General features: G+C 32.2%; 4 protein-coding genes across 7 annotated transcripts in view; 2 read left to right on the forward strand and 2 right to left on the reverse strand.

Annotated features, from left to right (window-relative positions):
• Positions 1-8,045: 8,045 nt before the first annotated feature.
• LOC146956882 (uncharacterized) lies at positions 8,046-13,028 on the forward strand. 4 transcript variants are annotated; one of them, XM_085732281.1, is made up of 7 exons: positions 8,046-8,571; positions 8,664-8,817; positions 10,607-10,824; positions 10,906-11,149; positions 11,263-11,348; positions 11,684-11,778; positions 12,305-13,028. In XM_085732281.1, exons 2-7 carry the CDS (start codon positions 8,716-8,718, stop codon positions 12,595-12,597), a joined length of 1,038 nt encoding a protein of 345 aa, XP_085588407.1. In that variant the 5' UTR covers positions 8,046-8,571; positions 8,664-8,715; the 3' UTR covers positions 12,598-13,028. The 4 variants fall into 4 exon arrangements, with proteins under 4 accessions (XP_085588407.1, XP_085588419.1, XP_085588402.1 ...); XM_085732293.1 differs by having other exon boundaries at positions 10,912-11,149; XM_085732276.1 differs by having other exon boundaries at positions 8,046-8,313.
• A 4,691-nt stretch (positions 13,029-17,719) lies between these two features.
• LOC146956883 (uncharacterized) lies at positions 17,720-25,092 on the forward strand. The gene is made up of 7 exons (XM_085732305.1): positions 17,720-17,964; positions 19,623-19,837; positions 20,625-21,264; positions 21,418-21,784; positions 22,463-22,557; positions 23,483-23,677; positions 24,101-25,092. Exons 1-7 carry the CDS (start codon positions 17,755-17,757, stop codon positions 24,776-24,778), a joined length of 2,400 nt encoding a protein of 799 aa, XP_085588431.1. The 5' UTR covers positions 17,720-17,754; the 3' UTR covers positions 24,779-25,092.
• Positions 25,093-25,394: 302 nt separating this feature from the next.
• On the reverse strand, positions 25,395-30,113 carry LOC146956884 (alpha-galactosidase-like). The gene is made up of 15 exons (XM_085732316.1): positions 29,601-30,113; positions 28,212-28,270; positions 28,062-28,118; positions 27,898-27,932; positions 27,607-27,710; positions 27,448-27,523; positions 27,278-27,336; positions 27,115-27,180; positions 26,947-27,030; positions 26,697-26,761; positions 26,502-26,584; positions 26,318-26,408; positions 26,178-26,227; positions 25,805-25,945; positions 25,395-25,714 (listed from the first exon to the last, which is right to left on the reverse strand). Exons 1-15 carry the CDS (start codon positions 29,780-29,782, stop codon positions 25,622-25,624), a joined length of 1,245 nt encoding a protein of 414 aa, XP_085588442.1. The 5' UTR covers positions 29,783-30,113; the 3' UTR covers positions 25,395-25,621.
• Positions 30,114-49,716: 19,603 nt separating this feature from the next.
• Positions 49,717-52,121, reverse strand: part of LOC146956885 (alpha-galactosidase-like) — a 4,652-nt gene continuing 2,247 nt past the window's right edge. The window contains exons 5-15 of the mRNA XM_085732326.1: positions 51,935-52,038; positions 51,776-51,851; positions 51,606-51,664; positions 51,443-51,508; positions 51,275-51,358; positions 51,025-51,089; positions 50,830-50,912; positions 50,646-50,736; positions 50,506-50,555; positions 50,127-50,267; positions 49,717-50,036 (exon numbers count right to left, since the gene is read on the reverse strand). Coding sequence (XP_085588452.1) covers positions 49,944-50,036; positions 50,127-50,267; positions 50,506-50,555; positions 50,646-50,736; positions 50,830-50,912; positions 51,025-51,089; positions 51,275-51,358; positions 51,443-51,508; positions 51,606-51,664; positions 51,776-51,851; positions 51,935-52,038 — 912 coding nt within the window. The 3' untranslated portion in view covers positions 49,717-49,943. The remainder of the gene's footprint in view (positions 50,037-50,126; positions 50,268-50,505; positions 50,556-50,645; positions 50,737-50,829; positions 50,913-51,024; positions 51,090-51,274; positions 51,359-51,442; positions 51,509-51,605; positions 51,665-51,775; positions 51,852-51,934; positions 52,039-52,121) is intronic.

Raw genomic sequence — 52,121 nt, forward strand, 5'->3', positions numbered from 1 at the left:
CGCGAGTGTTTTGAGTTGGGAGAAGAGCAGAATTCCAACAAATAAGGGAAACACCTTATATACTTAAGCCTTCAAATGTTGGATGAAGAAGTGATATCATTCTTACTCCCATTTAAACATTGTAGGATAATGGGAGTGGTTCTTGGTGGTGAATTACAGACACTAAGAGTTTGAAGTTTAATGGAGAAATGTTAATGTATCAAGTGTGAGTTAAAATTCCACAATGTATGAAATAGTATATGTTGAGCAACATATAAGTGAGATGACTTAATGTCTTAAGACTTTGGGTGAAGATGTGATGGCTCACTTGTGTGGTTCCTCTTAGACTAATATTCACGAAAGCCCAAACAATATGATCATTTGGTTTGTTAGTTTTTATGCGTCATTTGTTTAATTTTTTATCTTAAATTTTAGTTTTTGAATGTCATCCACTTTCATGAATTTTTTTATTCAACCTCAGTTATTTTAAATTTATTCACTTTTAGTGTTTAGTGGGATCTGACAACGAAGAAATGTTGATGTGTCATGCTGAGTTGACAAAATATATGATTGTTAGACATGCTGAGTTGACAAAATATATGATTGTTAGACATTTTAAACAATGTGACATTTTTTTAATGAGTCTAATATTTTGGTAGCATAACTACCCTGTAATCTCGAACTTTAACAAATTAAATTCATAAAATTACCAACAACTCGCTCTATTCCACATACCATCGCAGATAAAACACACACTCTTTATTTTTATTCCCTTTTCATTTTTTTCATATTAAAATTCCTTTTTGATCTTCTTTATTTCTCTATTTTATTTTCTCTCTTCTCGTGAAAGAAAATAATTAAATCATTAAATTAAAAACTATCGTTAAGTAGATCTTACTTATAAATATCCATAAAATTTTAAAACTATAAGATATTCCATGATATCATCTTATTTTAATGTATAATATGTTATTCAAGATAAGCTTTTCGCTGCCATGTTCTCCATTGAACTTGTTCACAATACAGGATGAACTAACACTTTGGAAATCTAAAACCAACATAATGTGATTTCCTTTTGCTTTTTGTAGGGATGTCAATGGGTACTTATATGTACATATAACATGATATTCGTTTCCGCCCCGTTAGATAAACATGAACTAGTGTCCGCCCTGTACCCTTGTGGGTACCCGCGGGTATTGAGGTATTCATGGGTATTCAAATGGTACCCATGAATTTTTGAATTTTTTTTTATTACAAATAATAACTTTTTTTTCAATTACCAAAAAAACTTCAACTTTTGAACATTCATACATAATCCACTCAAAATTTCATAAATCATACATAATCCATAGAAAATTCATGGTTCTTACATAATCCATATAATATGTTTTATGATGTGAATGAAGTAGAAACGGTAAACTTAATAAGATGAATTTAAAAAAATTAAAAATAAAAATAGGTTATTAATGAAGAATCTTAGGTGGGCGGTAAAATTTCCTTCAATGAGATAACAACTTTAAGTAATAAGATAAGATATATGATAGGTATTTGGCAAGTCTACCAAAACTATCGAAGTAATAAAATTTATAAGTTCGTATCCACAGGGACTGTTTCAATTCCTACTCGGTAAAAACGTTAAAATTAAGGATGTAGTAAATTTATGGGTTGCCCTAGGCAGTTGGATTTGGTTTTATAAAACTTAAACAAAGTAAATAAAATGGTTTGATAATTGGATTAAAAACAGATGATCAAGCCTTTCGAATCCTCTATTGCTCACTGTGAGTAATTTGCCTCTCTTCTCTCAATGAAATTAACCTAGCTTTACGACGGATTAACTAAGTGGTTTTGATCAATCTCTTGACTCGAAACCCTTTCCTAAGTTATAACCCTATTAATCTCTTAACCAGATTGAATAACCGTGGAAGCAAAGTCAGAACGTTATTCCTTAAGTCATAACTCTCAATTTCCTATCTCTAGGTTCCTAGTGTTGAGTTAAACAGAATTACTATTTCAGGATTAAAAGCTAGGGCTAGTAGTCATTCAATTCCTAAGATCAATTCATGTGATTGCAAGAAGCTAGGGCTAGTAGTCATACAAACAATAATCATGAAAAGCAATAAACACAAATAATTCTGAATAAAGACTAAGTTTTCATTGATGTCAAAGAGAGTTCGTAACAAATTACATGGTTCACAGATCACAAAGATTCATCTCATGGCTTAATCAATCTAAGAGTTTAGCTACTCATAACTAAACAATCAAATACATAGAAAATAGTGAACATACATAAACCAGAACCAACTATGAGTTGGGTGAGATCCACTGCGTGTTCTGCGGTTTCCTGGTTCCGTCTATGCTCTGTTTTGGTCTCCAAAATCGCACACTAAGCTTCTGGTCGCTTCTGGCTTTTATAGACATAAAATTAGGGTTTCAGAAAGCCCACCATCGTGCCACGTTACGATCCAATCGTGGCACGATCACTTCATTAATCCTACGTGGCAGCAGACAAACTTTCATATCGTGGCACGTTCCAGACTTCATCGTGGCACGAAATTTCCAGTGACAAATCCTTTGTCCCACGTTCAACAAACATGCCACGAGATACTCCCATCGTGGCACGATGCTTCACTTTTAGGCATTTTTCAATCTTTTCATCAATTTCTCCTCTCGAGCTCTTATTCCTGTTTTGATCTGATTTCACCATGAATTACAAGTAGTTGACTCTCAAAACATTACAAAAAGGACTCAAATATGACTAAAAAAATAGTAATGACGTACTGTCATCAATATATAAGAATATTTTATTAATTTACTTAACACGTGGGTATAAATACAATCAAATCTGTGTCCGTATCCATATAATAATGAGTAGTCAAATACCCGTTTATTATACCCGTGAAAACTTGTTTAGCTACCCGCCACGTGCCCGTGACGGATTTTACCCACATGTACCCGTGAGCATGGGTATTTTTGCCAGGGGCGGAGCTGGCTATAGGTGAGGGTGTGCACCTGCACACCCTGGATTTTGGTAAATTTCATGTATCACCATAGGTATTTTGCACTCTGCACACCCTGGCTTTTCATCTTTGCACCTTGACAATTGAGTAGCACTCTGACCACTCATATCTCAAACCCAACACTTACTATGTTGTAGTATTAAATGACATTAACCACTCTGTGATGTATACTGACAAAGCTGCTTATATTTTTTTTTTTGCTTTTTGTGCTATCATCATAATTCATAACATTTTTATTAGAAGCATAATTAAAATTTACAATTGAAGGAATCAGACCAGTGTTTCGTAGTTGTAGTAGCTTGCTAAAATTATACATATAACCTGGAAAAACTAAACATAACTTTAGTTTTTTTTTGAAGAAAAAAAAAACTTTAGTTGTGTCTAATGATTTATTTGTTGTTTTTATTTATCTAAGTGTACCCACAATATTTTATTTATCTATATATAGGATTTGTAAACTCTTCAAAACCAAAACAAAAATTAAACTATATAAATATTTAGAGGCTAATAGCAAGGCCGTTCTTTGGGGAGTGCAAAGAGCTCCACCGAGCTGGGCCTCCTAAAGTGATGGGCCTCAATATCTCCACCCCCACTCAAAAAAAAAAAAAAACATGTTTCATGTTTCAATTTCTAAATAAAAAATCATGTTCCATATTTCTATTTCTAAGTTAAAAAACACGTCGTTAGTAAAAATAATTGCTAATTTTGAATTTGGTGGTTAACAATTATTATACGAGTGTTATTTTCAATTTAAATAGAATATTAATCTTTTAAAAAATTTATGGTTTTTTTTTATTAGGGGCCTATTTTTATTATGAGAGTCGAGCCTCCAGTTTCATAGGGACGGCCCTGGCTAATAATATATTTAATTTTTTATTTTTTATTTATTAATTATATTTTTTTAGAGGATATATATATATATATATATATATATATATATATATATATATATATATATATATTGATGATAATAATAATTAATTAAAATTAAATAATTCGCACCCCCTAGTCCAGGGTCCTGGATACGCCACTGATTTCTGCCACCCCTCCTTGTTAGGGATTTTAGTAATGTTAATATTGGTCACGTACTTTCAAAGAATGCAATATTGGTTATGATAAATTGGCCTACGTAGACTTTTACGTTGATGGGACTATTTAATTTGGTCGAATTCTCCCATACAAGTCTTCTTTAAAGATAGATCCGATCTTTCGAATGATCGCGTTTGTTAATTTTTTTTATGAGTTTGATTCATGGTCCTCCTCTTTTGTTTTCTTTTTTAATTATCATTAATATTTTCGGAGGTGTTGCACATGATTACTAGTTTAATTGGAGTGTCAACGTTATGGGAATCCCAGAAAAATTACATGATGCATTTGCACTTCCAATTTTGCTTTCAAAAATATGTAAATATATTTTATTAATCCAACAAGTCAATAAATATCTAAAGGGTTAAATATATTTTTGGTCCCTATAAAATTGCGACCTTCTAAGTTTAGTCCTTACTTAATTTTAATAACTTTTTTAATCCCTACAAAAAAAAATTACTTATAATTTTAGTCCCTGCTAAAATAAATTTTGTTTAATTATCCTTAAACTTTAAAATTTTTTATCGATTCTTTTTATAGAAGTTTAGAACACTATGAAAGGTTCATTTACTAAAATCTATAATTTTTTAACATGGAATAAATTAAATATGAATTTTTTAAAACGACAAAAGTTTAAGATATAAGTAACAAAAATATGGACGTAGAAATCAAATTTTTGCGATTTTTTTTCGGAGGACCTTTTAATAACGTTCTTAACACGCCTGTAAAAAATTGTTGAAAAACTTAAGAGTTTAAGCATAAATTAAACAAATTTGGATTGAGTAAGGACTAATATTGTGTGCAGAAATTTTTTGTAGGGATTAAAAAAGCTATTAAAATTAAGTAAGGACTAAACTTACAAGGTCGCAATTTTGTAGGGACCAAAAACATAATTAACCCATATCTAAATAGGTTACAGCTTTGTATGCACGATAGTCAACATAAGAGTAATGATATTTTGACATCCATTTGATGACAACTTTGTTGACAACCTTGTTTTTCTCGCTTCTTATTGGTCAAAAACAATGGAGAGAGAAAAAGGAAGAGAGAGGATAACAACATCATGTGAGTATGAGAGAGAAAGTTGTCCAAAAATTGTCAAAAAGTGGTTGTCAAAATATCATTTCTCTCAACATAATGTAAGATGATTCAACAATTGGATTGAGTTAATTCTCCTTCTACAAAAGTTATTTTATGTTTGACAACTAGTGTCGATGACTACATACTCTTATCAATTATTATTGGTATTTAAGATATTTTTTTAAAAATAAAAAATAAAAAGATAAGAGGAATCCAACTAAAGATAACCATTAGTTGTAGAGTAGTTCCCTTAAACTCAATGTCGTGTTCAAGAGGGCGAATGAAGGAGGAATATATTAACGATCTTTTCTTGTAATGTGATTTTTTTTGGGTATCATTTGGCCCCATGTTTTGTGGTGGTTCGAAATTTGTATTGTGTTACCTTATGATATTCATATGCATGTTTTGTGATTTGGTGGTTCACATTTATTTCGAAAAGGACATTCGCCATTATATCTAAGTGATGTGGTTTACATGTATTTCGATTATTTAAAATGAGCGTAATTATCGTGTTTTTTTTACCACAAAGAAATGTCTCATGAACAATTACTTGATCATGTCAAACATTTGGTTGTTCACATTTATTTCACTTGATCATGTCAAACATTTGGTTGTTCACATTTATTTCAAAAAGTACATTCGCCATTGCATCCAATTGATATGGTTGGCTTGTATTTTGATTATTTAAAATGAGCGCAATTCTCGTATTTATACAACAAAGAAATGTCTCATGAACATTTACTTGATCCGGTCAGACACTTGGTTGTTCACATTTATTTCAAAAACGACATTCGTCGTTATATACAAGTGATCTGATTGACATGCATTTCGATTATTTAAAATGAACGCAATTCTCTCGTTTTTTGCAACAAAGAAATGTCTCATGAACATTTACTTGATCCTGTCAAACATTTTTCTTTATGGTGGCTAAAAGTCCAGAAACCTAATTCCTTTTTTGATTTTATAATCTCATTCTTTCGACTTTCCCTTATTACACACACCTTATAGAGTTGTTTCATTAAACTCAATGTCGTGTTCAGAACGGTGGAGGAAGGAGGAATATATTAATGATTTTGTTGGTATCATTTGGCCCCATGTTTTACGGTGGTTCGGAATTTGTATTGTGTTACCTTATTATTTGCGTATACTTGCTTTCCAATTTGGTGGTTCACATTTAATTGGAAAAGGACATTCACCAATACATCCAAGTGATCTCGTTGACATGCATTTCGATTATTTAAAATGAACGCAATTCTCGTGTTTTTTTTTGCAACAAAGAAATGTCTCATGAACATTTACTTAATCCTGTCAATCATTTTTCTTGATTGTGGCTAAAAGTCCATAAACCTATTTCCTTTTTTGATTTTATAATGTCATCCTTTCGACTTTCCCATTATTAGGCACACCTTATAGAGTTCTTCCCTTAAACTCAATGTCATGTTCAAGAAGGTAGAGGAAGGAGAGATATATTAATGATTTTGTTGGTATCATTTGATCCCATGTTCTACGGTGGTTCGTAATTTGGTTTGTGTTACCTTATGATATTCATATGCATGTTTTGCGATTTGGCGGTTCACATTTATTTAGAAAAGAACATTCGCCATTACATCCAAGTGATTTGGTTGACATGTATTTCCATTATTTAAAATGAGCGTAATTCTCGTGTTTTTTCACAACAAAGAAATGTTTCATGAACATTCACATGATCCTGTCAAACATTTTTCTTGATGGTGGTTAAAAGTCCAGAAACCTAATTCCTTTTTTGATTTTATAATCTCATTCTTTCGACTTTCCCATTATTACGCACACCTTATAGAGTTGTTCCCTTAAACTCAATGTCGTGTTCATGAGGGTGGAGGAAGGAGGAATATATTAATGACTTTGTTGGTATCATTTGACCCCATGTTCTACGGTGGTTCGGAATTTATATTGTGTTACCTTATGATATTCGTATGCATGTTTTGCGATTTGATGGTTCACATTTATTTCGAAAAGGACATTCGTCATTACATTCATATGATCTGGTTGGCATGCATTTCAATTATTTAAAAGGAGCGGAATTCCCGTATTTTTTTTGCAACAATGGAATGTCTCAGAACATTTACTTGATCCGTTAAACATTTTTCTTGTCGGTGGCTAAAAATCTAAAAACCTAATTCCTTTGTCGATTTTATAACGTCATTCTTTCAACTTTCCCCTTATTTCGCACGCCTTATATTTTAATTGGATCTTTTTGTTTTGAGAAATAATTGAATCTTATTTTTAGTATAATTGATTTTGGCTTCTTAAAAAATAAAATAATGGACCACTAATTTGATAATATTATTATATTTGGATAAAGAAAAAGACGTGTGATAAACATAAGTACATACAAAAATATCAGAAAGGAAGGACCATCGAGGGCAAAAGAAAAGAAGAAGCCACAATTTACACGTGGTGTGTAAAGCAATAAAATAAACTAATTCTATAAAATATTACTCAGTGTCACTTTATCTAAAAAAAATTGTTTCAAAATGAATGTCACTTTACATTTTCAATACAACTTTAATTTTTTTCTTCAAACTTTACCCTCAATAAATACTTCAACTTTTCTTTCACACAATTTTCAATGCAACTTTAATTTTGTCTTTTTCTTATAAAGTAAGGGCAGTTTAGTAAAAACGTTGTATCAATTGATTATTTCATTCTATTTTTTAATCTGTGTGCCAAAGCCTAAAGCGACACTCATTTAAAACGGAGGGAGTACTAAATTTTTTTTCTTCTTGTATCCATAAAAGCCCAAAAACGAGTAATAAAGAAGAAAAATAAACATAGAAAGAAAAGAAAACATAGGCTAAAAGTTGAGTGAGACTTAAAACCTCAATCACTGACAGTGTCTCCCTCACACGCGGCGTAGCGTATTCTCACTTCTTCGCCACCAACACTCAACTCTCTTCTCTCTCTTCAAATCTCAAACTAAAAACATTTCTCTTCCCCCTCTCTAGCGTATTCTCACTTCTTCGCCACCAACACTCAACTCTCTTCTCTCTCTTCAAATCTCAAACTAAAAACATTTCTCTTCCCCCCTCTCTGTCTCTCTCTCTCAAAAAGAAAAAAAAAATAACCAAAACTCCACATTATCACTGATTCTGCTCTCTCAACTAGTAACAAAGTAAGCAAACAAATTTCATTCTTCCTATGTTTGTGTTTTTCTTATGGGTCCTATGTTTATGTTCTTGTTCTCTTCATTATTATGTTTCCTTTTCACTTCAAAAAACTTCCTCTTTTACTTGATTTTGAAAGATATTTACTGTTACTGCTACTAAAAGATTATTAATTGTTATTTATTATTTATTCAAAACCGGATGAGTTGTTCTTGTTCCTTCATCTTCTTCTTCTTCTTTGTTCAGTTATTTTCTGAAAGTACGAGGTGATTTTTATTTTATTTTATTTTTGTTTTGACTGTTTAAAAATAATAATTATAAATTGATTGACTTGTTTGTTTCTATCTGGAAAAAACAGGTGCCATGAGAACTTGAAGCCGTTGATTTTCTATTAGTTTCTGGGGAAAATTATGGCATCATCATCATCTTGTTCTGGAACTTCTATCTCAAATGTGGATCGTTTTGTTCTTAGTGTTACTCCAAATGTTCCTGTTCAAACCCTTGATCTTCAGGTATTTTTTTTATTTATTTTCTTAATGTATCAATTTTTATTTATTTATTTTTAACAAATCTTTGCCTAAAAAGGAATATTTTATCCTGATACTATAGTCTATAATTTTAGGATGATGTAGTTTGTTTATATTTTCTCCGTACAAAGAAGTACTCGAATCTGAATTTTTACGATAATGGCAGATATAATTAGATAAGGAATCGTGAATTATGTACTTGAATTAGTTTAATTTTGATTTGATTTAATTTGATTACTTGCATTTTGGTGAACGTGATTTTCCGCAAGTAACATAGGACTTTGTTGTATGTGCGTCAAGTGTGGTCGTCAATCGTCATGGTCAGACTTTTAGGCACAAGATTGAAAATGTAACAATGAAGGTTTATTGTGGGAGTTAAAGGACCCCTTTTTTTGGGTTTATGGAATATTCCTTGATGCTATTCAGAAATTTCAAATCCTTCATAAAAAATTATTTTGGAGATTTTTTGTTCTTCTTGTTTATGTTAAGAAATTTGAAAGATTTAATGTGTATTTATTGCTTTAAAAACTCTTTTATCTTCATTTAGCTCAAGTGGTAATGAACTCCACCAACGTGGAATGATTAAAAAATGCAATTTTTTTATGAAGACAAAAAACAAAATTTAAATTTTCTTAAAGACTAATTAAAAACACGTTTAACTTTTTTTGGGTTAAGTAATTTTTCTTTTTTACAATAAGGTGTTATTTGTTTTGCTTACGATTTCCGTGAGCTTAGCTCAGTTGATAGGGGGTACGAGGTTTGAATCCCGTATATCACCAAAAAAAGACAGTTTGCCTACGTGTCATTTTATATTCACTTCCAATTTAAATAATAATAAATAATTTATAAAAAAAATGTCACATTTAAGTTCTAGTAACCAAAAAAAATCTTTTTTTTATATTGTAACCAAAAAAAATCTTTTTTTATTACTATCTGCCTTTCTTTTTATCTTGTTTGAATGCTTACAATTTTTTATTACTAGGGGGTTTAATTAACTCCCAGGAGTAATAGTTTTAAACTTTATGAAACTGATTATGTGTGGAAGTTTGTGATATTGTGTGATTTAGAAAAGACAAGAAATTGGTTCCTTTGATTTGTGATTGTGACTTAGGAGTGGGGCCAATGCCTAGCTGGATAGATAAGACTCGGAGTTAAATTAAAATTTTACTTAGAAGTTGAGGCCACGTGATTATCATGCCTTCTTCACCTTGATCCATGTGTGTTGGTGACTGAAATTTAGTCACTACGTGGGTATAGTTGTCTATTAGTAGTTTTAATTAACTTAAGAAAACTAATATAGAAATATTAGTAGTTTTAATTAACTTAAGAAAACTAATATAGAAATATTAGGTTGGAAAGTGGTGAGTTTAACCTTTTAGAAGTTTAAATGGTTCCCCAAGGTGTAGCCCAATTGGTTGAGCTGCTGAAGTAGGTTTAAGGTTTGAACTCTGACTACTAAAATATCCTACTATAATAATCCGTCTCATTTACAATATTTTTCGGCCTAAAATTAATTGTCACTTTAGTTATTGTATCTCAACCCACTTAACTACCTTACTAACTATAATTAATAAGAGTGTTTTCATAAATGAAACTCATTTTATCATTGAAATCAACAAAACTAATCATTTTCTTATGAACTGTGCATAACTCAAATGAAACACTTATAGTGAGACGAAGAAAGTAACAACTAACACTGACGATGATACCTTGTAGATGAATGGGAACTGGCCTAGTTGATTGATTTGTTTACTTGTATCATGTAATTTTGCAGAATTGTTCTCATGAAGTAAATATCCAATGGCTACCTCTTGGCAAGGACAAAGTTGAATGCTTTGAATTGAAAGATCTTTGGGACTGCTATGAAAGATGGAGTGCATTGGGTGCTGGTATACCCATACTGTTGGGAAACGGCGATGCTTTGACACAATATTACGTTCCCTATCTATCTTCCATCCAAATCTACACCAGTAAGTCTGTTGCAGCTTCAAGGTAAGCCGAACACATTACTGCTCGCTTATTTACCAAATATGTGTCAGCAAAAAGGTTTGAGTTTTCTTTATTCCCTTCAAGGAATAGGAGAGAGGATATCGATGCAGCCGAATTTGAATTTGAATCCTCGAGTGAAGATGATAGTGGAAGCGATATCCTATCTAGATCGGTAAGTAACAATTCTAGCAAGGCATGGGATGCTGTCTCCTTGGATTCAAGCTCCGATCAATTGAGTCCGTTGCCAACAAGAGATATGCTTGGATACCTTTACTTACAGTACACCGAAACTGCACAGCCTTGGTTGAGGGTTCCATTTGCTGAGAAGGTAGACTTTAACTGCTAAGTAGTATCCACAACTTTTTAGAGGTAATAAAAAAAGGAATGTATTTGTATATGCCCCCTCACATGATGCCCGTTTGGTGATTTTTCTTGTCTCAGATAACTGAGCTAGCTAAAAGCCATCCGGCATTGATGACTTTGAAAAGTGTGGATATTTCACCTGCAAGTTGGATGGCTGTTGCTTGGTGAGCAGAATTAATTTTTTGTGTTACCCTTAAATCTTCTTGTTCTTGAAGATGAACACCTCAACTTGAAGTGGTTGCATTGCACCTAGTGTTATATTGGCATTTTTTCCCCCTATTATTGAAACTTTTGAGAGTAACTTGTTGTTCAGATCTTCTTCAAAAAAAAAAAAACTTGTTCAGATCATAGTTTTCCTGTGAAGCTAGTAATTTTCTGCAAATTGCCACAAATCTTTTGAAGCTTCTATTTGCATGCTTACTTTTTCTGTATAATATATAGTTTATGTTAGATTCCAAAGGTACAAAGAACTTATACGGAATTGTTTATCTTTGGATAGGTACCCTATTTATTCCATACCATATCATCAGCCAAGTGAAAAGGAGCTCTCAGCATGCTTCCTGACTTACCATACATTGTCATCATCATTTCAAGGTATCCTGATGTAGCGATCAGTCTTTTTCCAATCGACGATTAGTATGTTTTCCAAAAATCCAATAAACATATGAAATCATTTGGATTTTTTGCTTTGACATGAAATGTACTTCCATAGCATCTTTCATTTTCTGTGTTTTGGAGTTTGAACTAATTTCACTTTATTTTTCAACATTTGTGCTTCTTTTCTTGCATTTCACGAAAGATACAACATATATGAGTACTCATTTTCATGTGAACACCTTCGTAACATCTCTTTGAGGTTTGAAGGTAGTACTCGAGTTCTGTTGAGTATGGCTCATAGTTATTGATAAATGGGCAGATCGTAGTATTTAGATGCAAGTTGAAAATGAAAACCTTAAGCTTTCAACTAATAATAGAAAGGATCTACACCAGCTCTACAGTCAGAGACGTAGGCAAATTTGGCCAAACTTCGTTACCAAACATCGTGCGTTTTTTGTCTGCGTTTTCGTTTCTTTATTCTTTTGGACCGGGGTTACTGTTCTAACAATTTCTTATTCTGCAGATTGTAAAAACCAGTACGATGATATTGACATAGGGGAAGACATAAGTTGTTTTGAGGAATGGGAAGGTGTGGGAAAGACAAGCAAGGAAAACAAGAGTGGTTTTATGTCTCTCTCTCCTTTTGGGATGGCTAGTTACAAATTGCAGGAACCTTTTTGGTTTGGCTCATCATCCTCGTCAGATTCTGGTAATGCAAGGATGTCTGAAATGTACAGCGCCGCAGACTCGTGGTTGAAGCAACTCAACGCTCACCACCATGACTTCAACTTTTTCACTCTCCGAGCTCCTTTGTAAATTGGTTTATGCTGTTACTTACCAACTCCTGCCCCCGTCTTACTTTGTTCGGTACTTCATCAGAAGAAGTTTTCCTTTATGTGCAGTTTTGGAAACAACAAGAAGCTGAGGTTATATGTCAAAGGATGTATAGTCCCCATAAGAGCGGAGTTTTGTTTATTTAGCAATGAGCATCCCTCAAAAAAAAAAAAAAAAACTGTTTTTGTTTATGCTAGTTTCTTAGATTTTTTTTTTTTTTGGATAAACAAATGTTAGCGGGTTATGTTAGTTTTCCGGGTTCGAACTCAGGTCCATTTGATTAATACTCATTTGGTGTCCTCAACCCTAAGTTATGTTAGTTTCCTTGATAGATGATAGTAGTTTGGAGGTGACTAAACTATAACATCTTTTGTACAGTTCATTTCTTGAAATAATTTTTTTTTAGTTTAGTATATCCTTCTCCTCTTCTAATATGGATTCAAGGCAAATGCAATCAATAAATGTTGATCAAATAACGAGTTCTTAACAAATCAAGTTGTTAAAAAAACCTTTGTGATTTTGGGGTTTAGAATATACACACTAATTTTTCTTCTAAACATTGTCTATAACTAAGTTAGGGGTAAAATTTCTATGTCAGCACGTTTTTGGATGATTCCATGCCAAATGAAACACATCATAAATAAACCTATTAGAAATACTAGCAATATGTTTTATTAGAAATGGTGGTAACATTTTGTAATGTTGATTGAGATTTGAGGTGGTTCTTTTCGAGTTGGATTACAAAACTATAGTGGACCAAATGCTAAATTCAAAGGAGAATACAGCTAAGACGAGATCTATTAATCTATGCTTGACTAGAGTTTAATTTAATTTACTAGGAAACAAATATAGTTGCTATTAGCTAGATAAGGTGGTACAAGCATAGCTTTTCCTTACAACTTTTTCCAATTATTTCTAATGGTAATGAAAAATGCAATGGTAATGAAAAATGCAGTAATCATGATTCATTAAAAACCAAAATTTAATGATATAGCTAAGAAAGATTATATTTTTACTTTGTACCTTCTTTGTTGCCATACAACATTATGATTCATGTCTTGTTCTTAACATGGTTTTAGTGGGATACATTTTGTCAATCCCATTAAGTTTTAAGATCATTTACAATCTTCTCTAATGGTAAAAAACAACAATAACCTGAAGTAAACTCCAATTACTAGATTTTAACTTCCATTTCATGACTCCATTAGATCCTTTTCGACATGGGTGTTACAAAAAATAATTTTACATCATTAAGAACAATGCGTTGGTCGTTATTATAGCTTGACAAATCTCTAACACATTAGAAACTTTGGTGTGTTCCAATGATGTAAAATGGTTTATGTGCTGTTCCAATATTTTGTCCTTAATTTTTAAGACTGATCAAGAACTATTTAATTTTAACAACATTGGAGTGAAATATGTCGGCGCCCACTTGGAAAAGGAGAATGTTTTTAGGCAGAAATCTGCCTCTATGTGGAGAATGCTGGAAGGTGTACCCATTATAAGTTTTGACTTCTGATAGCTATTTTACCCCTACTCTTTTCTTAAAAACTACACCCCACATGTTTTTACTAACGATGAGTGTTATTTGAACAACTATTTGGTCGACAACTTATGGAACAACCATAATTTACAAAGGAAAAATATGTATTTGAACGAAAACCAAAGCAATGAAGAGATAAAGTAAAAAATAATGTGAATATGAGAGAGAAAGTTGTCACAAAATAGATGTTCAAATATCATTTCTCTTTACCAATCTGATCTGAAGCGGTCCTAATGACGATGGGCAAAGTTGTTAGATGTGGTGGAGGACTACAACAACTCATTGAAGAGGGGTAGTGTATCGGTAAAGACTCAAACGCTCAGGGTTTTAGAGAATTTAGGGCATCTTCACTAGATAATTTAGGGCATTTCTATTGCTAAAACCGTAATTTGGTTCATCAATCATTTTTTGTAGGGTCTAAATATACCTCATAAGATTTATCTCATAATATGTGAGGCTCCCGGCTAGTGTCGTGTCAACGCCTCGACTGAAAAAAGGGTGCGTGTGGTATGAATATAATAAAGAGAGCAAGTAAGGAAGAAAACCACATAACCATGGATACACCATAATCAACAAATCAACCCATCACTCTCACTCTTCCTTGTCTCTTTCCAGATCACGTAAAAAGACCGATTCTCACAAAATAGAAAACCTTATCGAGTTCTCTTATGTTCCATGCGTCTCTCTCTCTCTCTCTCTCTCTCTCTCTCTCTCTCTCTCTCTCTCTCTCTCTCTCTCTCTCTCTCTCCTCTCTCTCGCCCTCCCCTTTTTTAACACAGTTGCTGCTGAAACCTATTAGTTCTCCAACCTATAAAGAAAACAAGAACGTATTTTTTAGTATGAGGAACACTATAAAGAACCAGAATTGGAGATACCCTTAGAGGTTTAGCTGAACGAGAAAAGGAACCTCTCACCAGGGATGAATTCGTTAAATACTCATAAGTAGTGGGGTCCAGAGTCTTGATTTGACCAATGGACTTATTTTTTTGTTTCACGTAATATAATATGCTCGTGTGATAGTTCACGTGCTATTTTATAGGATGAGTCACATTTACCGTTACATTGAATCTTAATCAATTCTAAGATAAATCATAGCGATCTAGATGAATAAATAAATAAATTTTTTCTTCATTTGGATGAAAAAAATATTTAACAAAATGTGAGAAAAGAAATCTAATGAGTTGTTATTAATTTCTCATTAGAATTAAATATGGTTAAAATTCTTAAATGAGTGAGGGTCCATGGATTGACCTACCAAAACTTGCTTAAGAACCCAAAACTAGTTTCATGATTTAGATGCTCCAATGAATCAATTGCAGCAAAAATGAACATGAAAATAACCTTCACATAATGTCACTGGACATTTGGTGTACATGTACTGATATTGGTAAGAATTTAAGTAGGATGGACCAGTTGTTGATTCAAAACCTGATGCCTTCATTATTCATTTAAAAATTAGCCTTGTCGTACAAAATTATGGGGGCATTTTATCAAAAAACGATTTTTCGGGGGCATGGCATGGACATGATCACGTGATATAAGTTAAGATTTAGACAATGTGAAAACACAATAATATGACAAAGACCCGGATAAATAAATGAATTAGGAAAATGAAAATCCATCACATCATCGACCAGCCCAAAAAAAGAAAAAAATTACAATAGAGGACTAAGACCATGCACAATGGTTATACTCTTTCAACACCCTTCAACACCCACTTTTTCAATTCCCAACACTCCACATCATTTTCTCTCTCTTAATTCAACACTCATTCAACTTTTACCTCTCCAATGGTTTTTTTCATTCAACACTCTACCCCACCACCTTTTATTTCTTATTCTTATTTAATTTTATATTTTTGTTTTTATAATTACATAAAATTACAATTATCGATTATAATTAAATTAAAATAAAGAAACACTTAACAATTTATTTTTTTGTTTTTTGTAAAAACAAAATTTATTTAAATAATTTATTTTTATTTTCTTAACTTAAAATACATATAGAAAGATTAAAACTTCACTTAGTTTGCTAATAGAAAGATAATAATAAGATGAAGATAGTGAAAAAACTTGGTTTTTTTTCTGTGTCCAAATCAAATGAACCAAGTCTCTATTTATAGAGAAAAAAAAATCATGAATTTTGGTATTTTTATTTTATTTTTTTAAATTATTTTAAAACGAAATAATTGATTTCCAATTATTAAAATTTTTAAAAACCGGGAAACCAATATAATCGCAACACGTGTCCCCATCATTTCAGAATTTTCCTTCTCTCTCTGCCTCTCCTGCACCACACTCGCGCGTGTTGCACACGCGCCATGCTTGGCCAATAGCTTGCTTCCGCGTGTCCCTGTGTCAGCGGTTAAACAATGTTGAATGGGTTCAACACTTCTCTCCCCCATGTCATCTCTCAACCCCATTCAACATGCCATTGCAGCTTCATCACTTGTTGAATGTCAGATTCAACACAACCATTGCAGCTGGTCTAAGGAACATGATTGCCTAGTCACTAAGCCTAGTCACTTAGTTAAGGCATTTAAAATAATTATGATTGTTGGATTGAGACCAAACATTCTAAATTTTTAATTTTATATTAAAAAATAAATTGTCAAAATTTATACTAAAATCTTAAGCAAAATTTATTCTAAAAATACTTTAAATAAATATGTAATTCGGTAAATTTTTTGATTTGAGATTAATATTTAAAATTCTCAACTAAGTCAATGATTGTTTTTGAAAGATAAACTAATTGAGTGTTTGGATTGACGTTTGCATTACGTTTTTCGCGTCCCAAAGCATTCTAAACGTGATTTTTGTGAAGCTACAATTGCAAACTTCTATGTATTCGTGCGTTTGTAGCCATTTAGACGCCATTCTAAACAGGGGCTAAGTCATTGACATTGTTGTTGAGCTACATTTTGTTTCCGTTGTATAAGTCCTCATGCGTCCCACAATAATTATCATAATAAGTTCCTCTAAAAAAACTATCATAATAAATTATTTTATACAAATTAAATAAATTATAAATAGCCCCTCAAAACAAAAATTATAAATAACAAAAAAATATTAATTTTATCTAAATAATCATATTAATAATTATCTATGTATTCTTAATATTACACACCAGTGAAAATAGGTGCACATTTTCTTAATAACAAAATTTATATTCTCTTTACCTATTGAATCCTCTAAAAAAATATTTTAACTGAAAAATAAAAAGTTACCGTGAATTTATAAAAAGATGAAAAGAGGAAACTCATAATTTAAGAGGATCTAAGTTTTCTTTAATTTTTTTTAAGGAGAGAAATGCAGGCTAATATTACTTAGAAAGTATTTTTTATTTAATTATACTAAATTCTTTTTTTTTTTTTGGAGAGAATCATACTAAAAATTAACAATATATAGGATATTTATTTATGAGACAAAAGTAACACTGAAAAATAAAATAAAATAATAAACAACGCGCTTGCTTCCTCTTTCAATTTGATACCGTGTGAGAACCGTTTTCCACCATCTCTTCTTCTTTATCATTATCTATCATTACTCACACTTAGCTACTAAGTTAAGTTTCTTTACTTCAAAAATCAAATCAAAATGGCTTCTTCGTTTTACGCTTTGATTCTTCTTGGATTCACTTTCGGTGTAGTTGCTGTTGTTACTGTTCAAGCTATTGCACTTTTATGGATCATCAAACGGTTACGCCATAGCCCCAACCGCTCTTCTCAAACCCAAGTACTGGGTACTTCTTCTTCTACAGAACAACTTGATCATCAACAATCTCTGCATTTCGCGTTTCAAAAACAGGTTCATTCTTGCTTCAAACTCAAACTTGTTTTTTTCCCCTTTCTTGCTTGTGTTTGTTAATTGTTATGCTGAAATATTGAAATTGAAATTGAAACGCTTTTAATGTTTCTTAGAGGTATAGACTATAGAGAGTATTATGTTGTTAAATGAGTGTGTAGTGTGATCTGGTGTGTACCGGATCGATGTATATTCAATCAATGTAAAGTATACAAGAGGTTTTCCGATGCGACGGAGCTACTATAGTTCATGGCGGAGGTAGTTCTTGGGTGAAATTACAGTGAGATTTTAGAGAGAACTTGATAGATGAGTCAGTGAAACTTGACAGTGGTGAAAAATGTGCAACCTGTCCTCATAGTGGCACATAGCCATCTTTATATAGGGAGCTCTGACGATGAATACGGGAGTTCGTTCGAGATCACATCAACGGTCCTGATTGACGGAGCCGTGCTCCTTTTTGGTGAAGCACAGGGGAAGTCCTCTGTAGTCCTCAGCCAGGGTGAAGATTATGGGTTACTAGGCCATTATGAGTTGGGCCGGCGACATGGGCTGGACATCCCGGAACAAAGTGAGTTGAATGTAAAGTCTGTTGTCAAAAGTGGCCGCGCCGGTTGCTATAGCGGAGCATAGCGGAAAAATCAGGACCACCGCGCCTGGCCGCGTCGGCGCGTGTCAGAAGTGGAAAGTGGACCTATGAATAGTAAAACAATAACCTGTACTAGTTGTATATAATTGGTATTAGCGATTTTCGATTTTGCAATCCCTTTTATTTCATATTATGAATACTTCATGAAATTTTGAGTAATGTTTAAGGTATTTTAGTATTTCTTTTTGAATAATATGGTCTTTAGTATTAAATTTATTAGTGGCTGCACCACCGAACCAATTTTTGGGTTGGCTGCACCGCGCCGCATTGACAACAGATTGTAAACAGATTTATGCTTGGATACATTCATGTAAAAGCAAGTGAACAATTAATTTGAGGGTAAAAATCAACCTTTAGAAGAAAAAGCTCCAAATTATAGCTTCAAGTTAGAATCAATTTTCGATGCAAACATACTTGAATAGTTTTGAAGTTTCTTAGTGGTAGAGAGTGTATTATATTTCTCGCTTCTTGCTTTAGAAAGATTGCAGCGTTAGCGCTTCTTGACTAATAACATCATAGAAAGTCAAGGCTCCTCCAAGTCAATTTCGGGCCACCAAACCCTGCAACTGATGAGAAGGCCCATGGAGTAAAGGGAAGCGTGTACGTTGTCACACTCCCTGCCTTCAAATAACTGAGTGTGTGTTTGGTTATGCGGTGACAAAAATTGATTTTCATAAAATTGATTCTGATTAAAAGTGAGTTGAATGTAAGTTCATTTATATTTGGACACGTTTAGGTAAAAGTGAATTGAACAATAAATTTGAGGTAAAAATCAACCTTTAGAAGCAAAAGTTCCAAATGATAGCTTCAAGTTATAATCAGTCTTGGACGCACAATCAATTCTACTCAAGCATATGCAAACTTGTCATAATCAATTTTACAAATTTGGAATTATTTTTGGCAAGTACAAAAGTGAAACCAAATACATATTGGATTATCTAATCAATTACCAAAATTGCGAATAAATAATTTTTCTTTATTACTTATTATTAAACTATGCCAGTTGATCTTTCAGGGTGTGGTTTGGGTCCTAGAGTCAGGAAAAATTTCAAAGGAGTCAAAAAGAAAAGATGAGCTCTTGGAGGTTTCCCCTATTAAAATGTATGGAAAAATCAAGGATCAATCCCTTATTCTTAGAGAATCTGATAGTTTGCAGTTGCACTCAACAATTGAGCTCAAGGGTTGTACAGTTCAAGCTGTGTCAGCTTCAATCCTTTCTTCAAAAAAATGGTAATGTCTCTCTCACACTGTTTTGACTCATGGCCTATCTCTATTCTCTTACCTGGACTTTCATATGTGAATACAGCTTTCTGTAAGAATGTAGAGAAACATAAGTAACAAAATCATTTAATAGGTGGCAAAAATTACCATAGTGTCTATCTAGAGTTGTAGCCCTTTAATCTAACTTCCAAGTGAATGTATTTTTATTTTTGATTCAACACATGACTCAATTCTCAGAAAATGTAAAATAATTTGCAAACTTCCCTGGTATTTACTTTGACACAAGGAAATCTCATTTCTTTTGAGCCTTGCATACCTTAGCAAAAGGTTAGTTTTGATAGCTATGATTTTCGGAATCATAAGTCAAATAATATTGGAAATATTAGGCCTTGTTTAATTTCTCAATTACTGGTTTCCTTTCTAAAATAAACAATGACAGTAAATAATGTATTTGTCCAACTGTTCTCAATTGTGAATTTCAGAAAACAAAATCAATATTTTTGAAGATGTTAAACAGTCATTTTGAGCATTTCTGAAAATGCCACTGTAACTCACACCCTACATATGGTGATGTAAGAGAAAATTGAGCATATGGTGGATTGGTGACAGGGAGAAGAAAGCTGCTGTTACACTCATAAAATCAAAAATGAAATTAAAAATATTTTCAGGAAGTAAAGAGGCCCATAAATTTTGTCTAAACTTCTGGTCATTTATTAAGGAAATTAAGTACTTCAAGTTATTGGATTGATGATTAATTTTTTTGCCTTTTGGTATAAATTGGTGATGAACTTTACAGGGCAAAAAAGTTCCCGATCAAAGTCGAAAGCAAGAATTCAGTAATATACAATAGAAGCAAAATTCTATATGTTTATCTTGAAACTTCGTGGGAGAAAGAAGCATGGTGTAAGGCCCTCTATCTGGCTTCATGCGATGAAAAAGAAAAAACCAAATGGTTCACCCAAGTTCACGAGGACTTTCATAGTTACCTGACATCTTTAAATTCTGTGTATCACTGTATTATGAAACCATCGGTAGGATTAAATGTCGAGACTGTTGAGGCAATCGAAAGGGCTATAAAGCCTGACGACCCTTCCTCAAAAGTTCGTCAGTTTTTGAAAAAGATTGCAAAAAAAACTTCCCGAGTTGGTGTGGAAAATAAATCTACATGGACTTCATTGTCAGGCCCTGAAGGAAAAAAGAGTACTGAGAACCTTTATACTAGCCAAGATGCAGTTTTGAGAACCGATTCAAAACTATCTTCGAAGTTGCCGTCTTTGGGAAGTGAGAATCTTCTCTCTGCCAGCTCCGATGGGGATGTTTTAAAGAAATTTGACATTGATGAGGGAACACTATGTTGGAACTTATTGATTTCCAGACTCTTTTTTGATGTCAAAGGCAGTATGCAATTGAAGAGATCGATGCAAGAAAGGATTCAGGTTTAACCTTTACCGTTTGATGTTTACATGTTTCAGTGCGAGTTTGTTTGTATTATGTTTGTTTAGTGAGGAACCTATAATGTGACAAAAGGAGTACATTTCATTATATTTTCTATGTGATAATTGACAGCTGTTCCTTTCTTGCTGCCACAGAGAACGCTGTCCAATATGAGGACTCCCAGTTATATTGGTGAAGTCATCTGTATTGACATCAATACCGGGAATGTACCACCTTGTATTGTAGGAATGAGGGTTCTTCCTATGGAAATGAGTGAGGTTTGGGCCTTAGAAGTTGACATTGAATATTCTGGAGGAGCAGTATTAGAGATTGAAACGAGGCTTGAAGCTCGTGAACTCCAGCTCCATGCAGAGACAGATGACTCAATCTCGGAGTCTAGTAATGTTGGATCTGTCCCATCAGATTTTCTTGAAGGTTTTGAATATTTAGGTAAGCAATTGAATCTTGAAGAAAGAGAGAATGATTGTCAAGAGCAAAAGGAAGAGGCAGACCGGAACAATGGTTAGTAAATGAATCCCAAAAAATTCAGTTATTTCTGCACTTTTTTCGCAAGGTTGTATCAATTCCAATCATTTATGAACTTTTTCTGAGTTCTAACAAACCCAAATATTTGTGCTCCGAATTTTTCTTCCTGAAATCTTACTTTAATTTCGTCCCACATCCAATTTTTACTGTAAGTTCCACATTATATAAATAAAGTATGCATATAGGTAGGAATGGTAGATGGGGAATATGGACTGCTGGTTTTCATGAGTTCGTAAGTATTTAAAATTACAGCAATGAGAAGGAAATTGTGTTTTTTTTGTAGCTTTCTCCCATTTTCCTACAGAATGCTTTAACATTTGTTTCTAGTTCTGCTTTTGTCCTCAAATGATAAACTTCCAAAACTTGAAGGGGAGATAATGAATAGTTTTCATATCTAGATAGTTTTATATACAATATTTAGGAGTCATTCTTCCATAGTCACAAACACAAATAAATAGTGTTTGGTCACACACACATAAACGTGTCATTTCTTGAAATACTAAATCATTTCATTCTCAATTTCTTTTTCATTATTAAAAAAATATTGTAATGTGTGTGTGCCCAAACACTATGCATTTGTGTTTGTGACTATACAAGAATTTCTCCAATATTTAGACTGATGGAGTAATGCGTATCTTGTTTTTCCCTATGCAGATGCATCAAAGAGCTCTACGAGTACCGTCACTTCCTCAAATCATGGATCACGATGGAAATCAATATTAAATACTGTTTCCAAACAAGTTTCACAGGTACCATCTAGTCCTCTCCATTATTCTGTTCATTGCTTCTTCCCGTGACACTTTTTGCAGCCCCATCTATTTCATTATTAGACTTCTATTTTTAGTCATGTTGTGTGATTGTACCAAATGGGTTTCTCCCAATGTTAGAAAATATAGAGTTTCCCTATAGTAACGTTTAATCGTATTGATACCTCCTCTTTGTAAATGTTTTCCAGGCACTTATAGTTATACCTTTTTTTTGGTTATAACTTATAGTTATACTTTATGTAAAAATATTTCATACATATATATCCCATGAAAAATCAACCTCCTAGAGATGGTATTTGCATAAGTTTTGTAAACGTTCAATGAGGCCAATTTAAGAATATATGTGATTTGAAAAGTATTTTCTATTTTCACTTATATAGTTATAAAAATTATAACCACTAATCAGGCCATATTATTACCCAATGTGGGGATCTCAATGCACTCTCTCACACCCAAAACTAGATATCTAGAGTGTGGCCTCGGTGGCCCGTTAATGGGTGGTCCAATGGGTCTAAGATAATTAGATAAACTATGATACCATAGAATTTGGTGACCTTAAATTCTAACCACTATTCAGGTCATATTACTATCTAATGGGACTCAACAGTTATTTTAAATTATAACCATTTGTTGATGACTCCATCTGATTAAAGCGCATCTGTAAATATTTGGAGACTAGTTCTGCATGCTATTTTCATTGGCACTCTTTTATGTTCTCCATATGCAGTGATTTACCTCATTTTGGATTTTTTTCACTATATACGAAGCAATTGGAAAGGTCTAGAATATTGCAAATGGTGTCCTTGAGTATTTTCTTGCTCACACACACACACACACACACATTTAAGCATTTGATAACGAGCAGATGTTTTATTTCTTAAAATAATGGATTATTTCTTATCAAAAGGTTCCTCTCTCTTTTGCAATAAGAGTGGCTTCTTTAAAAGGGACACTGCGCTTGCACATAAAACCGCCCCCCTCTGATCAACTGTGGTTTGGTTTCACATCAATGCCAGACATAGATTTCAACTTAGAGTCTTCTGTTGGAGATCGTAAGATAACTAGTGGGTACTTCACTTCATTAGTTGTCAATAGGCTAAAGGTATGATAGCTCTCTCTATTTTATTTATAACTGCTCTCTGCAGCTTTTTAATTAGGGTCTTCAAGTTTCAAATGTTTGCTCATTCCTCCTTCTGGCAGTTCATATGGGATTCCTTTAATTGCCAAGATGTTCTCTAATTATAAATGTCTACCTTTCTGTTAAGTGTGTAACCATAGAAATAAGACTTTGCTAATATCTATTTTTCATTGTATTACTCTTCAACAAAAGCCTTGTTTTGTTGGCATGTCTATGTTTATGTATACATCAAATAGTTATTATGTATTTGACAAGATTGTTGACATCCTTAACCTTAGGTAGTACTTCAGTGGAATAAGAAATGTGTTTAAACTTCATTACAGTGGACTAAGAAATGTGTACACAAGCTACTTTTAGCTGTAAACTAATTTAACTTTGCTCCTGCAGAGTGCAATTTTGGAAAACTTAGTACTCCCAAATTGTGAAAACGTATGTATCCCATGGATGTTAGCAGAAAAGGATGATTGGGTTCCTCCAAATGTTGCTCCATTCATATGGATTAACCAAGAAAATAGGAATGAGACTTCCACTTCGATTAATACCAATAATCAATCTTCTAGTGGAGCAAAAGCTAGGTCGGAAGCTAGTGCAAGCACCTCAAGTTATGGTCCAGCTAACAAACAACAAAAACCTAAGAGTGTTGAATCTACTCAAGCACCAACTAGTAAATCATCAGATTCTTTAGTACTACCAGTAAGTTCCTCTGGTGCAGTAACACTAAAGAGCAGCAACAGTTTGGAAGATCTTACAAAGCCTTTGTTAGAGACTGACAAACCACAACAAACTAGGAATTTGAAAGAAACTTCGTTTCAGAATGACAATCAACTTGAAGCTAGTGAAAACAATATGGAAAATAATTCTGAGTTCCTATCACTACGTGGAAGTATGGTGGTGACGGAAAAACAGAATAATACAATTGAACAGGAAGATGGACTGCCAAAGAAAATGGGGAGAAAGGAAAGGATGTTTGATTTGAAGAAGAAGATGGGGGAGAAATTGGAAGAGAAAAGGCGTCATATTGAAGAAAAGAGCAGGCACATTGTTGAGAAGATGCGAGGACCATGAGAAAAACCAAGTAAATTGAAAAATGTTGTTCATGATATGCTGGTCTTGTGAAAAAAAGTAAGTTATTTAGTTCTATGTATATTCATGTCTACTCTCATGTTTGAGGAATGTTTCTTTTTTTAAATTTTATATACACCGGTTCCCAGTAATTCTTTTGTTAACTTGTCAAATTTGACGAACATATTGCTCAACTAGTCACACATGCATTGATAGATCTCGCTTCTGTGACATTGTTTTGTTTGTAAGACATGATATAACAAACATTTTTAGATTTTCTGTTTATTGTCAGACATAATGCAAGTAGAATTTGGAAATAGTGCATTTTTTTTTTACTTTTTATGTTGTGATGTTATTGTTAATGTTAGACCTTAAGAACCTCATGTCAGATATATCAATGATCATTCATTATAGTAGAACTTGTTTGAGGTGATCAGGACACTAGTTACTTCTTGAACTACCTCATTCCATTCAGTGTTATTCTCTTTTGCCTTTGGAGTATTTTACTATTTATTATCTTCTTGTTTGGCAGAACTAGAAGCAGAAAAACAATTATTACCTTCTTGTGCTAGCTAGAGCTTACTTCTTTATTTCGAGTCAATGAGATTTGAAATGCCTATTGCAGTAAAATCAAGTGGATCACATTGCATCTAATTGCAAATACATTTAGAAGCTTATTGACAACATGACTTGTACATTTATTCTTAGATTTTCAAGATTAAAATAATTTCATATTCCTTTATTTGTCGCTCCTCTTTAGGACCAATGAATGGGTGAATGGTTTGCCAATACAATACGTGTCAAAAACTGACTACTACTGTTTATCTTCTTCTCTAGCATCGAAGATTAACTCCTTTTTGGTGTCAGAACATACATTTTACAAGCATGTGAATCTAAATCAGCAGATATTTCTCCCGAAACCAATGATTGTGTTGAGTGCTACAAAAAACATTTCACATAATCAAAACCTTAGGAACTTAAATGACTTTGCACAATACAGAGAATAATGAGCTTAACTAGATATTTTACCTCCCATAAATCTCTTGCATCAACTATAGTTTCTGGTTCAAGGCCTATGTCAGACCAAGACGCAGTAACTGTTGCATTTGATGAACTTCTATTCCATAAGACCACTGCTACTTTGTTTTTACTAAGGGGACCTGCCCATACCTGTCACCGTAGCTTTCTATTAAGTTGTGTGCAAAAACCATAGCATAATGTGTACGTGCATATGCATGTGTACAGAAATGGTATTGACTACTAGATTGCAATAGTTTCCATTTTTTGGTTGTTCCAGATCCATTTTTTAATTGAAGTATGAAAAAAAATTAGGATCCTTATAAGTTGTAAGAAACTCTAACTCAAACAGAATAAAATATAAAGGAAAAGAAAATAATATCACCTCTAAATCATTGTTGCTTTTCACTTTCTTTCCTTGAACTCCAAGTTTATCTGCATGACCAAAAGAAGCATATGATTTTTAAAACATGCTTTATTAAAGAAATAAATACATTTTTTTATCTTTTAAGAAAGTCTACTTGCCTTGATTTACTGCAATAACTTCTGAGTTGCTTATCAATTCATATGTGGTATTATCCATTGCTTGAATATTACATCCAACTAATAGAGGAGCCTATTTAAACCAATTCAAATAGTTAAACGACAAACTTATGACATATACATTGCATTGTCTCAACAATATGTATATAAAAAGTGTTTCATGTACCTTAGCTAATGCCCAAATGCTGAAATGGGCACGATATTCCTCTGTGGTCATGCCTCCATTTCCAACTTCAAGCATGTCAGGATCTAATATCCAAATAACAGTTACACATATAAGAACCTAATACTAGATTTTGCTATAAATGTAAGGATATCAATTTTAATATGCATAACATTTCTAGTAAGGTTAACTAATTACCATTCCATCCTCCAGGTCCAGCATAAGATGCCCATTTGTCGTTTGCATCTATAATAGAAGTCATACTGAGGTAGAATAAAGTCAGTTGATCACAACATAGAAAATGAAGAAAAACAATTAAACATTGAAATATAAAAATAGGAAAGGAATTCTTGAGGTCTTATACTTTATTAACCTCAATTATGTTGTTAAAAGAGACATTGTAAAAGGTATGAATTTAAAATATCATATGCATTTACTATTTTCTCACCTCTTCCAATTATCTTCTATATCGCCTGTTGTTCTCCAACTATTTCCCACACTTTTGGCCCACGTTGCAGGATCTTCCCATCCCCTTCATTTTAGAAAAGAATTAAGTGAGAAATAGAAAATGAAATATTGTTTATGTATGAGAAACACCATGATCAATTCAACTCACCATTCACACATAGAGAAGAAGATCGGCCTTCCGGAGTTTAATAAAGCTTCACTCATTGGTGGATACCTAATTTTTAATGCATACGAAACATGTAAGTATTGATTTTTACAAAACATTAAGTTTGTAGACACAAATTTGCATTTGAAAGCCATCTATTAAATACCTTTCGCGAACGCTTATTCCGTTATTTTCACAATTATCATACTTCAAATAGTCAACTCCCTAAAGAAAAATTTAAATCAATATTGGTTAACAACCTAGGATTATGTATATGATATAATGTTGATAGATATACAAGTTGACTTTTGAGTAATGTATGCATATTTTATATACCCAAGAAGCAAATGTTTTGGCATCTTGTATTTCATGTCCCAATGATCCAGGCATACGTTTACTACAAGTTAGATTTCTGCATAAAAATTGTAAGTGATCAAAAATATTGCTTGAACAATTATAGTCATGTTCACCAAGTACAATTTAATGCGTTAATACCCGGCATCTGAATAAACTCCCAACTTCAAGCCTTTCCTATGAATATAATGAGCTAGAGCCTTGATTCCTGAAGGAAACGTTGAAGCCTTGGGAATCATATTCCCCTAATATCATTGTCACAAACCAATCAGGTGTAATTTTTCAGAGGTATATACACTATAATATAGTAATCTATAAATTTAAATTTACTTCACCTATACCTTTTAAACAACGAAGGAAAAGTACAAGAAGAAGAAATCAAACAAATAAATGGGGGTAAGTTAAAATTTAAAGATTGTAGATACCAAATACCTTTGAGTCTCGATTAAGTTCTGCCCAACAATCATCTAAAAAAAATCAAAATCATATCATTGACATGGTAATCTGGCTATATATTTTAATGTAACTATTAACTTAAATACACCATAAAAAAATAAAGAATAATTATAATAGTAGATGTTGCAGTTGCTTCTTACCTAAATTAATATATTTGTACCCTAAAGCAGCAAGGCCGGTTGACACCATTGCGTCGGCTGAAATAATAAAGCAATAAAGTTTAGATCAATGAAATTATGCATATCTAAGTTGTAAACATAATAGGTCGGGGTACATCATGATAATGATACCTGTATCTCGGATTAAACTTTCATTGATATCACAACCAAAATGGTTCCAGCTATTCCATCTGATCATCATATGTATAATTGATTATCATTTGAAAAAGAAAATTAATGTATTGTTTAAAAAGTACAAAAAATTAAAGTTATATCTCACATATAAATAAAGCATATAATTCAAATTTTAATAATTTTTCTTTTATCAAGTAGTATATATCTTCTTTCAACAAAAAAGAAAAGTATATATCTCCTCACTATGGGTAATTCCATCATTCTCCTTAATAAAAAACCAATTTCATCATTCGGTCAAGATGTTCACAAAAGCAAAATAGGATACCACATCTTATCTTATACTATCTCCACCTAAATTATAAATCACTTTGACAATTTTATATAAATTGAAAATTCTATGGTTAATTTTATTTTAAAAGGGATATAATGAATTAATTTACAAAATTATGTTTTTTATTAGTGGTATTTACAAAATTATGTTTTTTATTAGTGGTATGAGGAAGAGTAAATAAAAGAATTAAAAGAAAATAGAGTTATAAAGAGTGTGAAAGAAAAAGAAAGATGGATATAATTGTTATTATTAAATGATTTTTCTATAGATATCTATAATTTGAAAAATGAATGGGTAACTCAAAAGCTGACACCATATTTCTTTGCTTTTTTTTTTCTTTTGTTTTTTTTCTTCTCTAATGTAAAAAAAAAAGAAAAAAAGCCACCATATTTCCATATGGTCGGGATGCATTTATCATTTGTTTTAACATTTTTTTCGCTTGGCCTCGTTTTTCATGAAAATAATTTGAGGAACAAATGTTATATGGTGTCCATGCAATTTTCCTTTTCTTTTTTTAAAAAGTTAAACTATCTCACTCAAATTCGCATCGAGAAGAATCAAATTTGAGACAACGACAGTCTCCAAGATCCCAAGCCAATATTAACGGACAAAATCAAGTGGATTTCTATTCCATTATCATTACTCCTATAATTCAGGATGGAGTACTGTTTTTTCTAAGGCCAAAAGAAATCTTTAGGAAAAGTATTTTGCCACATTAGGATGGAGTACTATAACTTCCAAATTCTACCCTCAGTCCGCCACGAGAACGGTCACTTATTTACCTTACTATCAATTCAATGGTGTACCACGTAGATTTAAATTATAATATTTGTTCGTATTAACTGCGTTGAAATTTTAATATATTTCTAGCTCTTTCACACATAGTAATAACAATCAAATCCTTGCACATAAATTACGTACTATATAACCATACCCGATTTTGTTCTTAAAACATTTAAGACGCATATGTGTGTGTGTTAAAATGAAAGATATAGAAACTAAAAAAAAAATGGATATATTTCAATGAAAAATAGATAAGAATGAGGGTAGCTTACCCCATGGGAGGAGTACGTCCAAGTCCATTTTGCAGCATATAACTCTTAACCTTCTTCTCTAGAGTGGATACATTGGTTTTGTTGTTACTTCCTAATAAACGAGCAGCTGTAGATGATGGAATACTTGCAATATTTATGAACACTACAAGGATGCAAAACGCAAGCACCATCATCTTTGCCATTGCACTTTCAATGAACTTGAGGTGAATTTGTGATGAGTATTTGCATAACCATGGTGCTATATATATACTAGTGTTTGCTTCAGGACCAAAGATCCATGCAAATGCAATTTGATGAATGGATGATATGGGTGAACAGGTGAAAGAGAACAAGTAGAACAAGTAGAAGAAGAAATTAGCTAAGAGACGTGCCTATGTGACTTTTATTGTTATTCAAAATGGAATTCAGTTTTGGTTCGTCCACCCAATCTATATCATCAATTGTCCACTAGATCTATATGAATGAAATTTAATATAATAATATTTAATGTTTATCCACATGATAACAATACATACATATTCATTCTGTTGCTATCCTTTTATATCATTTTTTTTTAGCTTTTCTGATTTTTGTCTGCCAATTTGTTTCAACATGCACATCAAAATTTATTCTCAATAACATAATACTTCCCCCGTTCTAAAAGTTCTTGCACATAGATTACGAAAATAATAGAGTGAAATTAGATTGTGGTCCTTAAAAATATAGTTCCTAAAAACAAACATGTCTTTAATGGCCATAATTTTGACACATCTTTTGAAAAGCCACTTGGGTTGTTTGGTAGTATTGGTTTGAGATCTTGCTTCTCGAGGTCTTAGATTCACTTCTTCTTCGTGTCAATTTTGATAGGCTAATTTGACTTTTTAAAAAAATGTATTTTTTTTAAATAACAAATGTTAGTAGTTAGTTTGTTAGATTAGTATTTTAATTATTCGTATGAGTTTAAATCAAAAATCTCCAACTAGTTGAGTTACTCAAGTCAATCCCAGTAATCGACAAGTTTAATAATTTCACAAACATGTCTATTTTAGGACATCAGTTAAGACAATAAAAATAAAAATATTGCATTGAGAAATTGTGAAAAGTGATAAATTTAACTTTTTGAAAGTTAAAATATTGTTAAATTTAATGCAAACATTAAACATACTACTTTTAATTTCCTTAACAAATGTACTCTAAAACACTTGTTAGTATAACCCATTAACTAATGGTACATTAAAAATATATATATTACATTAACCTCGATTAAAGTTTCTTTAAATAACATAGACCCCTTCCTAGTTTAAAAATAAACATGGAGCTCCCTTATTTATTTCTTGAGATGACACATACCTCCCTTGTAATTTGTCGTTAGTGCTCTGTCAACAAAATCTTGTCATGGTGCTCACACAACAGACATAAGCATATCCTTCTTAAGGTTCAAGATAGGTATTTGCTTCTTCCATGGGAGCTAAAAGATATAATTGTTGTTCGCAGCCGGGAGAATTATTGGCGGCGTGTTTATTTGCTTCTTCCATCTCTGTTAAAATTGAGAAAGAGTTCTATCCAAATCAAATTCATCGCCATCCTTTTTTTTGAAGAATGATTAATCTAATCTTGTTAAGGCACAGTTGCTCAAACACATTTACGACCTCCTTATTTTTGGAGAAATATATTTCATTTTGACTTCTTTAAAAAAATAAAAATAAAAAAACATTTACGACCTCTTTTCTCTCCATAGAGAAGATAAAATATGTACCCCTCTGGTCATATTTATAAGTAAAAAACAACTTTTTAAGTACATTGAATAACTAATGTATGTAACATATAAATGTGACCGGATACATTAATTATTCAATGAACCTAAAAAAGTGTTTTTTGCTTATAAATGTGACCGGAGGGAATATAATATACCGTGGCCGAGCTACGACAAACATTGTGTAGGCATGTGCTGCACTAAAAATTCCATTTTAGTATTAATGGTGTATATTATGCCAACTAAATGGCCACCTTACTTGAGTAAAAAAAATACCAATTGTCAAAACCAAAAGAAAACAAAAACACCAATTGTCGCAAAGTAAAACTCTTCCAATTACATAATATATCATCTATTGATAAATTGATCAATTACTCATATATATTTCATTATTTCTTCATCTTAAAAAGAATGATTTATTCGTAATAAAATTTTGTTCTAAGTCGAATCATCATTTCAATTTTCAATGGAATCTTAAGTACTCTCTATCATAAATTGACTGACATAATTGAATGTTTCACATATGTCAATAGACAATTTTAATTTGTAATTATCTATTAGCAAAAAAATTTAAAAAATTAATATTTTAAAAATATTTAGAGATAAATCCAACATCTTATATTCTACCATTTCTCCTTATATATTAGTAAGAAAATAAAGTCAAAAGTATATTATGTGAATTATGTATATATCAAACATGCTCAATCATTTTGGAACAGAGAGAATACTTTTTTTTATTGTTCACTAATATTTGCATTATTCTCAAGTCAATAACTTCCACTTTATATTTATGATAATGTAAATTATCAATACTTGATTAAGAGTAATTTTGTAAAAGTATTATTATTTCTCTTTCATTTATATATTATTGTAAGGTGTTTATTTTACTTTCAGCTTAGAAAATCTCAAATACCATTTTTTTTGTTGAAAAAATAGTATTTATGTATTACAATATATGAATATTGCCGCCAGAATCAAAAATTTCTGGCTCCGCCTGTGCTATAATATGAGATGTTTTCATATGGGTTTGTTGCCAATGTGCATTTCAAACAATTAATATGAGATAAATCTAATATGAATCTCTAAAAAATGATCTAAACGTAAACCATTATCGTTTTTAGTAAAAATGAATTTTTTGTTAATAAAAATGGGATAATAAATTATTTAAATGCTTAATACTTGTGGTAAATTTCTTATTAAGTTCTTCATCCGTCCCAAATTATAAGTCGTTTTGACCACAAAAATTAAGAAATGGAATTAATTTTGTATGGGGAATAGAAATTATGAGTTATTTTACAAAATTATCCTTCATTTATGTATGAGAAAGATAAATTATAGAATTGAAAGAAGAAAGAGTAATAAACTGTTAAGGGTATAATATGAAAAACAACATTAATGCTTCATTGGTAATGTAAAACGACTTATAATATAGGACAAATATTTTTCTATTCAAAACGATTTGTAATTTGAGACGAAGATGTTTTAACAAAACTATCTAAAAATAACGACCAAACCAACTTAGAGACCAACTTTAGAGACCGATTTATAGGGAGTGATTAGAAATGGATTTCGGTGAGCAAATTAGTGTCCGATTTTAAAATAACTAAATAAATTGATTGCAAAGTTGATCTCTAAATTGTGGTCTTCATGAATTGTTTATTTTGTAGAAATATGTTTGTTTTTCATATAGAAATATGTTTTGCAAATTCGTGGCATTGACTGTTAGATAGGGGCGACCAAGGTTTTAAAAAACGGTCCGTTACGGCAAAAACGGCCGTTACAAAACGGTATCGGCAGCCACCGTGACCGTTTTTGGACCTTTTAACGGTGAGAACGAAAATCACAGGAAAAACGCCGTTACGGCCGTTACAGAAGCCGTTACAGCCGCGAAACGCCGTTATGGCCGCGAAAACGCTGTTACGGACGCGAAAACGCCATTACAGACTTAAAAAGAGAAATTTGTATATGAGAAAAGGAATTGAATCTCAGATTAAAAAAAGCACAAGAATACAAGAACAGAAGAAGAAGGAATCTGAAACTCAATTCATTCACTCTCAATTAAACCTTTCTCAGACACAAATCAATTACTTACTTCTATTCTCTTCTCTTGTGGTGGTAGTAACTATTACTAACATACAGTGGTGGTGGTGACAAACAAACATGCTTCTCTTGGGTTGTTATTCTTCTGGTGTTGTGTGATTCCTTCCTGCTTTGCCGATTCTGGTTTCTTGCTTCATTCAGTTTTCCAATTTCCAATTTCCTTGCCGATTCTGGTTTGTTCTGTTTTTTTATTTTTATTTTTGAGTGAATAAGGTTTGTTAATTGTTATCACTTATCACTTGGTTACCAAATAGACACGTTTGTGCAGCTTCACTCTTCATATAATAATAATAAATTAATAATAATAATTAATAATTACTTTTAGATGGTTTATTTGTTTATTCATATATTTATTTATTAAACTCAAATAAAAAAAAAAGTGTGCATTCATCTCTTATTTATTAAGTTTAACGTAATTTTATATTGACACTCTCAATACAACCATTTCATTTGAGTATTTAGGTAACAAATATTAGATGAAATTTTAGAGAAAAAATTGGGACTTTGATGTTATAATTATGGGAAAAAGTATATAAATCGTTTTAATAGGTTTTGTGAAAGGTTTTGATTAATTCACACCGCGAAGACCGTTATTTGTATCGCAGCGTCCGTTACAGCCGAAATCGCGACAACCTTAACGCGACCGCAATCGCGACCGCGACCGTTTTTTAGAACCTTGGGGGCGACCACCATTTTAGTCTGCGGTGTGTATCTCTTCCTTACCAGCTCGTAACCGCAACAAGCTTGTGCTGTCTCCGACTTGGTTTGACATAAAGATGTTTCTTTGAAGGTCTCAATTTTTACTTGGCGTTTTCTTCGAAACGGATTAGCAAATAAAGATAATTTGGTAAGGAGCGGTGTTTTTGCTACTGAAGCACATCTATGTGTAGAAAGTTATGGGGATGTGGAATCGTCAAATCATTTGTTCTTGAACTGTAATTCTTTTGGTTCTCTTTGGTATCTGGTCCATGATTGGTTGGGTTTCTCTTCAGTTGACCTTCTCTATTTAGGATCATTTTGTTCATTATGCTAATCTGGCATGTGGATCGAAAACAAGACGTTCTTTTATGCATTTAATTTGGTTTGCTTGTGTTTGGATCATCTGGCAGGAAAAAAATAACATGATCTTTAATAATAAGGAAAAATCTTTGTCTCGACTCCTAGATAAGGTTAAGCGTTTGTCTTTATGGTGGCTGAATGCAAAGATTGTAAATGTTTCTGTAGGTTTTTATGGCTGATGACAGTGTCCCTTTAACTGTTTCGGGGTTGGTTAATTGTATTCTGGTTGTGGTTTGTTTTGAACTTTAAAGGAGCCAAAAAAGAAAAGATGAGCTATTGGAAGTTTCCCCGATTCAAATATATGGAAAAGTCAATGGTCAATCACTTATTCGAAGAGAATGTGATTGTTTGCAGTTGCAGTTAACAATTGAGCTCAAGGGTGCTATACAGTTCCAGCTGTGTCAGCTTCAATCCTTTCTTCACAAAAAAAGGTAATGTCATCGAGGAAAAATCATTTTTTTAACTAGTGACCTTTTTACTATCTTACTAGTTACTACCACACCAAATTTTTTTCTCTTAACTTTACATTCATATATGAATGCAGCTTTCTAGTAAGAATCTAGAGAAAAAGAATCTCAAAGGTTGCAAGAATTGCCATAGTAACCAACAAGAAGATATGATTAAGCGTAATAAGAATGTGAAAACATTTTCGATTTTCAATTTATAAAATTTATGTTTATTTTTATTTGTAACAAGGAGATATGATTAAGCGAATCTTTCCCTAAAAAAAAAAAGATTAAGCCTTTTTTTTTTTTTTTCCTGGTGGTCGGGGTTCGAACTCCGGACTTGTATATATTATGCATTGTCCATACCAATTAAACTAGATTCACAAGGACATATTAAGCGAATCTTAGAGTGAAGAATTGTCTACATTTTTAAGAAACAAAGAAAATGGAAAAATGATTGTTTTTATTATTTCTTGCAACGTTCTTTCAAAAAAAAATTATTTCTTAAAATGCACCATTCTTATCTAGGTAACCAAAAAAAAGCATCATTCTTATCTAGTATTTTATTTTTCTCCATCACAATGGTTCACTTCAAAACCATATATTTGTATCTTGATTCAACAAATTTATTTTTCTTATTTTTAAATATTATTTAATTTTATAATTTGTTAATTTATCAAGGACATGTAATATAGTAACACATAAACACTTTTTTAATTAAAAAACCGATGTTTTTTTAAGGGAAAAAATAGATGTTCTATACCGTATAAATCTCTACACAAATTGCACGTCTTAATTATCATTATAAATTGTGTGTAGAGATATCATTACTTCTACATATGTAACCATTAATTTTCCTTAAAAAAAATGTATCAATTTATTTAAAGTACTTGAAATATCAATTTATTTTATCTGTGTGTACCTATTTAGTTATTCACTTCGTGTCAATGGTCGATTTTATCTTTGAATATCATGCATATAAATTTTTTGGCATCCATAATGTTGCTATTATTACTATTATTTTTTTCCCTTTATAAGTCTATTATTACTATTATATTCATTGCATCTTTTTATTCATTTATATACTTTGAGTTACTTTTTAACAACTAATTGATAATATTTGTCATTAAAAAAAATTCTTTATTTTAAGGACAAAACTCTGGTGCCTTTTTCTTACATGCTTTTTGTATGGTTCTTCACATAATTAAAATTCATTTGTTGTGGTTTTAACAAACTTTGAAAAGATTTTGGATTTGAGAAATCATAGGTAGTTGTGAGTATTATATGTGAAATATCACACGAAAAACACTTAAGAAAATCCACATAAGTTTTATCCTTATTTTAATGCTAGCAAAAAAAACTTAGGTGGATTTTCTTAGGTGTTTTTCATATGGTTCCTAAATAAACTACTCATGAAGAGTGTATTGTCATCTAAGATCATATGAAAAACACATACATAAATTCACACGAGTTTTGTCCTTATTTCAAACTATTTATTCATTTCTCAGTTTTCTCATTCATTTTTTAAATATTAAATTGATAGAGAAAATTTTAGATGATTATTTGATTAAATTATTTATTTTAATCAATTCCATATATTTATAAGGACATAACTTTGTTTTTCTACATGTGCTCGTTATTTTCATTCTAAACATGCATTCTTGATAATTTTTCAACCGAGATAACTAAGATTTATTTATTTCATATTTTAAGTAGTTTTTTAAATAAAAAATCAGTATCTAGTCCAATTATCAACTAATATGAGCGGTCCAATCGCACCGTCTATTTGCGGGAATCCATTAAAATCCATATTTTAGGTAGATATTAATAGTTTATTTAACAAATTACGGGTTATATCGCCACTAAAAAATTATGTGTTATAGTTTGAGGAATCTTTTTTCTTTTATTACTTTTGAATCATATGGATTTTCTATAAATATTATACATATAACACAAACACTAATATTATTGACAAATTTTTCAGTTTAAATAACTACAATTTTTTTATTCTATATTTTAGGTAGATGTTAATAATTTATTTAGTAAAATACGAGTCATAATATGAGTAATCTTTAATTTTTTTATAACTCCTGAATTTTATGGACTTTTAATAAAGATTATACATAAAACATAAACATTAATATTATGGGATTTTGGATTGGTTTTATTGTTATTCCAAATATATCCTTAAACATTTTTTCGTATAATAATGTTATATTGTTTGTGTTATTAAAAAGATAACAATTTTAATTATATTTGTTTAATTATTGTTGTTATTGAAAAAGATAAATATGATTTCTTGAGTTTGTTACATTTGAAAGTCACAAATAACTATACTTATTATTTTAATTTATATGAAAAAATTTATCTAAAATATCGTTTGTACTTTACATGCAAATTTCTATAAAATATCTTTTATAATCTACCTACGTTTACATAGTAACGTGTCCGTCTTTTCGTTAGTATATATAAAGTCAATTATAGATGAATTTGACTCTTTGAGTGTTGTTGAGCTAATTTTTTGTTAATAAATAGCTATTGTTTATTTTTTTTACAAAAACAAACGATATTGATTCATTTAAATTGATAGAGTACATTAATGCAATACAAATTCAAAGTAGCTAAAAACAAAAGGGATGAATCTGTGAACAAACTCACAACATCCATGTTAATAACATAAAACGGCAGAGTACATGTGCATACAATGACTATATTCTGGTCTTCGAAATACTTATTGCCTCTGGATATGCAACGTTGACGATGCCAAAGTCATTAATTGGATAATCATTTGATCAAAATAATCTTTCAACCTGAATCCAAATAAACACCGCACTACGTCGGGAAATAAAAAACACACCGCACAAAGACGAGAAATCAAAACAAACAAAATGAAATAAATGAACGAAGACGTACATATGTGATAATCACTTGTTTAACTAAAAGAGGATGAAAAAACAATCAAGAGGGATGATTTTGGATCAAAACTGACCATAAATCACCCATCTTTGTTAGATCATGAAAATAGGGGATGACAGTTATGGTTTATAAAGAGAAAAGAGAAAGTGATATAACAAGCAAAATGCCGTGTCTAAGAAGCTTAATTTTTATTTGTTTTAGGGTCATTTGTCATGTTTTGCATGATATATGTTGGTATTTTGATGTGTTCCAGGAATCTAGCGTGTAAAAAGCAAAAATGAAGAGAAAAGGTGAAAAAAAAGAAGTTACAGGCGTGACCATCCCGACAATGACGGAGGTCACCTGCCCAACAAACTTTTTCAATTCCTTTTGCACAATGAAAGGCTTTTCTATTCAGGAATTAGACTATAAAAACAAAACATAGAGAGACACTCGGTTGTAGACACTTATGTTATACCCTAATTTTGGACCTAAAAATACTTATTCAAAATATTTTTCCATCTTGAATATATGTCTATTATTCTTGAAGAATTGCCAATTTGCTATTGTTTACACTGACATTTTACTCTGCTTTATCTCTCAATTTAGCTTTAAAAATCTTTTCAACTGTGTATTTGTCTATGTTTTCTTGCATTCCAAGTCATCCAAAAACATTGGTCTTGCATTTCAAGTCATTTGAATTGTCTCTGATCAATTGCATATTCCTCTGCATCTTATTTCAATGTTATTTGCAAAATTCATGAAAAAGGGTATTTTAGTCATTTCCTGCATTCAAACTCATTTTAGTCCTTGAAAATTGTTTGTGTCTTTTCATTTGATTTGTATAAGTCCTTGTTTCACTCTCATGTTAAAAAACCGTTTTAAAAATTGCATTTGAGTCATTTTGAGTCATTTTAGTCCCTAGGGGCATTTTGGTCATTTCACACGAAATTTTGACGGAGAGAGGTTACTTTGAAGTACCTCATTTCAGCAATTGGTTCATTTTAGTCCGTTTTGTTATTTTTAATCGTTTCACTTTACGTTAATTTTCAAATTACTTTTTTTTTTTTTTGCAACTTTAGTTAATTTTGCATTTTAGTCCTCAAGTTGTTAAAATTGCATTTTAGTTCATTTTTTGTCCAAGAAGTTAGTTACGCCACATGTCCTACTCCTATTGGTCCAAAAATTCACACATCACCTATATAATGGGTCCCATGGTCAAAGAGTCAACACACTAATCATTTTTCACAAATGCACAAAAATCACAAAAAAATCAATTTTCTTTCCCTCTTTCTTCTCTTAGGCCGCGGCCATCATCACCATTTCCACCACCACAACAAACTTTTTCCACCACCTCAAACCACCATAACAAACTCTTTCCACTACAATCTTCATCTCTAACTAACTTCTTCCACCACAATCTTCATCTCTAACCTCTCTCCAACCACCACAATCTTCTTCATCCACCATTAAAATTCACCACAAACCTCCATAACCACCACAACCTTCATCTCTAACAAACTACAACCACCACAATTAACCTCAAATCTCCACAAATCCATTACCAAATTCACGGATTCATCAAAAACATTCATCAACACAAACCTTCAATTCCACAATAATCACATCCATGAACAACAATCTTCAATCAATTCCATTGTGACCGAATTCAACAACGACGAACCGGAATCGGACGAAGGAAAGGAATACAATCGAAGCAAAGGGAGAGGAAAAAACAGCACCAAATCCGAATACATAAGAAGAATCCGGATCCATTCAAAGCGTCGTCAAGCATCACGGTATTGTTCTTGATCCAAGCTTTTTTACTCCATTCTTTTTCCTCCATTAGCGCGGCTGTTAGCTTTAGATGTAGGTGGATTGATTGTGTTTTGGATGTTTCCGGGTTCATATTCGAAAAGAGGATAACGATCCGATTTTAAAAGTGTAAAAAAAATTTGAATCGGAGCTCGCCGGAATCCGGAAGTGTCGCCGGAGTTATGAATTTTCCGGCGAACCTTTGAAGATTCCGGCGAGTTTGTTGAACTTTCCGGTGACATTCATAAGGTTGAAGATGAACATTTTAGAGAGAGAAGAGAGAGTTTATGCATGCTTTGGCTTTAGAGAGAGAAAGGTGTGTTGTTGTTGTTTTGTCTTTCACGTGAAAGACTTTTATTCACCTCTTGTTCCATTTTTTATCCTATGCGCATGACCACATTCATTCCATGTTCCTTTGCCTTCTTGATCGTTGGATCAAGGTGTTGATCCAATTGGATCAATCCTACGGTCCCTGATGCTTTCTGTTGGATGTGGATCTTGTGTGTTTGGGCCTAGATTTTTGTTACTACTTTCTCCTTATTTTCTTGCTATATGCACACTATTTCTTGCTGAATACACCTTTGCATGCCTAAAATCTCTTTGAAAAATTCTAAGAAAATTCCTATAATTCTTCTAGTATATTTTGATCAATTTTGATATATTGCATGTCAAGATTGATCAAGAAATACTAGAAAATTATTTTGCCTTGGTCTAATGCTTTTTCTTTTACTTTTTTGTTGAAAAATCTTGATGAAAAGCTTGTAAAATTTGGTGAGTTCTTTTTGCATTTGTGTTGATTGATTTAGGATTGTTACATGTGAATTTTTGTATGCTGAAATTTGTTAGGAAAATATACTTGTAGGGTTTGTGGTGATTTTGTGTTGTTTTGTCCAAATTTTATGAAGTTTTTTTGCACTTTCTAATTCCAATCTTTTGGCTCATAATGATTGTGTTTTGTTGAATGATCTTGGAGTGTTGTTTGATGCTTGATAAGTAGTGTTTGGGGCTGTTTTGAATATGTGATAATTGGTTACTTACATAGCAAGTTGCTTGATGTTTAAATGTGTGAATTAATGCAAAAATAGGCTTAATATCGTACCATAGTTTCTTGACTTGTAATTTTCTCATAACTCTCACATTGGGGCTGAACCTAAACCCTTTGAAAAATGTCAAAATGGAGAGTTATGAGTCTCTTGCATTTGCCTTGGAATCTTGATGTTTTAGTAAGTGCATTTTTGCTACTTTTTCTTGCATTTTTACCATGTTTTATGCTTTATTTCCCTGCCAATTTTTCTACTATCCTATGCCTATTATTACTAACCATTTGTTCATTGTTTCATAAGCATCTTCCATCACTTTCATCTTCATCTCAATTCTTCATTTCTTTCCCTTTACACTTTTATGTTGCTTTAAATTTCATTTATGTGGGATTAAGTTCCCACAAGGAAGTAGCATGTATCTAGGGCATGATGTAAAGGACAGTGGACTCTAATGATGTACACCGACACAAGCACCGACACATGCACACACCTCACTTTAGATGTATGGCTAGGATATGCATGTTTAGATGTATGGTTAGGTAATTGCAGGTTTAGATGTATGCTTAGGTTTTACACTTAGAGAAAATCCCAATTTTTCAAACAAAAAACTTGAACCATCTCACTCAAATTTTTTTCAAATAAACTCTTGGAACACATTCCAAGTGAATTTTTCTCTTTATTTTCTTAATAAACGCATCAATGAAACTAATTCCAACTTTGACTTGTTTTTGCAAATAACTAATTCCAACTTCACTTTTTCCTTAATCTCATGCCCTTGGAGGCCTCCTATCTTTTCTTTCAAATTCCATTTTCCAAAACTTAAAATCAACCAACAAAAACAAAAACATTTTTTGGAAGAGAACTACGGTGGATTTGATCCCTTAAAAGGGTACGTAGGCAAGGAGACAATATTCCTTCAATTCAAATAAAACAAAATTCAAACGCTTTCTTCTCCCTCCAATTCTTCACTTAGTAAACTCTTAGGTGTAAATATCATTTTTCAAATAGCATTTAAAAATAAAGCGCGCGCGTAGAAAGTAAAGACGGTTCCTATAGGTTACTATAGTCGTTATGGGTGCCTAACACCTTCCCGTAGCGAAAACAACTCCCGGACCTCGATTCTCAAGGGTTTTGCTTATTTTTTCCCTTCCCAAGAAAAAATGAGATATCAAAAGTTAAAAAGGTTCAAACGTAATCAATGTTTGACACCCGAAAACCAAGATAAAACAACTTAGACCATCATATTTTGTATTTTTATTGAAGGTAGAATAATTCAATCTCACGTTCGACATTGTTTCAATTGTCCTTTCTTCTTTTAATTCTCGTTGCTTCTTTCAAGTGTTGTTCTCATATTTTGCTGCTGCGGCTTGTTATTTCTCGGTTGTCGAGCCAAATTTAATGCATATTGCTTATTGTTTTCACTGTGGTCGTTTCATTGAAATTGCTTATTGTCGTTGCTGTTCTCTTTTTTTAAATTAAAATTGCCGTTTAATTCAAGTTCGGCCCTTTGTTATTTACTTGCTTTCTTTTTAACATGAATTTTGCAGAAATAATTTAGTTTACTTTGAGTTCGAAATGTGAGGACCGTCACACCAATGATATTCTAATAGATTGTATGTTATATAATTGAAACGAGAAGTACATTTTTAGTCCGAAACTTCAGTTTTTTTTTTTTTTTTTTCAAATTTAAAAGTTTACTACAAAAGTAGAAACACCATGATACCTGTATCACATCGAAAGAGTGAAAAAGGTATCTGACCTTAGCAAATTCGGAAATTAATTTTTAAACACGGCGAAAGCGCTTTTTAAATTAATTAAGAAAATTCATATTTTCAAAGAGATTTTAAAGTTATAATTGTGTACGCGAAAGCTGGCGGTTATAACTTTAAAATCCGGGAACGGGCGCGCGAAAGCCGACGGTATTTTTAAATTGATTTTCTACTAAAAATTACCTTTTCCAAGTAAGAATTAATTATTTTTCAAAATATGGCTTCAAAGTTGTAATTCGTACCACACGAACGCGGGCAATTAGTCTCTTGTTGTTATTATCAAATTAAAATTGTTATTTTATTTTTACACGCGAAACAAAAATTGTTCTGAACAAGCCTTAGATAAACAAAGGAATGACATATAACGGTACTTATAATTGGTCTCTGTGTGTTCGACAACCTTGTATACTAAAACTGATATAGTCGCACACTTGTGTGGCGTATCAGAGAGAAAGAGGTGAGCAAACTCTGATTTTAATAAATAGATATTGTTATTTTGTTACTTTAATTTAAATTTCATTTCATATAAGTAAAATGACTGTGACCTTTTTCTTATGAATTAAATTTAATATATTAATTAAAAAAAATCTTATGTTTGACCACCCCATCAATACCTAACTCTTAACTGCACTCGTCGTATACAAGGCTCTCTTCGACGGGGATGTGTTCAAAACATGCCACATCATCAAGTGTGGCGGTCATCTCCCTAACAAGTAGATGGAAGCTACTGGTCTCCTCATGCCACCTCTCAGACAATGCCATCATCACCGCATCACCGCTGATGGGTTTGTTAGCATCAAAGCCGCCCTCATCACCGCATTGTCTGAGAGGTGGCATGAGCAGACCAACAACTTCCATCTATCTGGGGAGATGACCGTCAAACTCGATGATGTGGCATGTCTTCTACACATTCCCATCGAAGGGAGGCTCATGCAGTACGACGACTACCTGTCTGAGAGGTGGCTTTTCAGCTTAACAAAAGAACCTAGAATTTTGTTAAATTAGAGGATGAAAGATTTATTATTCATTTATAGAAAGCAAACGGTTGCGTGAGGGAATGGCCTTGTGTTGAGGTTGAGGAATGAAGAATAAATTAAGGTTTTGAAAGAGTGTGTGGTGTGGTGCAGAAGAAGAGTTCTTACCCAAACATATAGTGCTCCAGGATGTCTTATGGACCTTGTTTTTTTGGTACAGTGAGTTTTTTTCGGAGAAAATTGCTTTTTTGACAATGAATACTTCCTATTGACACAAGTAAATGACGCTTTTACCCCAGCGGCAGTTAACAACCGTTAGGGTATGCGCCGGCAGTTAACAACCGCTGGCTTCCAGCGGCAGTTAACTGCCGTTGTGTTCGTGATATATTCAAGTCAGTAGCCATAATCCAGACACTCACTCCATCATCACCATCACCATCTTTCTCTCAAATTTTCACTCTCTCTAAAAAAACTCTACCAAATCATCCAAAATTTCTTCCACTAAATCACAAGTAAGTTATCACTTATGCTATTGTCATACATTTTAGTTAGTATATGTGTTTATATGTTTATAATTTTAGTTGTTGTTTAATTTTTAAATTTTGAATTTTTGTTTTTAATATAGTTAAGTTGTAGATCTGAAATGCTATTAACATATATTATGAATACCTGTTATAATGAAGTTATATTGCTTAAATTTATAAAATTTTTTCGAATTTTATAAATTTTTTAGGGTTTGAATATTTGTTTTTAATATAGTTATGTTGTAGATCTGAAATGCTATTAACATATATTATGAATACATGTTATAATGAAGTTATATTGCTTGAATTTATAATTTTTTTCGAATTTTATAAATTTTTTAGGGTTTGTTTAGGATTTTTAGGGTTTATGTCAAATTTTCACTACAAGTGTTTGAATGAGTTTTTCATTGATTATTTTTAATTTCTAATTGTGTAGATTTGAAGCAATGGTCGGGTGGATCGACGTTCATGCAGAATTCAACGGTGGAGAACCTCAGAGGTTGAAGGTTCGGTGCCTTGATGTAACGTTAAGAGGTCTCAAGGATCAACTGAATGAATTCAACCAAGCACTCAACCCCAGAGACACAAGGAGGGTGCAAAACGTTCGGTATAAACGTCCAAAGCTCGACGAGGGGAGAGTATCATCCACTTGGGTGGAGTTAAAGAACGACGAAAACGTGACGAGCATGTTTTAGGAGCACAGCATGTTCCAGTGGATCGATATGCGGGTAACGTTGCTGAGATCAACTGAAGATATCATCAACAACTTGATTCTGCCAGAAGATTGTCATTAGTTAGTGTAAGGTGCATTCCAACTACAACAATTGTCTTACCTCTGAAATGGGGTAATTCAAACTTGCCAAACGGCGAGGACTCAAGCATTTCGCTCGACATTCATGTTTTTCCTTTGAAAAGATTAAATTTTTGTTAGGTTGGTTTAGATGAAAGTATTAAGTGTCAAGGAATGGACCTCATTTCGTTGGCACTTGAATACCATCATCTAAAGCAAGCCTAACAAAAATTTATTCTTTTCAAAGGAAAACATGAATGCCGGGTGAAATGCTTGAGTCCTGTTGTTTGGCAAGTTTGAATTTGCCCCATTTAAAGGTAAGACAATTGTTGTAGTTGGAATGCACATTCCAACTACAACAATTGTCTTACTCTGGATGGGGCAATTCAAACTTGTTAATCGGCATGACTCCAACATTCGATGAGCATCTTGAACAATGGTATTCAAGTGTCAAGGAATGGACCTCATTTCGTTGGCACTTGAATACCATCATTCAAGATGCTGATCGTATGTTGGAGTCCTGCTGCTTAGCCAGTTTGAATTTGCCCCATTCAGGGGCAAGACAATTGTTGCAGTTGGAAGGTACATTTCGGAATGTAATGTAATGTAATGTAATGTGATAATTATCTTATTTATTCACTTTTCGAATTTATTTATTCATTACGGAATTTTAATTATTTGAATTCACGTTACATTTAATTAGTTTTTATTCAAATACGCAATTTTAATTATTTGAATTCACGTTAGATTTAATTAGTTTTTATTCAAATTCACATTAGATTTCTTTAATACACATTTTTTATTTGAATTTTTGTATTTCATATAAATAAATGCAAATAAAAAATAAAATAAAGGAACACAAGTAATATATATAAAATCACATTTTATTAATATAATAATATGGGGTAAAACTAAATTTGCTTCGTCGTACATTTATTCCTTAATAGGTGGAGTCATCTTCGTCGTACATTTATTCCTTAATAGGTGGAGTCATCTTCGCCGTACATTTATTCCTTAATTGGTGGAGTCATCTTCGCCGTACATTTATTCCTTAATAGGTGGAGTCATCTTCTGGATACTCTTCTCCAAGATACTCATACAAGACAACACCAAGATGACCCCAAATTGTTCCTCACCTTTGCACTCTTGTTGTTTAATAATACATTTAACTCTAAAGACAAAAAAACACAAACCATAAATCCTTAATAGGTGGAGTCATCTTCTGGATACTCTTCTCCAAGATACTCATACAAGACAACACCAAGATGATCCAAAATTGTTCCTCACATTTGCACTCTTGTTGTTTAATAATACATTTAACTACCGCTTGGGTTAAAACAAAGGAAAAAAAACCACAAACCATAAACCCTAAATCCTGGGGTAAAACCAATTCAAAGAGACTTATTTCAATGAAAGGCGAATGATGACAAATCAACATTTTGTAGAAGAAAGAGTAAAGAGGAGAGAATGATAGGAAATGAGAGTAAGGAGGAGAGAATGTGAGGAAATGTGAGAATGTGAGGGTTTTTATAGGGGAAAAATGTAGAAAAAATAGGTTGAATGTTGAGAAAATGAGTTGAATGAATGATGGAAAAAGAGGTTGAATGATGGAAAAAGATGTTGAATGTAGAAAAAATAGGTTGAATGTTGAAAAATGTTGAAAGAAAATAGGTTGAATGTAGAAAAAATAGGTTGAATGAAGGATGAAAAAGAGGTTGAATGATGAAAAGGACGGTGCATCCTAGAACGCACGTAGCGGTAGTTAACTGCCGCTGGAAGCCGGCGGTTGTTAACTGCCGGGGCTTTACCCAACGGTTGTTAACGGCCGCAGGGGGCATTTTAGTATTTTACTTGTGTCAATAGGAAGTATTCTATGTCAGAAAAGCAATTTTCTTTTTCGGATTCTATGAGCCTTGTTTTCTTTTCTACAATGAATTGTGGAAAATTGTTCTTTAGGCACCTAGTGTTTGCTCACAAACATCCCATACTATAAAAATTTCCCATAAGGACCCTAACAGTTGAATATCGTTCGATAAAACGGTAATTAACTACCGTTCAATGTAAAACTCATCTCAACAATAGATGTGACAGAGCCAATGGATATCGATAGATGTGCTCATGATACGGACAATCAGAAAAAGTGGAGAAGCCCACGTGAGCAGCTTCAGCATTGGTAGAGGAACATGAGGAAGTTTGTATGCTGGAAAGTTTACTGATACATTATTGTTGAAATTGAAAGGAAAAAAACACACGTTGTCAATCGTGTTTCTAAGCATAATTTAGCTCATTCTTAAATTGTCTTGATTCATTAGTCCAAAAATAAATGTGTATTTGCTTCAGTATCCAAAAATAAATGTTCACAAAGATGGTCCGAGCTTTCATTAACATATAAATATGTCTAGTTTTATGATCTGAATTTGATGTGTGTCTAAAGAGCAATTTTCTCAAATGGGTGACTTGTGTATGTGGATCGGCTCCTAGTATAGGTTTTGATGATGTTTTTTAATTAGATCAATTAGATGTTGTTTATATCTTTTGTTTGTGATTCTTTAGCTATGTTGTGAAAGCACCCTAGCCAATCTTTGATCTCAAGTCTTCGATATTAGTGTCATTTGTTTAAAATTGTGTTTAGAGTTTTCTTGTCAGTCAAGTCTTTTAAAAACGGCATTTTTGGTCGTTTGAATCGATTCAAGCTTGGTATGAATCGTATCATTCAAGTCTCCAGGTTGTTATGATCACTTAAAAAGTAACACTTGATACGATTCAAGGATTATATGATTCGTATCATTTTGATATGATTCAAAAGTTTTGTTAAAATCCTTGATACGATTTAATTGACCCTTTTGCCCATGTTATTGGCCTGATTGATACGTATCAATGGTCTTTGATTCGTATCAATCTTCATATGGGTCTTATGATACGATTCAAACACCTTCCTTTGTAGGTTTGAATCGATTCAATCTTCATCTAGAAATTGTCTGAATCGTATCAATGATCATTCAAATTGTATCAACCTTCATGCTTTTTAGAATTCCATTTTATCAAGACCGAAAATGTTGTATGAGATGGAGTGTTGGGCACAAAAGAAGCAACACGAATGTAAAATAAATGTAAAAAGATGATGATATTGCGTTGGATGTCAGATTAGACATGGTAAAATTTCGAAATAACAATATTAGAGAGAGTTGGGGTAGCACCTATCATAGAAAAGATGGTAGAAACTCAGCTTAGATAGTTTGGACATGTAGAGAGAAGACATGTAGATTATGTAGTAAGGAAGGTAAATTAGATAGAGAGTAGTCAAATCCAAAGTCATACCTAGAAAAACTAAGAGAGAAACTATAATGAATGATATAGAGATTAATGAAATGGATAGGGTATGATATATGATAGTACATTATGACGACGTTTGATCCATGCAATCGACCCCACTCAGTGGGTGATTGTTGGTTTTTTTACTTCCAAGCTCTAAGTGAATGTATTTTGATTCAACATATGACCCTATGCTCAGAAAAAGTAAAATAATTTGCAAACTTTCTTGGTATTTAATTTGACACATATATAAATATATTCATTTTGTGCCTTGGATACTTTAAACAAAAAATAGCTTTTCGATTTAGGGTAAACTTGGAAATATCAGGCTCAATTTAGGGTATGTTCTGCATTGTAAAAACATTTTCGATTTTCAATCTATAAAAATTTATATTTATTTTTCTTTCTAACAAGGAGATAAAATTTAAGAGAATCTTAGAGTCAACAATTGTCTACATTTTATTTTTCGACGGAAATTTGTCTATATTTTTAAGAAACAAAGAAAATGGCAAAATAATATTATTTTCATTATTTCTTGAAATGCATCATTCCTATCTAGCATTTCATATTTTCTTCATCACAATGGTTCACTTCAAAACCCTATATTTAATTTGTATCTTGAAACTTCACGGGAGAAAGAAGCATGGTGTAAGGCCCAATATTTGTTCATGAGAAGAAAATGAAAAAACTGAATGGTTCACCAAGTGCAGTTTTGAGAACCTTTGTGCTAGCCATGATGCAGTTTTGAGAATTGATTCAAAATTAGATACGAAGTTGCCTCCTTTGGGAAGCGAGACTCTTCTCTCTGCCAGCTCTAATGGTGATGTTTTAAAGAAATTTGACATTGATGAGTGAACACTATGTTGAACTTTATTGATTTCCAGACACTTTTTTGATGTCAAAGGATTCAGATTTAACCTTTATCATGTTTTAGTGTGAGTCTATTTTTATTATGTTTGTTTAGTGATTGAAACGAGGCTTGAAGCTCGTGAACTTGAGCTTCATCCAGAGACAGATGACTCAATCTCAGAGTCTAGTAATGTTGGATTGGAGCTGTCCCTTCGGATCTTCTTGAAGGTTTTGAATATTTAGGAAAGCAATTGAAACTTGAAGAAAGACGGTGATTTGAACAATGGTTAGTATAAGAATCCTCCTATTATTTATAATTATAACCCAATGGGTTTCTTTGTAACATTTGCTTCTAGTTTTGCTTTTGTCCTTGAATGATAAACTTCTAAAACGTGAAGGGGAGATAATGAACAGTTTTCATATGCAAACCTATTGTAGAACTTAGTCACACTTGCATTGGTAGATCTCGCTTATGCGACATTATTTTGTTCGTACATATTGCAAGTAGAATTTTGAAATAGTGCATTTTTTTATGTTATGATGTTACTGTAAGACTATAAAAAAAACTCATGTCAGATATAAATCATTAATGATCATTCATTATAGTAGAACTTGTGTGAGGTGATAAAGACACTAGTTACTTCTTTAACTACCTCATTCCATTCAATGTTATCTTCTTTTGCCTTTGGAGTATTTTACTATTTATTATCTTCTTGTTTGGCAGAACTAGAAGCAGAAAAACAATTATTACCTTCTTGTGCTAGCTAGAGCTTACTTCTTTATTTCGAGTCAATGAGATTTAAAATGCCTATTGCAGTAAAATCAAGTGGATCACATTGCATCTAATTGCAAATACATTTAGAAGCTCATTGACAACATGACTTGTACATTTATTCTTACATTTTCAAGATTAAAATAATTTCATATTCCTTTATTTGTCGCTCCTCTTTAGGACCAATGAATGGGTGAATGGTTTGCCAATACAGTACGTGTCAAAAACTGACTACTACTGTTTATCTTCTTCTCTAGCATCGAAGATTAACTCCTTTTTGGTGTCAGAACATACATTTTACAAGCATGTGAATCTAAATCAGCAGATATTTCTCCCGAAACCAATGATTGTGTTGAGTGCTACAAAAAACATTTCACATAATCAAAACCTTAGGAACTTAAATGACTTTGCACAATACAGAGAATAATGAGCTTAACTAGATATTTTACCTCCCATAAATCTCTTGCATCAACTATAGTTTCTGGTTCAAGGCCTATGTCAGACCAAGACGCAGTAACTGTTGCATTTGATGAACTTCTATTCCATAAGACCACTGCTACTTTGTTTTTACTAAGGGGGCCTGCCCATACCTGTCACCGTAGCTTTCTATTAAGTTGTGTGCAAAAACCATAGCATAATGTGTACGTGCATATGCATGTATATAGTACAGAAATGGTAGTGACTACTAGATTGCAATAGTTTCCATTTTTTGGTTGTTCCAGATCCATCTTTTTAATTGAAGTATGAAAAAAAAATTAGGATCCTTTAAGTTGTAAAAAACTCTAACTCAAACAGAATAAAATATAAAGGAAAAGAAAATAATATCACCTCTAAATCATTGTTGCTTTTCACTTTCTTTCCTTGAACTCCAAGTTTATCTGCATGACCAAAAGAAGCATATGATTTTTAAAACATGCTTTATTGAAGAAATAAATACATTTTTTTATCTTTTAAGAAAGTCTACTTGCCTTGATTTACTGCAATAACTTCTGAGTTGCTTATCAATTCATATGTGGTATTATCCATTGCTTGAATATTACATCCAACTAATAGAGGAGCCTATATAAACCAATACAAATAGTTAAACGACAAACTTATGACATATACATTGCATTGTCTCAACAATATGTATATAAAAAGTGTTTCATGTACCTTAGCTAATGCCCAAATGCTGAAATGGGCACGATATTCCTCCGTGGTCATGCCTCCATTTCCAACTTCAAGCATGTCAGGATCTAATATCCAAATAACAGTTACACATATAAGAACCTAATACTAGATTTTGCTATGAATGTAAGGATATCAATTTTAATATGCATAACATTTTTAGTAAGTTTAACTAATTACCATTCCATCCTCCAGGTCCAGCATAAGATGCCCATTTGTCGTTTGCATCTATAATAGAAGTCATGCTGAGGTAGAATAAAGTCAGTTGATCACAACATAGAAAATGAAGAAAAACAATTAAACAATGAAATATCAAAATAGGAAAGGAATTCTTGAGGTCTTATACTTTATTAACCTCAATTATGTTGTTAAAAGAGACATTGTAAAAGGTATGAATTTAAAATATCATATGCATTTACTATTTTCTCACCTCTTCCAATTATCTTCTATATCGCCTGTTGTTCTCCAACTATTTCCCACACTTTTGGCCCACGTTGCAGGATCTTCCCATCCCCTTCATTTTAGAAAAGAATTAAGTGAGAAATAGAAAATGAAATATTGTTTATGTATGAGAAACACCATGATCAATTCAACTCACCATTCACACATAGAGAAGAAGATCGGCCTTCCGGAGTTTAATAAAGCTTCACTCATTGGTGGATACCTAATTTTTAATACATACGAAGCATGTAAGTAGTGGTTTTTACAAAACATTAAGTTTGTAGACACAAATTTGCATTTGAAAGCCATATATTAAATACCTTTCGCGACCGCTTATTCCGTTATTTTCACAATTATCATACTTCAAATAGTCAACTCCCTAAAGAAAAATTTAAATAAATATTGGTTAACAACCTAGGATTATATATATGATATAATGTTGATAGATATACAAGTTGACTTTTGAGTAATGTATGCATATTTTATATACCCAAGAAGCAAATGTTTTGGCATCTTGTATTTCATGTCCCAATGATCCAGGCATACGTTTACTACAAGTTAGATTTCTGCATAAAAATTGTAAGTGATCAAAAATATTGCTTGAATAATTATAGTCATGTTCACCAAGTACAATTTAATGCGTTAATACCCGGCATCTGAATAAACTCCCAACTTCAAGCCTTTCCTATGAATATAATGAGCTAGAGCCTTGATTCCTGAAGGAAACGTTGAAGCCTTGGGAACCATATTCCCCTAATATCATTGTCACAAACCAATCAGGTGTCAACAATCACAATTTTTCAGAGGTATATACACTATAATATAGTAATCTATAA

Source organism: Medicago sativa, chromosome 1 (genome assembly GCF_051527215.1).
Source record: "Medicago sativa cultivar Bolivia chromosome 1, Bolivia_mono, whole genome shotgun sequence".
In the NCBI taxonomy this organism is placed as follows: Eukaryota; Viridiplantae; Streptophyta; class Magnoliopsida; order Fabales; family Fabaceae; genus Medicago; species Medicago sativa.

Bases quoted from the DNA above. Each gene is read 5' to 3' on its own strand.
- LOC146956882 (XM_085732281.1), top strand. From the start codon at position 8,716: ATGGCATCATCATCATCTTGTTCTGGAACTTCTATCTCAAATGTGGAT. The intron at 11,150-11,262 runs GTAGACTTTAAC...TTCTTGTCTCAG, and splicing joins GGGTTCCATTTGCTGAGAAG to ATAACTGAGCTAGCTAAAAG. The intron at 11,779-12,304 runs GTATCCTGATGT...CTTATTCTGCAG, and splicing joins ATTGTCATCATCATTTCAAG to ATTGTAAAAACCAGTACGAT.
- LOC146956883 (XM_085732305.1), top strand. From the start codon at position 17,755: ATGGCTTCTTCGTTTTACGCTTTGATTCTTCTTGGATTCACTTTCGGT. The intron at 19,838-20,624 runs GTAATGTCTCTC...TGAACTTTACAG, and splicing joins ATCCTTTCTTCAAAAAAATG to GGCAAAAAAGTTCCCGATCA. The intron at 23,678-24,100 runs GTATGATAGCTC...TTGCTCCTGCAG, and splicing joins TAGTTGTCAATAGGCTAAAG to AGTGCAATTTTGGAAAACTT.
- LOC146956884 (XM_085732316.1), bottom strand. From the start codon at position 29,782: ATGGCAAAGATGATGGTGCTTGCGTTTTGCATCCTTGTAGTGTTCATA. The intron at 28,271-29,600 runs GTAAGCTACCCT...TATGATGATCAG, and splicing joins GGACGTACTCCTCCCATGGG to ATGGAATAGCTGGAACCATT. The intron at 25,715-25,804 runs GTAAAATATCTA...TGTTTTTTGTAG, and splicing joins ATGCAAGAGATTTATGGGAG to CACTCAACACAATCATTGGT.